Source organism: Rosa rugosa, chromosome 5 (assembly GCF_958449725.1).
Source record: "Rosa rugosa chromosome 5, drRosRugo1.1, whole genome shotgun sequence".
Classification (NCBI taxonomy): domain Eukaryota; kingdom Viridiplantae; phylum Streptophyta; class Magnoliopsida; order Rosales; family Rosaceae; genus Rosa; species Rosa rugosa.
Genome location: NC_084824.1, coordinates 32,877,333 through 32,949,421, shown reverse-complemented (window position 1 = coordinate 32,949,421; position 72,089 = coordinate 32,877,333). Strand labels below are relative to the sequence as shown.

The following is a 72,089-nucleotide window of genomic DNA, read 5'->3' as shown; positions in this document are numbered from 1 at the left end:
CTCTCTCAAACAAAATACGCTGAAAATCTGATCAAGAAATTTGGTCTTGAATCTAAGAAGACAGTGAGCAATCGCATGAGTACCACTACTAAGCTGAGCGAAGACCAGGATGGGAAATCAGTTGATCACACACTGTATCGCAGTATGATAGGCAGCCTGCTCTATCTCACTGCTAGCAGACCTGATATATCTTACAGTGTGGGGGTGTGAGCTCGCTTTCAAGCTAACCCTAAAGAATCACACATGGAAGCTGTCAAAAGAATCATCAGATACATCTTAGGTACAATTGACTGTGGCATTTTCTATACCTTTGACACTAACGTAGAAATTGCAGGATATTCTGACGCTGACTGGGGAGGAAACTTAAAGGATAGAAAAAGCACTTCAGGGGGATGTTTCTTCATAGGCAACAATCTGGTTGCTTGGCATAGCAAGAAACAAAATTGCATCTCTCTTTCTACTGCAGAAGCTGAGTATGTAGCAGCTGGGAGTTGTTGCACGCAAATGCTTTGGATGAAGCAAATGCTTCATGATTATGGCATCCCTCAAGGTAAGTTGTCTATCTTTTGTGACAACACTAGTGCCATCAACATCACTAAGAATCCTGTTCAACACTCTCGAACAAAGTATATTGATCTTCGCTATCATTTTATTAGGGATTTGGCTGAACAAAACATCCTTGAGTTAAGCTTTGTGCCCACTGAAAATCAACTTGTTGATTTGTTTACTAAGCCTCTTGACACTGCTAGGTTTGAGATGTTGAGAAATGCACTAGGGATATGTTCTAGGCATTAAGGCACAAGAATGACTGTCCACTGTTGATTGAGAAAATTGTGATCTTAGTATCCCTTGACCACAGTCACTAGTGAAATGTTCATATTTTCCGCTATGTATCCTTTGTTGCCATGCCTTATTCTGGACAAAAAATTGTGTACTCATGTTTAGTATCTTATTCCTTTAATCCTCATATGCACTTTCACTTATAGCATATGTGGTGGCCTGCTCATTGTTTACTGTCCAAAGAGATTCGGTGAAATAGGTGAACTACTTAAATTGCTCAAATGATTCCTTCCCTCTTCTCAAAGTAATCAGGTCCTAGTTGTGGTGAACTTTCTAGGATTTGTAAGAAATGAGAATGGGTAACTATATCCCCTCTCTCTGAGTAATCAGGCCTTAGTTGTGGTGAACTTTCTAAGGTTTGCAAGAAACGAGTCGGTGAGTGATATTTGCACGTACAATAAAATAATGCAGACAACTACTCGAGACTCTCTCCATGGAGCATCCTTGTTATGTTTAGTACCCTAAGAACATCTGTTCTGGGAGTTGCTGAGAAGAGTCTTGTTACATGAGTTCTAATTGTCACTAAATAAAAGAGGTCTATGACTCAAATAAAATACGTGCTTAGGAACAACGTTTCCTACTAAGGAGATATCATGAGCTTAGTTCACATGTTTAGCTCGCTTACTTCACTCTTTCTCTCTGTCACTAAACGTGTTTCTAAGCCCCACATACTGGTTATACTCACTTTTATCACAGGTTTACTCCCTAAGGTCTGAATATGAGTACCAATTCACTTTGTTGATAGAATACATCATGCTCCATGCTCTGAACTATGTTCCTTTCACTACATGATTTGTGCTCTCTGTTATTAAACTATGCTATTTTTTCTCTCTTCGCTATGACCTATGCATTCATTGCCTTGATACTTAGCAAAGGAAACGATCATCTGATATAATGGCAGATTCTACGATTATTTTTGTCTCTTCGTTTCCTTCCTTGATGGCCATCTGGCTGTACTTAATTTCCATAATGATTATGCCTAAGTTGAGGGGGAGACGTTCTCTGCATGCTTATATCTAGGAAAAATAAATTGTCATAACTTCTCTATTCAATTGAGACGCTATCCCAATCGGTGTGTTCTTTGGTTTTCCCTAAACCTAACTATTCCATATATATAGCCTCTCTTGTCTCCCTCGGATTTTACTCTTGGTTGTTTCTGTGTACAGGTTCGTTCACTAAATAGTTTTTCTCACCATGGTTCGCACAAAGCAAACAACTCGACTTGGTGGACATCGCCGCCTGCCACCTCTAGAGGAAGGCCGTTAGGCCGCTGCCAGAGCCGGGATTCTCCATCCTGGCATGCATCGTGCACGCAGTCGGAGCCCTCCTCTTCGCTCCTCTTCTTCTGGTGAAACTTCTGCTGCTCCTCCTCCTGTTTCTGTGGATAGTCTCAGTGACCAGATCATGGTGGCTGACTGGCGAATTGCCTGCCTCACTACGGACATGGACGACATGCATTCCCTTCTGGTTCGTACTCGTCATGCCATAACCACCCTTACACAGGAGATCCGGAACATGCAGCGCCACCCTCCCGGGTTTGCTGCTCCAAGTCCATCCAATGCCATGCAGGAGCCTGTCGCACCAGAGGAGAGTTCGGATTCCATGGATGAAGAAGAGTTTCTGGACAACGTCACCAAGCTTATTGAGGAATTCGACGTGCCTTCCCATTCAAAGGGGGAGAAGTAACTCTTTTAAATTTTTCTGTTATTTATGTTTTCTGAAGGTTAAATTCTATCAAACAGTTTTTAATTTTGCTTGTTGGGTTGTAAGTGCATAAGCACAGACTATTTGTTGGATGTTTGCTATTATTAGACAATATTGTTTTGTTGGCTACTTGGATTTGGAAAAGGATGGAAACTGATTCCTTTATCCAAGTAGCACTTTTTGTCCACAATATGTGTATGTCTGTTAAAATCTAACATGCAGGAATACCAAGATGAAAAATTGTCATGTGTTGAATGGGATTGCCCAAAGGGGGAGATTGTAAGTACTTGGACTACTCCTTTCAACACATGACGTTCCCAAGACCTCAAGGACAACAGACATGCAAAGCATTAGGAGGGTATCTCTCCTAATTGATCGGTGACTTAAGGCAAGTAAAAGAATATCGCAGAATCAAATCTTGAAGAGAGATTCAAGGAAGTTAATCCACTGATCTTGAGATAGAGGTGTCTTTATTGCATATCATATTTGCATGATTCTAAATAGATATGCATTGATTTTAATTGAACTCAAAATCTCTTTGTGTATGCATATCTGATTACTTGTTCAAAACAGTTTAAACAACCTTTCCATATTTATCTTATTCTGTGATTAAGATAAAGTTTTGATTGAGGGGGAGTCTTGCTTCCCTATAAAAAGGTTTTTGAAACCATTTACTGAGGAGAGGTTTTTTCGTGACAAAATTGTTTTTCTTGAACCACTTGTGTTCTTGCTCAAATCATCTTTGAAAACTCTCATTGTTTGTTTCACATGAACTCCTTTGCATTATCAATCACGTTCATAACTCATTCTCTAGATCAGTGAGACGATTGATTGCTAGGAAGTGTTAGATAGGATGACTAGAATTCTATGTGGATCTAGTTAGAAGTTAGAACAGTAGTAAATCAAGTTAGTGTTTGTTGCTAAGTGAAAGTGTTTGTTATGAACAACACTACTTGTATACTGTAAACTTGACTGTTTCATATTGGATTGATTACTCGTGTTGGCTACGTCAAAAGCCACGCAGTGAAGTTTCCTCAGTGGAGAGGTTTACATTGCGTCAGCAATTCCTGTGTGCTTATTGTTCATGCTTTACGTTTGATTAATTATCAATACTCAAATTAGATAGATCGTGTTCCATTTGGTAATTACAATGTGGTCTTCTGTTACTTACGAACTTGCTTCTCAATGGACAGAACTTATGCAATAGTCGTGGTAGTAATCAGAGACCAATTCATCTGTATATATATGAGACTTAAACCTCAAGAAGCTTCCCATTAAAGCATTCATTGTCGGTTTAGGTTTCACTGTTAGATTCCTAATGTATCACAACTTGTAGCCTTTCTTGTAGACTAAGCAATGGATTACTATCCTTAATGAATTGATACACTACTTCATTAAGTCACTAGTATTGATTTACTGTTTGTATCCATGTTAAACTAGGATTGATATTAAGCTAATCATCAATTACTTTATGATGATATGTGTTATGTTCATATTTGATCTTACAATCTCCCCCTTGGACTCACACATATCATGCTCGATGATTTGCACCAGAGAACATCAAAACCTACTTAACTTACTGAAGTGCGCACCAGATAACAAACTTAAATCGAAAATCCATTCCAACATGGTCAGATCACAGTTACTTATGCAGAGCAAGAAACAGTATACATTTTAACAAAAATGCAGAGTTTCAAAACCACTAACACAAGCTTCTGCAATCCACATATGTTCAACCAGAAGTGATACAATATATGTTAATGTGTATCAACAAGTAAACATATATTAGGTCCTACTTTATGTTTCTAAAACCAGAAACTCAAGCAAATTCACTGAACACTGATGGCTTAAAAATATTGCTTGAACCTTAACATCATGCTTCACATGATTTAAGCCATCTGATAGCAAGTATAACTTTAAACAGAAAATCGATAATTTTCAGAACATCCAACAAAAACTGCAGCAATAACCAAAATCTGAAAATACCTCAAAATTTATTAATAATAAAATCTGTCATTACAAACAAGTTGTGATAAACAAAACCAAAAGATCACAACTAAAAATACAAGAACTCAAAAAGCCTTAGAATTTTAAATTGCTCCAACTGGATTAACTCTCTACTGAACCTAAGCATCTAGATTAGCTAAAACTCCAATGCTGGCTGTATGCTTCTGGAATGCTGCTACTGACAAGGCCTTGGTGAAGGGGTCTGCTAGCTGTGAATTTGTGTCAATACTCAAAACAGCTATCTCACCATGCTTAACCCTTTCTCTAACACTGTAATACTTTAAATCAATGTGTTTAGAATTATTTGATCTTTTACTGTTCTTGCTAAAGAAAACTGCTGCTTCATTATCGCAATAAATCACAAGTGTGTCTGCCACAATGTGACTTAACACTTTGGTCTGCATCAAGAAATTTCTAATCCAAAGTCCTTCACACACAGTTTCATATACTGCAATAAATTCAGCTTGCATGGTGGAGGTTGAAACTAGAGTTTGCTTTATGGTTTTCCAAGCAACTGCACCTCCTGCTAGCATGTACACATATCCACAAGTTGACTTCTTGGAGTCTGGATAGTTCCCTGCGAAATCAGAATCTGAAAATCCAATGAGTTTCAGATCCTCCACTGGCCTATAAACTAGCATGTAATTCTTTGTTTTCTGCAGGTACCTCAACACTTTCTTCCCAGCTACCTAATGTTCATGGCCTGGATTAGATTGAAATCTTGATAAAATCCCTACTGCAAAAGACAAGTCTGGCCTAGTGCAGACTTGTGCATACATGAGACTTCCTACAAGTCTAGTATAAGGCTTTGACTCCATATTTTCTTTCTCAACATCACTTTTGGAACTTTGCTTCTTGGTTAGTTTATCTCCTTTGGACATGGGGACTTCTCCAGCTGCACACTTCTCCATACCAAATCTCTTCAAAACTTTGGTAATATAATTCTATTGAGACAAACCAAGTAGTCTCTGTGCTCTATCTATTTTAATCTCAATGCCTAGTACATATGATGCTTCTCCTAAGTCTTTCATGTCAAAATTCTTTGACAGAAAACTCTTGGTGTCTTTAAGCAGTTTAATGTTACTACTAGCCAAAAGTATATCATCGACATAGAGTACTAGGAAAATAAAATTGTTCCCAACTGTCTTCAAGTAAACACACTCATCAACAAGATTCTCTGTAAATCCAAAAGTAGAAATCACAGAATCAAATTTCTTGTACCACTGTCTAGAAGCTTGTTTAAGGCCATAAATTGATTTTCTTAACCTGCACACTAAGTTCTCACTTCCAGCTTGTACAAAACCTTCTGGCTGCCTCATATAAATTACTTCATCTAGTTCACCATTCAAAAAGACTGTCTTAACATCCATTTGGTGTAGCTCCATATCAAAGTGAGCAACTAAAGCCATGATTATTCTAAATTAACGAGTCTTTTGTAGAAACTGGAGAAAAAGTCTCAGTAAAGTCAATGCCCTCCTTCTGTGTAAAACCCTTGGCAACTAATCTTGCTTTATGTCTCTCTACATTGCCATTTGCATCTCTTTTGGTTTTGAAAACCCATTTACAACCTATAGGCTTCTGGTTGGGATCAGGTTCAACTAATTCCCAAACCGCATTTTGACTCATGGAATTAATTTCTGCTTCCATTGCTAGCTGCCATCGATGAGATTCACTACTTTCAATGGCCTGCAGGTTAAAAGTAGTTGGATCATTGTCCTCTACACAGTCCATTTCAATTTCTGCTTCTTGCAGATAAACAATGTAGTCAGTATCTCCCCCCCCCCCCCCCCCATAAGTTGGTTTTCTTGCTCTATGTGATCTTCTAGGCTGAGGATTGTCAGTTACGTGGTCAGTTACTTGACCAGTGACAGTTACTTGGTCAGTGACATGACCAGGGACAGGTACTTGACCAGTTACTTGGTCAGTGACATGGTCAGTTGCTTGACTAGTTATAGGTACGTGATCAGTTACTTGGTCAGTTACTCGACCAGTGACTTGATCAGTTACTTCTTGTTCTAAATGCAATGCTACACTTATATTCTCATCCGACACAATTTCCTCAAAATCTGAGGATAAATCCTCAAGGTTTGTATTGTGAACTTTTTCACTTAGAAACTTTACTTGATGTGTTTCAAAAATTCTAGGTGAATGATAAGCAGAATATAATTTATAGCCTTTAGATTTATCTGGATAACCTATAAAATAGCAACTAACTGTCTTAGGATCAAGTTTATTCAAGCTTGGATTATAAATCCTAGCTTCTGCATGGCATCCCCAAACATGGCAGTGATGAAGACTAGGTTTCCTGCCACACCAAAGCTCAAAAGTAGTATTTTCTATGGCTTTGCTAGGTGTTCTGTTGCAAATATAATTTGCAGTTTTTAAAGCCTCACCCCACAGAAATTTAGGCAAACCTGTTGTACACATCATACATCTAACCATGTTCAAAAGAGTCCTATTCTTTCTCTCTGCAACACCATTCTGTTGTGGGTTATAGGGTGTTGTATATTGAGCTTTAATTCCATTGTCTTGCAAAAACAAGGCAAATGGACCCTTTTGTTGGCCGGATTCAGTGTACTTGCCATAGAACTCACCCCCTCTATCTGATCTTACTGTTTTGATTTTCTTTTCTAGTTGATTTTCTACCTCAGACTTAAAGATTTGAAAGGCTTTCAATGCTTGTGCCTTTTCTGAAAGTAGATAAACATAACTGTATCTAGAAAAATCATCAATGAATGTGATAAAATACACATTCCCACAGATAGTTTGATGCCTAAATGGTCCACATATATCAGTGTGTATGAGTTCTAATAAATTTTGGCTTCTATATGCAGTCTTCTTTCTAGTATTAGTTATTTTTCCCTTAAAGCATTCAACACAGTCTGTTAGATCAGAAAAATCAAGTTCATTTAGGATGTTGTTTTTCACCAAAATTTTCAGTCTCTCTTTTGAAACATGGCCGAGTCTTCTATGCCATAAAAATGCAGACTTTTCATTTAGTTTGGTTCTTTTAACACCTGTTAAAGTGCTAGTACTGTTGGTGTTATTTTCAACAAGTAAAATTTCTTGTTGAGCCATTGAACAATTTAACTGTAAATAATCATTCATAATAACACCAGAACCAATTTGAACAGAATTTTTAGAAATAAGAATTCCATTACTATCCATAACAAGTCTACAACCAGATTTTACTAAAAGAGAAACTGAAACCAAATTCCTTCTCATGGAAGGTACATAAAAAACATTGTGCAGAACTAATAATTTTCCTAATCCTAAATCGAGCTTTAAGGTTCCAATAGCCTTGACTGCCACTCTCATGCCATTGCCTACACACAGGTTCACTTCATCACTTTTTGGGATTCTCCTCCTTATGAATCCCTGCAAAGAATTAGTAATATGAATAGGTGAGCCTGAATCTATCCACCAAGACTGTGGTTCAACATTTATAAGATTAATTTCTAAGGAAAAAACTGTATTAGAAAAAATCTTACCCTTTTTGGCTAACCAGTTCTTATAGCCAGTGCAGTCCTTTTTCATGTGTCCTACTCTTTTGCAAAAGTAGCACTTGAACCTGAATGACCTGTTTTCCTTGGCCACTGCAGCTGTTGAACTCTTAGTTATGGCTTTGGTAGGCTTGAGCTTATTCTGGGGCTTTTTCCTTTTAGGCTTCTCAATGAGGTTAATGGTTGTAGCAGGTTCCTTTTCTTCCTTGATCCTAGACTCCTCATCCACACAGATGGATATAAGTTCATCTAGAGTCCAGTTTCCCTTTTGAGAGTTGTAACTGGTCCTAAGATGACTAAAACTGTTAGGCAAGGAATGTAGTGCATAATGCACTACCTGCTCATCCCTAACCCCCATCAAGAACTCTCTGAGTCTGCCATTTATATTGATCATCTTCATAATATGCTCTCTAACTCCCCCTGAACCCATGTACTTCAAATCATGAAACTCTTTAGTCAGCCTAGCTGCTTCTGCTTTTTCACTTTCTTTAAACTTAGCACCTATGTGTTCCAGAAAATCTGACGCTAGCTCAGGCTCTTCAATACTTCCCCTGACAGTCTTAGACATAGAGGTTCGAATGAGGTTCTTAGCCATTCTATTGGATCTATGCCACTTCTTGTAAAGATCAGTTTCCTTCTTAGTGCTCTTTTCAGTTAACTCTTCAGGTTTGTCCTCAGTGAAGCAATAGCTATGTTTTCATGCATTCCCATGTAGTTTTCTACGGAGTCTAGCCAAGCTCTATAATTTGTTCCAGTTAACATCAAGACACTGTTCAAGTTCATGTAAGAGTTACCTAAGGAGCAAAACAAAATTCATGTGAGTTCTCAATTTTGTAAAGAAAATAACTTTAAGTTTTCTGTGTTTTATTTAGCTTTAAGCAATCAAAACAAGAACATACAGAAAACCTAAACAAACCATACTTGCATTCATGTCAGTCCATAACAAAAAACAATGTTAAGCAACACTTTTGAGCAGAAGCATAACATCCTGGAGTTCTTTATCAATATGCCATGTTCAATGAAAACAAGTTATCCAAAGAAATTTATCCACATCTTTAGACAGAAGAAAAATTTCTAAGTATCCGTATTTATTTTCATCAAGCATGCATACTGCTGTTTTGTATTCTAAAACCATACTTAACCACTTCTTTGGAAGATAAAACTGAAGCATAGTTTTAAAACACAAAACACAATTTCAGTTTTGTTACTCGATCAGGTACAGTTACTTGACCTGTTACACGTACCAGATCAATGTTTTCTGCCAACATCAATGAAGGATGCTTTGTGCATCATAATCACTTATGCCAACAGAAAACCACAAAACATATGAGCTCTTTTACTTTACATTCTATCCAGATTCATCCTTGTAAGAAAGTTAAGCTCTTGTATCTGTCAATTTTAACAACGTGTAAACAAAATCTGGGAGATTTTTGTTCTTCATACAAGTTTACACAATCACATATACAATACCATATCATCAATCAATTCAACATGCATATTCAAGCATAACCAAAGTTGATTCGATTCCAAGAAACCACAGAACAATCAAGAAATTGTAAATTTCATCCGGTCACCATCTACTCTAGCCTAACGCACGCCGGGAATGCAACTAGGGTTCTTGAGCATAATCAAAAATTCAATTATCATGCTATGAATCGAAATCAATCTCATAGAAAAACCTGTTTTTGCTTTTTCCCCAATTTGCTGCTAAAAAATCATAGCGGAAGCGTGAATCTTATAATTAACCAGATGCAGCAGTCGACTTAAGTAACTTACCTTGATCATGTACCTGACCAGTTACTTGGTCAGTTACTTACTTGGTCAGGTACCTGATCAGTTACATGACCAGTGACTTGGTCAGTAACCTGATCAGTTACTTGACCCGTAAAGCAAAAACCCTTAAAAAATTTTATGTTTGTTTTGCAAAACCCTAAAACGATTTTTCATATTTGTGAGCCTATGCTCTGATACCAATTGTAAAACCATAATTACATGCTCACAACATATGCACAACAATCATAAAAGGATCAAGGCTTACCTTGTGCAATTACTGTCATGGATTCCATCTTATGCAACTGCTTAACTCGATCACTGAATGTGGTCTTCTGTTACTTACGAACTTGCTTCTCAATGGACAGAACTTATGCAATAGTCGTGGTAGTAATCAGGGACCAATTCATCTGTATATATATGAGACTTAAACCTCAAGAAGCTTCCCATTAAAGCATTCCTTGTCGGTTTAGGTTTCACTGTTAGATTCCTAATGTATCACAACTTGTAGCCTTTCTTGTAGACTAAGCAATGGATTACTATCCTTAATGAATTGATACACTACTTCATTAAGTCACTAGTATTGATTTACTGTTTGTATCCATGTTAAACTAGGATTGATATTAAGCTAATCATCAATTACTTTATGATGATATGTGTTATGTCCATATTTGATCTTACAAACAAATTATAAGCGAAAATTGTTTCTCATCCACATCCTAATTTATAAACGATATAAACCATATTTTCATATCTACATCTAATTAATGCGGCAATCACTTTCGAATTCAAGATGCTAAATAAACGACGGACACAAGTATCCCAAATTTTATTAAAAGTTTAATAACATGGAATAGATATCAAAGACGATACTCAACTTCAATGTTCTCAACGTATAGAGCACAAACCTGTAAGGGAGGTAATCAACTTAAGAAAAACTATACAAAGTTACTAAGATTTATCTGCATGAATGTAGTTAATTAAGTGAGCATTATGATTCACACCCTAGGCGCATAAGAGGGAAAAAAGAGAGGATCTTTATGAAGAAGCTTGCATGTACCAAAAAGAAATTCACCTCAAGAATTTTGCATTAGGAACACCTTGAACTGGGTTTGCAGTCAATTAATAGTCTTGCATTAAAAATCGAGTGTCATGGAGGTTAAAAAAAATGGAGGATCGACAAAAAAAACGAAGGAATATTTGTAAGAATAATAATGAATGGCATAGTGAGTAAATTTACCTTGATTTTCAATATATTACAAAGTTTCTATATTTTGTATATAAACTATATGAATAAGGTTATGTTAGTAACTTAAAAGAGGTATAATGAGCAAACTTGTTGTTTAAAAAGAAAAAGTGAGGTGTAAAGAGCATGAGAGATCTTAAGAATTTCTACTGTTTGAGGGTTTAAGCCAGAAAGTTGGTTGCCCATGAGGTTTAAGATTTTCAAGTTGCTCAAGTCACCAAATGAAGTGGGAATCAAACCATTAAGTTGATTGAAGTTTAATTTCAAGCTCACGAGGGATTTCAACTGGCCTAACTCCTTGGAAATAGTGTCGGAGAACTTATTTGTAGATAGATGGAGAGTGGTAAGCTGTAGTACCCCAAAAATTCGTTATTATTTTTCGAGGATTTTTCAAAATTAATTCAGTGGTTGTTGGTACGAGTACGTGGTTCGGGAATGAAGTGGAATTATTTCCGGACGAATAATTATTTTAATTTCATAGTTTAAGGGGGGTCACGAAGGTTGGCTTTTTATATGTTGGGTTTCTCTGAAAACCTTCACAAAAGTCGTAGAGCGCGTCGATACGAGTTCGTGGACATGTGCCATGCATAAATCGGAGTTCGTATGAGAAAGTTATGGTCAGCTGAAGTTTATGCCATTTTTGGAAATTACTATAAATAGAAGTTTCCAAAAATAAAATTCATTAGTTGTTATTTTCGGAAAGTTTCTGTTTTTGAAAATTCATTTTCTCTCCGTTCTCTCTCTTCGAAACCCTAAGATTCGGAAATTTCCGACCGACCCGACCTGACTGCAACTCACAATCCCGACGTCCTCCGGCTAAGCTACCAACCCAGAACCATTCAGAGCCACTTCGCCGACCTCTCTATGGTGGCCTCTAGCTACGATTCGCACTAACGATGTCACGCCCCGGATTTTGAATGATAAATTCAAATCCGAAACCTGAATAATTACAATTACAAAATCCAAATCTCGAAACTTCGAGTTCATTATTACAATTCACTCTCACAATATATTATAAAGCTCAAATGAGCATAACACACCTCACAACTTACAATTGTTGTAAAACTCTAACAATTGCTCTAACCGCACGATCACCGTCCTGGTTCTCCTGTCCTGTAGGATTACCCGCTACACAATTTGAATAGTGTACCGGGAGTTGCAACAACACAAAACCCGGTAAGCTTTTTACAGCCAGTATGAGTAAACAAGAAAGAACTGTTGATTTATTAGATTTCAAGACTACCACAAACCCACGTTACTTTCTCACTCTCATATATATATATAGACACTTATGAGTTACTCTCAATTTAGCTCATAAGATCACTCACTCTCATATATATATATAGACACTTATGAGTTACTCTCAATTTAGCTCATAAGATCACTCACTCTCATATATATATATAGACACTTATGAGTTACTCTCAAATTCGCTCATAAGATTTCCCAACATTTGGTAGACAGACTCATATATATATATAGACCCTTATGAGTTACTCTCAATTTCCCTCATAAGGTTACCATATATATATTGACACTTATGAGTTACTCTCAATTTCACTCATAAGGTCACTCCACATTTGGCAGACAGACTAGAGCTCTAACTGAACGTAACCACTCGTCCGGCCACAGACGTGATTACGATTTAATACTATTAATAACCACCAGCCCGGTACGAGAGCGTGATTCACTAATAGATGCCATGGTCACCTCGTGACCTAGTGATCTCCACAGATCACAACAATTTATTGTTCCTCAACAATAAAACTCAACACCTCTCACAATATATTGTTTCTCAACAATAAACTCAATACCTCTCACAATATATTGTTTCTCAACAATAAACTCAACACAACTCCAACAATACATATTATTTCACGTAATAATATATATACAGACATTCACACAGGAATGTCTAATACACCAACAATAGTTCATATGATTGCAAAATAAAGCAATTAAATATATTGGGTTCGTAATATGAACCACGTGAGGTTTACTCACCTCTAATCCAGCTGCGTCTTCTTAACAGCTTCATTAACAATCTCACGAATCGTCCGCCAAATAAATCCATCGATCACCTAATCCAATAATGATCTTAACTTAGCCAACAACTCAAAAGCACACATATACGGAAACCCACGGTCGGATTCTAATTTTAATGATGATCCAACGGTCAGATCGAAATTATACGATGATCCAACGGTCGGATCTGAATTTAATGATGATCCAACGGTCGGATCCTCACGGATCGCCTTTAGGATCATCCTCCAAAATTATCACGAAGACTCAGATCTTCTTGAATCACTCTAACAAACATCTCCATAAAATTATATGAAAATCCGACGGTCAGATTCTCACGAATCGCCTTCCGAATCACTATTTCTCAATTATACGAAGATCCAACGGTCGGATCTTCGCCCGTGACCTCACAAAGTCACCGGGACAGTCATACGATCAACATATCCAAAATTGAAGCAAAACCGATGGTCAGATCTTCACAGATCGTAAACCGAAGATAAACGTAAAAACGTTAAATAGTAACGTCAAAACGTAAATCCACTATTTATCAACTTTTTCTAACATGACCATGTTATATATCAAAACGCTCGTATGGATGCATAGATCATCGCCTAGATAATGAAAACTCGAAATATGGTCTGATGCGCCGCCACAAGCGGTGGTCAGTGGGCGGTCAACGCGGCGGTCAACGCCGGTCAACCACCTCAGATGGCAAAGTGACCAACTACAAACTGGTTCAAAATGAAAGGGTGATCGACTTCCATACCTGGAGCTAAGTCTGGTTTGGCCTAGATCGTCCTAGATCAAGCGTTGAAGTTGGATTAATCCGGAGCGTCTGATCTGATTCCAGATTGAATCAGAGCCGTCAAAAAAGTCAAACCTTGATCAAGCACTCTACACCCAAAATCGTCATGCAAGGCCTATATGGGGATGATCAGGGGAAGGAGGAGATCACGAAAATGTGAACGATCGGCCCATGCAACGCCGGAAAAGTGGTTTTCCGGCTGGGTCCGTTTTGCACTTGGGTCGGGCTTCGATCTCGGCTTGGAGGCAGCGGCGGGGCGGGGCGAGGCCACAGAGCAGCTACGCTCGGCAAGGCGCGCCGGTCTGGTGCGGGTCCGGTGGCGGTAGCGTCCGGGAAATGGCCGTTCCGACCGGGTCGGGTCGGTCGAGACCCGTCGGGTCTGAGGGACGCACGAGGGAGAGGACGGAGAGAGCTGGGGGGCAAAACGCAAAATTTGCATTTTTTCGTCCTTAATGAAAAAATCTGATATTTTTGCTATTTATAGAAAATTCCCAATTTTCAAATATTCATAACTTAATCATACGAACTCCGAATATTGCGTTCCACATGTCCACGAACTCGTATCGACGAGCTCTACAACTTTCATGAAGGAAGTTTTCCCAAATTTTGAACGTATAAAAAGTCAACTTTGTTGACCCCCTAAAAACGTTCGTTTTCGAAAATAAAATCGTTCGAACTAATTCCACAACTTCTCCAAGCTTCGTACTCGCTCCTACTATCGTGAAATCATTTCTAAAAATCCATGGAATTTAATTTGGATTTTTCGGGGTATTACAAACGACGGCACTGCAAGGCGGCGAAGTTAGAGGCAGTCGGACCCAATTGGAAATCTCACCTCCAGCGACGGCAGGGCTTCAAACCAACCTTTTTGAGCTCGCAGCAGCCTCCTTGTTCGATCCTTGGTGGTGGTTTCAAGCGATTCTCAGTGTGGAGTTGCAGCTTGAGGTGAACAATATTTTCCTAGCTTGTGACGGCGATCAACGGCGATCTAGGCGGAGTTGGCTTGAACCCCAGGTATTAAAGTTGCTCTACTTGGTATTCTTGACATTTTGGATGGTTAGATTAAGGTGGTTTTGAGTTTGGTCCGGTGGTGCATGTGCAACCGCCTGTGGCGGCTCTCTGATGGCGTTTCGGCCATATAAGGAGCAATTTCTTGTGTTATTTATCATCTACTCATTGATACGAGCATTTCGATATATAATACGAAATTTTTGGAGATCGTATGAGCATGTTAGGGTTTTTGTGATTTCAAACCATTCGGTTTTCAATCCATGTGGATTCGATTGTTCGATCGACTTGGGGTTTTGATATAGCAATCGTAGAAGTGTTCCGGAGACTTTTGGTGGTCTCAGATGAGTTTTCGCCTTAATTGGCGTTACTTTTGGGGATTTTAGTTCAAAACGGGGGTTTCGGACTTTAATCGCTTGTGATTTGTGTACTAAGTTGAGACCGTATGTGATTAGGTACTTGACGAAGTATTATTGGACGGATATTTTGTGGTTGTGCTACTCTGTTCTATATAGAAGACGTAGCAGGATTCAGAGGTGAGTAATCTCACAATTAATGTTCATTTACGAACGAAGTTACCTTATCGTTTTGGGAGTTATTTATTTAACTGCAAACTATAGTTGGTATTAGTGGCATTCCTGAGTGAATGACTACGTATATAAATTTATGTGAAATGTGTATATTCTTATGGGTTGATGGGTGATTTAAGCAATATGGATTGATGGGTTTCATTTTATTGTTTTGAGGCTTGACTTTTCGGGAGACAATGTGTTAGGAATTGGGAATTTCTATTGTTTTGAAAAGTATCAAGATTTGGTGTGAGTTGCTTTAACAAGAGTTGAAATGTTTTGATCAGACGACCGGGGGTCTGAAGATCTGAGAGTCACGGGTTGTGATTTCTCCTTTTGATTTGGTTTAACATTTTTGGTCTAGAGTGACTTGCTTAATGTTCTGAATCTGATGACGGGGGTCTGGTGTGAGCCCCCGAAAATTTTGTTTAATTTTTAGAATGTAATTTTTCGCCAATAAGATTTTCGCAAGGTGATTTAAGTGAAGAAATCGATTTTGGAAATTGTTTTGGTGTAGAGACCACCTATTGGGCTGACAATTTAAGTTTGGGCCAATGTTCTTTCATTTGGGCCTAAGACGAAGTCAAGAATTGATCTAGGAAATTTCCGACGAAAAATGAATAAAAGAAAAGTTACGAGCTCTGTAGACCCCTGTATTTTTTTTTCTTGTTATTTTAATTTGTCGCATAACGTATGAAATTACGTATTCGTAAGGTACGAATGTATTCGAGATTAGATTAAGATTTTGAGGCCATTAAAAGGATTAAGAAATTAGAGAAAATCCAATTTGGGTCTAGGAAACTATTTTTAAAGTATCGAGGCTTAGGACAAGCCCGGAAAAATTTCCCGAATGGATTCGGTGAAGTGTCGGAGAAATAAGGATGTTTGAAGATGTATTTTCGGATTGGGCTTGAGGGAAATTAAGAGAAAAATGCAATAGGAGCAGCCCAAGCCCATTGGCCCAAAAAGATGGGCGAATTAGACTTTTCACAATTAAATTTGGGGAGAGGTATAAAAGGAAAACCTTCTCTCAAAACCCTAGCCTCTTCCTCATTTTCTCCCTTTCCTCTCTCTCTCTACCCGAGAGCTTCTCTCTCTACCTCTCGCCGGAAATCGCCCCACCACCGGACGCCACGTCGCCGCCGGCCGCCGCCGTCGCCGGAACCCCATCCTTTACCAAAATTTCCAGATTTTCTTCTCTTCCTTCCCTCTTTCCATTTCTCTAACCAAAATCAAGAAATTTGGCCATCCAACCCTCCAAAAACCTTAGAACCCGAAGCTAAATTGGGGCTTTTTGTGATTTCTTCTTTCCAAGTTCAAATCAAGGTATTATCCATCCTAATCTAGCCTCTATTCCTTCGATCTATACATCTTTCTTATCAAATTCGAGTTTTTGATTTCCATTTTTGATTTTTGGTGCATGAACCCGATTTTCCCTAAATCAAGAGGCTAGGCTATGGGTTTGGCAAGGATTTGTGGTAAGGATCTATCCATGCAACCTTGTTTTCGAGTTTTTGGTTGTGGTATTGATGTTGGACGGATTTGTAGGTGAAGAAGGCCAAGGAGGAAGCTTAGGCCGTGAGTTTTGAAGAAGAAAGGGTAAGAAATGGGTTTTGGACAAACCCTAGAATTTTTGGAATTTATTGGGTTGATTTTGATTTTGTTGAGATATTGTTGTTGTTGGAAAAATTGTGAAAATTAGATATTTGAAGAGAGTTTAATTAGTAGGATTTTATTGGTCTAATTTTCAAAGGATTGGAAATTGGTGTTGAAGATTTTGGTGATTATTGTTGTGTAGTTTTGGCCAAAAGAAAAAGAAAAGGAAGAAGAAAAGAAATGTGTTTGTTTTTGGAAGAAAAAGAAAATGAAGAAAATGGTAAAAGTTTGATTAAATGAGTTTTACCTTGGTAATTTGGTAAAAAAGTGAAGAAGGTGAAAGTAAAGGTAAATTCGGTAAAAAGGAGGTAAAAGGTAAAATTGTAAGTATGGAGGTGAAATTCATGGTAAAAGTGAAAAGGCGAAAAAGGAGAAGTAAATTGGTAAAAGTGAAAGTAAAACTTTATTTATAATTATTTACTTATTTATTTTTAATAAATAAGAGATAATGGTAAATAAAGGAATTATTTGGTCAAAAGTCAAAAGTCAAAAGTCGACTCCGAGAGTTGATCAAGGTTGACCGACCTCGTAAAACGTGAGGATCGACTCGACTTTGGTCGCTCGGAATGGCGAAAGTTTAGCAGAGTGATACGAACGTTTTCCTTTTTTAGAAAGAAGTTAGTTTCCCAAATTGGTAAAGGTTGAAAGAAGTAATTAATGGCCTCATTGAAATAAAAAGGATTTAGTGTGCGCGATTACTTAAAGTTGATCATGATGTTTACCTGGATAATTACTTACAAACTAAGTAATGGTTTAGGAAACACGATCGTTAAGGAAGCTTAAGCGGAAAGCACCAGAGTGTGGAATACGCCGGCATTTCCAGGTAGGGTGAGCTGTCCCTTCCTTGTTAGAGGCTTTTCTATATGTGGAATGCTCTAGTATATTAATATGTTGCCTGCAAGTACGTTTTTGGTTGTTCATTAGTTGATGCCTCGTGATATCCGTGTTTCCATAACTGATAATTGTTTATTGCGAAAACCGAGGCTAGACTTGCATGTTGAGATACTACAACCCTTGTATGTGTGTACTTGTGACCTGAAAGTGAATGGGACCTAGACGCGTAGATTCCTAGGGATTCCACGGTGTCGATAACCGTGAACCTCCGGAGGGGGCCGTGCTCCTATGTTTGTCGAGGAAGAGTGAGTACAGACAGTGAACCAGTCATAGGAGACTCAGGGCCAGGAAATGGACACTTTCGCTACTTGTAGTCGGAAGTACTACAGAATAGTTGGCCAGTTCTCGAAGGATGACGAACCAGGTCGGTCACCGATTTGATTTATATTGGCCGGCAGGTAAGTATCTCGGAGCTCCAAGTTGTGTGAAGCATACTGCATATGTTTTATAAAAGAGATAAATGTTTGTGGTTGCCTATTTTAAAAGTATTTTCGATAAACATGCACAATATTATGTAGTAAATATTTTCAAGTATATTATTTTTCAAACCTAGCATTGTTGGGTCGGCCCCTATTGGGCATGCGAGGACGAAAGCTCACCCCTACTATAGTGTGCAGGTTTCGAGCATGTGGTCGGCAAGCGTACAGGGGAGGCACATGGCCCGGCTTGGCGCATTTCTCTTTAGTTTTATCAAAATGAAGGTTTTGGTCCCTTATCGGATTTTGAACTTAGTTATTTATTTTCTTACTAATTTATTTGTTTATTTGTTTTCTATTCGCTCATCTACAAAATTTCGAGAGACCCGTAACCCTAGGACGCGTCTCTCATACTTGTTTTTACTTCGTGATTCGTTATTTTCCAAATTGGGCTCTTATTGTAAGCCCAAATCTTTTAGCTCACTTTAAATTCCGCTTGCGAAAATATGTTGTTCTGTTGCTAGAATGTTTTGTGACTTTTGTCCAAGAAAGTGTTTTGTAAACCAACAACCTAAACTCAAAAGGCCTTGCGGTTTCGGGTTGATGAGCTATCGAGATGCCATTCGTGACATGTCGATTCCTCATTGGCTCGGAGTCGCGGCGCTGTGGGACCCCCCTCTCGGGTCACCACATCTGGGGATTCGGAGGTCACGGGGTGACATCTCCTTTTGAGTTGACTTAACATTTTGGGTCCAGAGCGACTTACTTAATGTTTTGATCTGACGACCGAGGAGGTCTGATGATTGGGGGTCACAGGTGGTGACATCTCCTTTGAGAGTTGAGTAATATTTTGGTCCTGAGTGACCGCTTTTAAATGTTTTGATCTAAAGATCGGGGACATGAGGATCTGGGGTCGCTGGGAGTGACCTCATGCATATATATCAGGAATCATGCCTTTGGCCAGGCGAGTGGTTACGATCAGTTAGAGCTCTAGTATGTTGCAATTGTATTCATGGGGAGTAGCGGGGAGCTACTTGATGCTCATGAGTACGCTTTTTAAAAGAGAGTTTCGGGGATTTTTTCTTTTAAATATCCAAGATGGACTTGTTTATCATATTTAATTGTCAGAGTTTCAATTAATATGATTTTGTCACGGGGTGACTTTTGTTGTTTGGTTTGGGAAAGGCAAATTTAATTGACAGAGTTTCAATTTATATGATTTTGTCACGGGGTGACTTTTGATGTTTGTTTGGGGAAAGACATATTTAATTGTCAGAGTTTCAATTAATATGATTTTATCACGGGGTGACTTTTGTTGTTTGTCTGGGGAAAGGCAAATTTAATTATCAGAGTTTCAATTTATATGATTTTGTTATCGGGTGACTTTTGATGTTTTCTTTTGGGAAAAGAATATTGTTTTTGGGAAGCATGGTATGTGTTCTTTTTTCTCGAGTTGAAAGGCTTTCCTCGATTTGGTGAGAGTTGGGTGGGTTATGTTTTGAGTTACTCATACGAGTTTTTATAAGCTTACCGGGTTTGTTGTGTGGCAACCCGGTGACTATTCGATGGTGTAGGGGTTAATCCTGCAGGTTAGGGTAATCGTGGCTGAAGCTGGTTCTATTAGTTGCAACTTTACGGTAGGAAGCCAATTTTGTGACTTTACCGTTGTTAAGACTTTCACTTGTGGTAAGCTCTGAGGAGCATTTACGTACTTATTATTTTGTTATAGCTATTTAGTTTGCAAACTTGTTAATATATGACTCTGCAGAGTGAGTATATATTGACATTGTGGGTTCAGGACATCAGTATGTACTTGGTTTAAAAGGAAAAAGTTTTCTAAGTATTTTGTATTGATGATTGAACCATCACGCATGTATAATTATGGGATTATATATTGATTTTTAATTTTGTTTAAAAATCGGGGCGTGACAAAACCGGTCGAGTTTGAAGCTCTCCTCTTGCTAATTCAAACCATAACAGTCTTGAAGCTCGATTCAAAATGTGGTGATCAGATCGGAATCTTCGTTTGAATTTTTTAAGCTTTCGATGGCGATCTAGGCTGTTTTGGCTTTAGCTCCAGGTATAAAGGTTGCTCCTCTTGGTGTACTCTACATTTTAAACGGTTGGATTGACCCAATTTTGAGGTCAGTGTGGTAGCGCGTGGCGGTTGTCCAGCCTCTTTTGGGGCTGTTGTTTGCTCTGTTATCTTCTATCGTCGATACGAGCTTGTTGATATATGGGTTGTGTCCTATTTTGATCCTTCGAAACATGCTAGGTTTTTCATAGTTTTGATTTGTTTGATTTTCAACTTGTCATTTCGACAAATTGATCCTAGAAGTGTTCAGGAGACCTTGGGTGGTCTTAGATGAAGGTTTTCCTCAATTGTCATAACTTTCGGTATTTAGTTCAAATGCAGGATTCGAACTTTAATAGTATTGTTTCTTTTTGATTTACAAGAGTACTTACCATTTCGGGCTGGACCCCAGATAAATACATCGGCAACGTGATAATAAGGTAAAAGAATAGAAGTAAGTTTTTGAACAACTTCATGGGAAAGAATATTTGATAATTTATCAACATTATTAAGCAAATAGTCTTTCTTTGAGAGGAGTTTTTATTGGGACCTTCAATTTTCTATTAAGAGTCTAGACTGGAGCCATAATCAACTCAATGGTTCAATACCAACAACATTGGGTTATTTGAGAAAGCTTACTACTCTCCATATATCTACAAATAAGTTTTCCGGCACTATTTTCAAGGAGTTAGGCCAGTTGAAATCCCTCGTGAACTTGGAATTAAACTTCAATCAACTTGAGGGTTCAATTCCCACTTCATTTGGTGACTTGAGGAACTTGAAAATCTTAAACCTCATCGGCACCCAACTTTCTGGCTCAATCCCTCAAGAACTAGAAATTCTCATGATCTCTCATGCTCTTTACTCATGCTCTTTACACCTCACTATGTGCCTCCCATGTATTCTACAGTTTCTTTTAGCCTTGTTGTCTTCTTCTTTTACATAGAAGAAAAATAAAAACTTCATTCATCAAATTGACAAACCAAAAGGCATTACCATCCAATATTCCTAAAGCTCTTCCTTCTTCTTTACTACTGTCTTCCATTCATCCCCATCATGAATTTTGATATAGTGATAACCACTCTTCAGGTCAGTCTTGCTTAATATCTTAGCACCATGCGGCGTGTCATCTAATCTTGGGATTTGATATGCTAAAAGTAGCGCTGAACTTAACCCTGCCAAATCAAGTTGTTAATATAGAAAAAATAGGGATCGTTCAAGCCGGGGATAGAGAGTACACAAGTAATCATGTAATAGATAAAGAATCAAAGTATAGGTATAAGTATGTATTAAAATAATCAAAGAATATAAGAACAAGAATTCGTAAATATGGGAGGTTTTAGGTTTTGTAACACATAAATTAAAGTAAAAAATTTAAACAATGCGGGATTTACAATGATATGGATGAATGGGACGTTAGGAACACTCATTATCCACCACTAATCATGCTTCTAGTCAATTATAATCCCTTAGATCCTTTACTATGTCGTGAGAAGATTTCAACCGGCACACTAAGTTCGAAAGCAAACAATAGTCCGCAACATGCCTTTCCTATTACTACTTAAGCAAGATAGAAGTACCATTACCAAGCCTTTTATGGCACGTTTACTTAATTGGAATGGAAAATAATCATGAATTGAAGACAAGTGGAATGGGAGAAGAAAGGAATCGGTATTGATTCCGGAGGATTGATTCCTAAACCCATCTCCCACCTTCGTAATCAAATTCCTGAGTATTCAGGAATCGATTCCTGATAAAAAGGTGGGACCTACATCCATTTCGATTCCTTCATGTGTTAGTAAGCACATGAATTCTTTTACCCAGAATCATTCCGATTCATTTATGTGTTAGTAAACACAGGAATGTTTTTACCCCGTAATCATTCCCTCCCATTCCAAGTAAGTAAACGTGCCCTTAAACATGCAATCAAGGTATAGAAAGCTATCCTATCAACAACACATTTAAAGCATTAAGAACATGTAAAAGTTTGATTGAAAATTGTATCAATCAAAGTATAGAAAAGTTCGTCTAATCAAGAACCCGAACCATATGATCTTAACTATTGTTCATAGTTTTTATTACTTGTGAATTAAGCTCCAAGACTATTAGGTGAATTATTAACTTAATTCTAGCACTAATTACATGCAAATATCCTAAGTATGCACCCAAAGAACACAAACATGCAAAAGTTCTCTATAAACCAAAATCATATGATCAACTCACATAAGACATAGCAAAATCACTTAGAGAATTATAACATAAAGACTATAAAATAATTAGGGTTTTAAACTCTCATTCCTAACTCAGAAAAAGCCTAGCCACTCATATTTTTGAAATTATGCAAGATATCATATAAAATAAACAAGTAAAAACCAAAAAGAGTAGAGAAAGGGGAAGAAGATGTATTGAATGAAGTCTTGACGTCTCAAGAACACTTGAAGTTACGGCACAATGGAATGGATTCGGCCTTTATACTTTTGTACTTGCTAGAATTCGAAATCTAGAGAGAGCTACGGATGATAGAAGGGTGGTGAATTACATTGTGAGATTAAATGGCTTTATATAGTGCTTTACCTTACAAATCCTTCTATCAAACAACTAAGGAAATTCTAAACTACTTAGAGAAATGAATCCTAGTCCATATTGGCTTTGAATAAGTCTTTGATGTGTAGAACATGTTTCTAGGTCCTTTTTTAGCTCTCCTTGTGCATTATGGTTTCCTAATCCAAGCTGTAAAAGAAGTCAAATCCAATTTAATTTGCTTTGCAAATGTGCTCCTTGGAATTCTTCTAAATTTTAGGAAGAAAATTCCGTCAACTTTAGAGGGCTGCCGTTCATAGCTCACAAGGAACTAGAAAACACATAATATATAGATCAAAAGCCCCGGTGCATGGTTTACTTTCCAATGGAGTTGGCAGATCCAGATTTGAATTTTATAGCTTCTGCAATATTTAAATGAATACCTGAAGGTCAGATGTAAAACCAATTCCAATAAATTTCACCACACATGCTTTGCACATGACCGTTAAGTTGCACACGACTTGCAAATTTCAGTTAAATGTCACATGCCTGCACATGACACTTAGCTAAGTTTTAGAGATTTTAATTCTCACATGCAAAACATATGACAAGCCTTTAAAACATTGCATATGCCTAGCACATGTCAATTTCGTCCTCCTCCACTCCTTCATGCCGTCATTTTGTATAATCACTTGCTTAACATGTGTTATTTAGCTCCTTTGTATGCTTAATTGCTTTTAGAGACCTACAAAAATAAAACTAAACTAAAAACTAAATAATAAAGGTAAAAACATAACAAATTATGGGAAATAAACTTTATAAATGTCGCATTATATGCTCCTATCAGGATTGGATCGAAAAACAGTAATTTACTGTGATCTTGTACTATCAATGTATATTCTCCATGTTCCATCTTAAGAGTCAAAAGTGCTGGAACATAACATGTGGTCAAAGATTCCCGAATGAACCCTTACTACAATAATCCTTCCACTTGTCTTTGAAGCTCCTCATTCTCTTTTGGAATCGTTCAGTAGTGAGACAAGTTTGGAAGGCTAACTCCTAATGTGAAATCAAATGGTTTTAAATGTCCCTTTTTGGTGACAATCACGCAGGCTTTCAGCATATGGTGATAACGTGTTGTGAGTCGCCTATTAACTCAACTAGGAAAGATAGAAAAACAAAAGAGAAGTGTAGAGAGCAAGAAGTTGCTTTGTATTGATCTGGTTGTGATTGATTTGATTGATGTTGTGAAATGATGATGCCTCAACCTCTTTATATAGTGAGAGGTTGAGGTGTATTCATGGTACATCATAATGAGGAGCAACCCTCTAATTACCCCACTATCACCACCAACACTCTAACCATATAACTAATATTCTCTCATAAGTAGTGTACTCTTATGGAGTAAATAAGAGAACACCAAAGGTCTTCAGGAATTTGATGTCTTGCGCAATATATGTAGTCCACTTCTTGTATCTCGTACAGATGTGAGTTTACTAGTGTTGATGCCCAAAAATCCAGCTATCAGGCCTAATTCATTTCTCGAGCCCAATAAGCAAATTATAACGACAATCATCATGCCACGCATGTGGACCCCAGCCACATTCACGCATTTGGGGCTTGCAAGAGCGGGTGTGGTGTGGAAGGTAACGGAAAAGCATGAGGCCCATTATTAGTTTTAGGCTTGTTGGTAATTTCGGACTTGGGGACCGAAATTCAAGCTCAACAGCCCAATTCTGATTATGGGCAAGTGAAGAAGAAAGAACCCAAAAACCACTCAATTACAACAAACACTTCTCTTTACCCAATATATTCAATTATTTTCCTTAAACTAGACATCTCAAGTACTATATCACCTTCTTTTACACACAAGCCAATTCTCTACCCGCAACTCCCCTTTTTCCAGCAGCAAATCTTGGAACCACAATTCCTGGATTACAGCAGCAGAATTTCTGGAGTCACCGCAGCAGCAGGATTCCTGGGATTACAGCAGCAAGATTTCTGGAACAGCAGCAGACCTAAGCCACCACCACTCTATAAATCGATGGTTATAGCTGCTGTGAAAGAGAGGCAGGCACGAGCTAACTACTAAACAGCCCAAGCAACTCTCCCACTAGGAGGACAGAAGCCACAACAACCCAAGCAAGAGATCAAGCCCTATATTTAAATCCCTAGCCATCAATTCCTCCCAATCAACCTGAACCCAAAATCATACCATTGCCAGAATCTCTTCTTCCGAAACTCATGATTTTCTAGCTCCCACGCCATGCACATCTTGCCAAGCCTTTACTAAAATTGCACACTAATTCACTGCCGTGAATATGGAGAGGAGCTGCTGGGAAGAAATCAACAGCATTCTTCTTAGGATTTAATATCCTTTGAGGTTTGTTGGGCCTAGTTGCTGCTTACTCAGACGAGGGGGCAAAATCTTGGGTCCTTACCCATGAATTTTCACTGTCGTACAACTCCGATCAAAATGCCCCTCACAACTAGACAATTCACTCCACTAGGCATCTTACCACAAAGGTAAAATTTTTAATAATTTATGATGTTATAATTATTAATTTATATTTTATATATTGATTATTGAATATTATTTGACAAAGACACAAAGTGTTTTTATTCATCAGATATGATTCAAATCATACAATAGAGCATCCAAAATAAAGGTTGGAGTAGAAGTGAACCATTGAGATGAATGGGGGATTTGGAACTGAGATTGACCAACCTATGGGCAACAGTATTTACCTGCCTAATTACATGTCGAATTTCAATAGAATTAAATATCAAGTCCTTGATGTCCTTTACTAGGTTGCTCAACAAAGAGAGATCATCAACTTGAATATCAACAGATTTAATAACAACAATGCAATAATTCTTAACCACTACCTTTGTTAAAAACTCTCCCTCACAGGCTCTGATCTGCGGCCCTTTGTGTGGCTGAGATTTCAATTTCTATTCAATAATCGGCCTCCAGATATAATTTCCTCTCCTCCGGATCTATTCCTCCATACCTTTTTCCATCCTCCGTTTGTTCTGTTTCTCTTATACCTTTCTTCGTCTCTCTAGACTAACTTAGTTCTCCTTACCTCTTCTTTTTGGATTTTGGTGTCTTTATTCTTAGATTTGAGGTCTTTTCTCTCCTTTCTGTCTCAATCTTTGCTTTGGCAGCGTGATTCCTGTTTGTCTCCTTCGAAAACCCCAATTCCTTTCTCTTTCTCTTACTTGGTGATCCCTCTGTTCACTACCATGTCATTTGGCATTATGTGCTTATTTGCAGTTGCAACCCCTTTCATTTCCCCATTAATGCGAGCCAGTTTTCAAATATTTCTTGTTCCCCAGATTCAATTCTCTCCATTTCGCTAAGATCCTACTCTGCACGCCTAGGTTTTTTCTTCTTTCTTTTTTCTTCATTAGATGCTTGCCATTCCTATTTATTCCCCCCAGCTGCGTCATGAGTTCTTTCACCTTTGTTCCCTTACTTGTCCTTGCTCTGTTTCGTTTTGTGCTCTTCACCATGTCTCAAAAACCAGTTCAATGCTCTTGGTGATGAAGATTGTGCTTCATCTCCCTTTTCCACCCTGCCACGCACTGTACCTCATGCTGCCCCAACTTTGCACAAACAGCCCCCAATATTGTTCCTCGTTATAAGGGTCCGCCTCAAGGGCCTGCTCAAGGCCCTCTCAAATTCATTTCAACAATGTACCTCTTCAAATTCTTCTGGATGATCTTGTTACTCTAAAACACTTCCTTGGTCCTTGTTGGTAAAGTCTTTAGAGAACATATCTCTCCTCAGAGTGTTGTGCAGCGGTTTAAATCAAGCTGGGCTCACCTTGAAGCTGGTTTTGAAATCTATATTGCTGGATTTCGTTGGTTCAAAATACAATTTCACTCAACGAATGACCACATTCGTGTCCTTCAGAATCGTTCTTGGTAGGTGTAGAGTCATATCTTTGCACTTTGACGCTGGGATCCCTCCTTTCACCCAGCCAGAACTATTTTGGATCAGCTCATAGTTTGGGTACGCCTGCTTTTTCTTCCCTTTCTTATTTGGAATGAGCATGGAATTACTCAAATTGCTAACAACTTGGGTGTTTGTGAGAAACTTGATGGTGCTACTTTTGACAAAAAAGAAGTATATTTTCTAGGGCTGGCCTCGGGTCAGTTCTGCAGTTTCTAGTGCTAAACCCGGAACCGAAACCGACTATTCCTTATCGGTTCGGATTTGCTGTTTTTGGCGTCAAGCACCGAGACAGAACCGAACCGACCATGTCAGGTCAGTTTCTCGGTTTTTCAGTTCCAATCTCAGAACTGGCAGTTTAGGTCATTTGGGATGAAAAGCCTTTTCCAGATGAATGATGGGCTCTTTTTCAGAAAGCAGGCAACTTTACAGCACAAGTTGAATCAAATACCCTGTTTAGTTGCCCAGAAAATCCATGAACAAAAGAAATCACAGGAAAAAAAAAGTTAAATCGCAAACATAGTCAACTCATATGAGTACATGAGTACATCCACTGATCCTTATATCACTCTACACACAACCCATTAGTCGCAGTCTCCAGCTCTCTCAAAGTGTACCACCTCCCCACCCCAGATGCGAAACCACCACGTTGCCGCTAGCAAACGACGCTGTTTCGCTGTTCAAGGTCGCCCTGCTCTCGCCCCTGGAGGCTCGGTCGGAGAACACGACGTGGACTTCCGGCTGGGGTTGGTTGTGGGGTGGACGATTTCCTGGATTCTTTAGAGATTACTGGGCTGGGCTCCGCGGCGGCGAGCTTGTAGCGGGCGGTGAGGCAGAGGGAGAGGAGGAAGAGGGTCAGGACTATCAAATAGCCGACGACAATTCCGATGACGACCCAGAGATAGAGGCCAAAGATTGAAGTGGGTTTCGATCGAAAAGAGGGAATTCTCTTCGGTCTGTTTATGTTATATACGGTTTGTTTCTTCTTCTCTTCCTTCCTATTTGGGTTTGGAATTTTTTTGTTTTGGAGTTTTCTGGTGGAGAAAGTTGGAGTCTTTGGGTTTTGTGCGAAATAATGATGGTGGTGTTTATTATAAGGGTTTGGGTAGTTGAAAGTGGCTTTATGGGGAAGGAGTAAGACCGGCAGCACGTGTTTGACTATGGATATTGGTTCCACCGGTTCTGACACTCTTTCAGAACTCAGCACCGAAACCGAACCGAAAACTTACAAAACGGTTCGGTTCTGGAAATAAACCGATTTTGACAGCTAAGAACCACACCGAATCGGCCATTTCGGTTCGGTTCTTCCGGTTTTCGGTCCGAAAACCCTATCCCTACTTTCGCTAGGATTTGTGTTTGAATGTCACTTTCACTCTCTTGGCCTAGCATTATCCATGTTCTAGCTGATCCCAATTCTGATGCTGTTACCCCTATTAATTTGCATTATGAAACAATCCTTGAGACTTCTTTCTACTGTGATCAAGTTGGTTATCCCCTCGGATTCTGCTCGAAACATGTTAAAGATCGATCCTTCTTAAGGGCTAAAATGGTCATTTCACCCTTAAAAAAAATGGTCAACTTTCTTTCTGCTCCCTTCTTCAACCTGTCGCTCTCTGGAACCCTGCCTCAAAACCAAGCCAAAACCCATTTTCAGTTTTCTTCTAATTTCTTAGCAACAAAATGCAGAACAGAATCGAAATTTGAAAACACACCATCTCTTGTGCGCGAGAGAGGTTTGGCATCGGTGAGTTTGCATTGGGTGACGACGATTTTCAAGAGCTCATCGATCTGGTTGTGGAAGAACTCCCTCTGCGAGTCGACGAACTTATGGAAGGACTCGACAGAATTCCCAATCTTTAGCTCAGAGAGATCCTCCATTACCGACGACCTCGAAGCTTGAATTTACGAATTGGAATGTAGCGCATGAATTATTCGAAAGCAGGTGATTTAATTATTGGGCTTGGAGATAGAGATGGACGACGAAGTATTTGACGGAGTCCGCTTGGTTCCCTTCTATTCCATCGATGTTTGTCTTCTTCTTTTTTGCCTCAAAAGCTTGATATGATTTTGCATAATTTTTTTTCTTTTTATTGAGAAAGAAGCACCTAGCTTCTGTCCTTTGTTGTTTGTCTTGAATTCAATACAAACTTGCAGCAATTTGACAATTACACTCAGTTATATATATATATATATATATATATATATATATATATATATATATATATATATATATATATATATATTGGTGATCCTTCGAAGCACCTGGACAATAGGCTTTTGTTCTTTATCATTTTGTTACCATATAAAGCAAAGCTGGAGCATGCTTTGACATGTTTAACAATCATGATTTTTAATTATAGTGCTGAAGCCTCTGTCCTTTCTATGACAGGCCTTGATTATATCTCCACCGCCAAGCTTTCTCACAACTGAGCACTTCAACTTGCTCCCCCATTGACTTGATTTTGAAGGAGACTTGACCACAATAACAATTTGGTGTTCGTGTTCTCCGAGGTAAGACGAAGAAAATGGCTTCTCTCTCATTCTTCCAGTTGTTTCTTGAGCTTGTAATTCAAAGGAACTCAAACAAGACTACCATTTTTTTGAAGAAGAACCACATAGTGATAGGAGCATTTTAATGCGATGTTTTAATAGTTATTTCCCCATATTTTGCTTAGTTATTTCCTTTACTTAATCATTTTTAATTTAGTTTCTATTTTCTAGGTACATCGAATAAATGGAGAAGAAATGAGCTTAAAGGCAGAAGGGATGCAGAAATGAGCTGAAATGAAGAAATGGAGTTTTCCTGGTCCGACTAGGAACCTCAGTCAACGCAGGAATCCTGATGAGACTAGGAAACCTGAAGGCATTAGGAAACCACATGGCTTGAAGATGACGCTGGAGATATTATGGGAGATTAAATCTGATTTTTGCATGGGAAATCAAGGAGATTACATTGAGAAAATCAAGGGAGAGTTTCAAGGGATTGTGCAACAAGAAAAGGCTCAAAACAAGTCCAGATTCGTTCCTTAATTCCCTCAAGATATGTTGGCTGAAATTAGAGAATAAAATCTGCAATTTTAATGTGGAAATCAAGAGAAAATCAAGGGGAGGACATTAAGGATAAAGCCATGGAGAGATTTAAGGGAGAAAATGTCCAAAACAAGTCCAGATTCATTCCTAATTTCACTCGAGAGCAATTTGGCCGAAAATTGTGAATAAAATCAGATTAAATCATGGAAAATTCAGCAACAAAATATTAGGGATTGATTTTGGAGCTTTTTGATTGGTTGAGTGACATGGCAGAGCTGACGTGGCATTATCTGATTGGTTAATGCTGTGTGGATCAATCTTGAAGACTTGGAGACTAAGGGGGGGTGTATTGTATTTGGATTTGTGCAGACTTTTTTTAAATGACAGACTTTTTGAAAAGTCCACAGACTCTTTAAAAAGTTGATAGACTGTTATGGATTTCTTAAAACCATTGATTTTAGCAACAGACTTTTATTGATTCATGAAAATCTATATACTTTATTATGAATGACTTCTACAAATTTCCTAGGATGTACAAAATATGAAAAAAAAAAAAACAAATGCAGCCCAAACACAAAACAAAATAATAACTTGTTGTCTCTTCAATGCTCCAGTATCTTCTAATAGAAATTGACTCAAATAATGATTGTTAGTCTGTCTAGCGAGTTTGTTCTCATTCCTAATCTCCCAACAACATAAATATACAATATAGATCACTTGATATTTATGGTAATTATTCTCATCAATTTTGTTTTCGCCGATTAACATATATTGTAGCAATATTGATCAATGTCTTGATCTATAATCAATCAATCGAAATTCAATTGTTCAACCTTTTTTTGAACCATAATATAAATTCAAATTGATGAGAATAATTAATTAATAAGATAAAATTTAGTATGGTTCAAGGTCTTAGGGTTAGACCACAATATTTGAGTTTTAGGGTTTCATAAATCATTTTTATTGCTATTAGGGTTCGAAGTATCACAATTGAAAAAAAACAAAAAAAAAAAAAAAAAATCACATTCAACTAGGGGTGGGCGTCCAGACCCGAAAAACTGAAAACCCGACCTGAAAAACCGAAAAAAGCTCGATTCGGTTCGGTTTTGACTTTGAAAATATCGGTTCGGTCTAGGGCCCGACCTGAATATATTTTCTCAGTTCGGTCTCGGGTCTCAAATGTGTAGAGACCGAAAGCCAGATTAGGCCTGATTTTCCTCCTTTGACAGTCTCAGCCTCTGTCTCTCTTAAAAACATCTCAGCCAATCAGCCATTCAACCCTTGTTCTTCCCCAATTTCTGAAAACCCAGCCCCATTATCACTGATTCAACCCCAAACGGCAAACCTGTTAGCAGTTTTGGTTGAAAGCCTGAAACTCCAAACCTGTTATAGACTCCAATCAGCAGCAGAATAGTGAGATCTTGAGATCTGGGCACCTCTTCAGTCTTCACCCAAGTCCTCCGGGTCAACCCTGCCCAATCCTCACTCCTCCTAACCGAGCCCCTCTTCACTCTCCCCTCCATCCAACCCGCCGTCGACGAACTGCATAATGGGGATTGAGGAGGAAGGGAGAAAAAAAATATAAAAAAAGAATGTATGAGTAGAACTGCAGAAGAAGAAGAAGAATAAGAAGTGTAAAAGAAGACTAGAAAAGAAAGAAGGAGGAAGGAAGAAAAAAAAAAGAAAAAAAGAAGAAGAAGAATATATGAATAGAAGTATAGGACTGCAGAAGAAGAAGAAGAAGAAGAAGAAGAAGAAGAAGAAGAAGAAGAAAGTGTCGAAGAAGAGTAGAAGACCAGAAAAGAAAGAGAGAGTAGAAAGTAAAAAGAGGGCAGAGCCTTTTATTTTGTTTTATTTCTACCGCGTAGGACAAATAAATATAAACGTCGAACAATATGTTCAGAGAACGTCTCATGCTCCAGTGGTTGGGAGCAAGGATTTGGTGCAAGTGGTCGGGGGTTCGAACCTTGCCTCTGACTGCACATTAGGCCCGAAAAGCCCGAAAGACCGAACCGACCCGAATGTGGTCGGTTTCTGTCGGTTTCCTTTCTTGAAAAAGCCCGAACCGAATACTTCGGGCTCGGTCTCGGTCTCACCAAATTTCGGGCCCGGCCCGACCCGAGCCCAAGCCTACATTCAACAACTACAATGAACATGTTGGGTATCAAAAAAAGTTGATATCATAAAAAATTAGAGAAAAGACAAAAAATTAAGAAAGAGAGATGATGAAGGACAAACTTCTTCGTGCGTAGAGAGAATAACTTTGATAGACCTTTTTTTTTTTTTTTTGAAGAGGAAACTTTGATAGACTTTTTGAAATCTTTGGTCTGGAGGCTAGAAAATTATTGGAGTTTGTTATGTATAGTTAACACTACAAAGTCCATGATTATCCATGATTTTCTAATTCCATAAGTATGAATGATATTTTGAATACCTCTGTACTTTTATTCATTTTTAAAAGTCCTAATTGAATACCCCTAGATTTTGGTGGAATTCATGAACTCTTTAAAAATCCTAATTGAATACCTCAAGACTTTCATGGACTGTTAAAAGTCTATATTGAATACACCCAGACTTTTAAATTCCATAGATTTCTTTAAAACTTCCACTAATTCCATATACAATACACCCCCTTAAGTTGCCATCCTCCTATAAATAGGAGCATTCTACATCAAAACAACAACACACCACCACCACCACAACACACCACTTCTCCCATTCTTTTCTACACACCAAAAATTCTCTCCATTCTCTAGTCTTCAGAAGCTCTGCGTCTCAACCAAGGAGGAGAAGAAGTCATGCAATACATCAAGATCCTAGCCGCCATCTACCCTTGTGTCGTCCTTAGAAGATTGCTTGCTTTCAAGGATCTTCAAGTTCTTCGTCTCAAGGCTTGTCATCCATCTTTCACGGTGTATTTCGTACTTTCTTTTCTTTTCCTTTGTTTGATTTGTAGAGTTATGAATTCTAGTTAACATGACGTTAAGGGCAAAGTTTAAAGCCCGTTTATATGTTTTGAAATAAAGTTGTGATTTCTATATGTTGATCTATATGTTGCTTATGTGAGATTGCTTGATTGATTTTGGATTACAGAAAACTTTTGCATGTTTATGTTCTTTGGTGGCCAACTTAGGATATATGCATGTAATTGGAGCTAGATTTAAGTAGTAAAGACTTTGGACAAAAGTCGAAATCAATTAAGGAGGATTGCAAATAGATGAACTTTTTCATAGTAGGACGTTGTGCACTTTGGTTGACATCCTTTCTTTGTTCTTCATGCGTTGAATGTGTTCTTGAGTAGCTAGCTTTCTAGACTATGATTGCATGTTCAATAGGATTAATTTAGGTGCTTTCACTTAGATTAATTATTCAAGGAAAGTAAAATATGGGAAATCGTTTGCTTTTTAACGTTTCACATGGTCAACTTCTTTCTCATGACATAGAAAATCAACTATAGGAATTGTAATTGGATTTCATTCATATGATTGTGGTTTTGATCTTTGTTCCTTGCGTTCCACCCTTGTATATGTGTTTTTACATTTTATTTATTTTATTTTTCAAATTTATAATCCTAAAACCCCCGTTTTACATTAGCTTGTATGTATTTCTATTCTTTGTTTTATTTTTGTAAATAATACTTTTTACTTTTATTAATTCTTTATTTGTTTTCACAATTACAGGTGTACCCTCAATCCCCGGCTTGAACGATCCCTACTTATTCTATACTGACAACTACATTTTGCAGGGTTAAATTGCGCGCTACTTTTAGCGTGTCAGGTCCGCCAAAGTGAGCTCCAACATGGCGGCGAGGTCGTGGATTGGTGATTGATGGCTGGCGCCGAGTTGATTTTCCGCAGAGGACTGAGTTAGGGGTACCTCAGGGGTGTTAAGGGGTTGACCATCAGTGTTGACTGGTGTGGTGAACAATTCGTGGTTAACGGCGATTGTTGAGCTTGTAGGATTTGTGGGTTGAGGTTTGACGGATTGATTCATCTGGACGTCAACGCCATTTCCACTATCGCTATCCATAATAGATTATGGTGGAGGAATCTTTAGTTCAAGGATTCCCACAAACGGCTCCAATGTTAATGCTCAGAAATACCACCATAAGGTGTCGGCTTCCGATAACGTGGGCGAGTTCCAATTTTCCGATATGTCTTGGGCTCACAAAATCCCACTATTTGTCAAGAGAAATACAACGGCGTCAAGAGGGGAGACCGCAGTTGGCTGCCTTCACTCCTCCGATGCTAAAGTTAGACAATATATTTATATTGACAGAGTAGCGGTTGGTAGCTATTAAATGCATAATGAATGAAGAGAGAGAAGTGGACCTTTTAATTTATAGGTGGAATAGTGAGTTACCTCAGTTTTGTTTTCGATGTGGGACTGATATGCTTCAGTTTTGGTCCTTTCTGCAGGGATGACTTTGGGTGGCACGTCGAGGCTTGTTTCGTCTTGGAACTGGTTTGTCGGTGAAGGTTGGCTTGCTGTTGTCCCGGGGATCACACTGTCAAGGCCAATTTGACAAAGTGAGGTGGTCTGGTATGAGTGCTTATTATGGCCGGCAGATACCATGTATGTACAACAATTTTGTTTCTAGTGCCCAACAACAGACTTTAAACCTCAATGATTATGTGGCTACTTATATCCATAATAGCAATTGGAACTGCCCAACAATAGACTTTAAACCTCAATGATTCTGTGGCTACTTATATCCATAATGTCAATTGGAACCTCTCTTCGCTTCAAAACTTATTGCCTTCTGATACTTTACAAACTATAACAGCTATGGCCTTATCTTACATTAACAAACCAGATCATTTTGTGTGGGGATCTACTGGTCATGGAAACTTTACTATCAAGTCTGCCTCTAATTTACTTACTAGGCATATTGCTCCTCATTCAAGATCGAAGCTTCTGATGAAAATGTGGAAAACTCCCATTCCATCTAAAATTAAAGTGTTTGCTTGGCAACTTATTCGAGGAAGACTTTAGACTCGAGACCTTATTCATACTAATTTGGTTATCAATCGAAAGTGTCCTTTCTATCAAAACTCTTTAGAAGACTTTAACCATCTACTTTTTCATTGCACTTTTGCTCCTGATATGTGGCAGCATTTTGGCATTTCTTTTGATTCTACAACTTTTAACCATTCCTTTTTGACCTGGCTTGAGAGCATTCTTCTAATCAGTCTGTCCTTTCTAAAATCCTTTTTATCTACTATCATATTTGGCGTGTAAGAAACAATTTAATCTTTAGGAACAAAAGTACTGAACCTGTTCAGGTTGCTTATGTTGCAGCTAATATGTTTCGAGCTTATATACCCTCTCCTACTAGTTCAAACCATGTTTTGAACTATACAACTATTAAATGGAGTCCTCCCCCTCCTGACTTTTTTAAAATGATATTTTGATGGGTCTGTTTTCCAAAATAATCAAGCTGCTGCAGGTTTTATTATTATTTGCAATGATAATGGTGTTCCTGTTGTTGTGTTTGCTAAACATCTAGGAAATTCACACATCCTCTATGCTGAAGCCTCTGCCCTAAGAGCAGGACTACTCGCCGCTTCTTTACATCATTTTACCAAGATCAAAGTTGAAGGCGACTCAAGGGTTCTTATTGATTGTCTCAGTAATAGAACTAACATTCCTTGGAGAATTAGCACCCTTGTCCATGATATCAAGATCCTTGCAAGTTAATTTCAAAGTATTGATTTCTGTCATATCTAACGTGAGGCAAATTTTGTTGCTAATGCCTTGGCTCATCTGGGACAACAGATCAATGTTGGCAGCTGGAATTCGAACTTCCCACCTTCAGTTTCTAAGGTTATTACGTTCAATGCTCTTTCTTTAGGCTGTTGCAGGGATTTCTCGTTGTAGTGTCTTTTCCTTTTTCCATCGAAAAAAATAAAAAACCACTACCTTTGTTACTCCCAACTGTTGAAGCAACTTCAAACCATGTTTAAGTGCTAACAATTCAATATGAAAGGGAGACGTAACAAATTGCTTATTGGGCTTTGTCTTTTCCTGATTCTCCAAAACAGGTTTTCTAGCAGCTTGAGCTTGGTTAAATTCCTTAAGCCAATTAAAGATCAATTGTTGATAAAGTGAAGCATCTATTGATCATTTACCCAATTTTGGAGTTAATTAACCCCACTTGTCCAAACACTCTAAGAGATTATTTCCCTAATACCCAATTAATTCTTTTTTTATTATTATTTATTTATTTTTGGGACTTTTTTGCCCTCTCCTTCTTTCTCACTTAGAGAGAGAAGTCATTGGAGACTTTTCTGGACTCCAGTGACCGGTGACCGGAATCCGGCGACCAGTGACTAGAATCCTGCAACCGGTCACCGGAATCCCGAATCTGGCTACCGGATTCCGGCGTCTGATTTTATTGCCCCCTAATAATACCCTGTAATCATATTATTGCCCTCCAATACTCATATTATTGCCTCTCAATAATCATATTATTGCCCCCTAAATTTTTTTTCTGTTTTCTTTTTTCTTTCCTTCTGGGCATTATGCCCCAATTCTACCAAAAAAAAACAAAAAAAATTGATTACGGTGAAGCAAAATCGAAGAGCTCCATAATACTCATATTATTGCCCCCCAAAAATCACATTATTGCCCCCTAATTTTTTTTTCCTCTTTTCTTTCTTCTTTCTTTCTGGGCATTCTGCCCCAATTTTACCAAAAAAAAAAAAAAATTGATTACAGTGAAGCAAAATCGAAGAGCTCCATAGAGCAATTGGAATCTCAGATCCATGAGCTTCAGATCTCCACACTCTCCATCTCCACCAAGCAAACCGAGCTCCAGACCTTAGTCTCATCTCCACAAGCTCATTGCCCTCGAGAATCTCCCCGTCTTCCAAGGCCGCGCCGGCAACGAGAACGCCGTCGACTGGCTCACCACCACCGAGCGCCACTTCGCCTACCTTGACATCCCCCTCCGCTGACCGAGTCAAGATCGCCGCCACTCGCTTGCTCGGCGACCCGAGCCCTTGGATGTGCTGGTACGAGTCTCGGTACCCGGGGAGTTCGCCGTGGTCGATTTTCAGGTATGAGTTTCTGAGGTTTTTCCGGCCGGAGACGCTCATCGCCGCCATGTATAATTTGGAGCAAAAGAGGTCGGTGAAGGAGTATGAGGTGGAGTTTCTGAGGCTGGCTGCCGGAGGTGGAGATCTCAGAGCCGTGGTTGAACAATACACAGAGAGAAAGAGAGAGGGAGAGAGAGAGAGAGAGAGAGTATGAGGGCAATACTGTCAAACACTGTTGGATTGGGTAAATGGGATTAAAAAACTCTTAGTGAAGTAAGTGGGTAATTTTTAAGCTAAAATGGGTAAGTGGTCACGGCCCCTATATTTTAATAGGGATTCAGAGCAGATATAAGGACTTGATTCTAAACGGATACTGAGACAAATAATCCCCAATTAATTATAACGGGGATTGAAGAGGGAATGTGAGTAAATTATGAATTCGGAAATGAGAAGCAAATCCACGTCCTCTCCATTGTCATTTCTAAAACAATTGTGAAAAAAAAAAAAAAAAACAGACATAAAAGAAAAAAAGAAAGAAAAAAGGAGACGGTTTGTTTAGTGATTTCATTATTACAGAACAAGGGGTTGGTTTGTAATTGTCTGGTTAAGAGCATCCCTGGTTTGTTTGGAGCGAAACGCACCCTCCCCCCTACCCCCCTCCCTCCTTTATTTCCAAAACCCTAATCCTCAAATCCACTGTTGAATGCCCAGAGGGGATCTATCGGAGATGCATCCGAAGCGATCGGATGGGTCGCCGGCGGCATTACGGAGCAGCGGGCGGATCAGCCGGCGTCCGAAAACTTACTCGCGAAGCATGTTCTATTACAACACGAGTACCAGTAGCATGATTCACAAACGCAGAAGGAAGGCCAAGACCAAGAACCGACCTGCCGCCTCCAGAATTGCTAAGATGATGCGCGATGGCTCCACTCGTTCCCAAAGATCGCCCCACCCCACTTCTCCCACTAAGCTCAATGTACATTCATTCTTACTTCCTCCCTCTTTTTTTTTTTTTTTTTTTTTTTTTCTTTTTTGTTGTTGTTGTTGTTCAATTCTTACCATTTCTACTTCATATTATCTTTAATCTGGGCAAGGCTTAGTTTCATGCTTCGGGCACATACGTTTTGTTGATCGGTTGATTATCATATGGCACATTTCTCACTTTGCAGGCAAGCTTACCCCGCCGCTCCGAAAGAAGGAGAACTCTGTCTGTAAAGAATCCAGATTATGCATCAGACAGTTCCGATGGTGATGAAGACATGATGGTGAGGTTTATACACTCAACCATGCATAGTTTTTGCTCAAAATCTGACATTCTGAACTATATAATATGTTATCGATGCTGCCTGCTAAACTTGTGTGACATTTTTTGTGCCAGAAACCCTCTACATGTAAATCTATCAAGAATCGGGGTGCATATCAAGATGAATTATCACCTTCCAAGCACAAAAAGATGGTGGAGAGACCAACACCTCGGCGTGAAGGATTGCGCCCTCGTCGCTCTAAGACTATTTCAAATGAGGATATACTTTTTGGATATGACGATCTTCCTGTTGATAGTTCGGAAGAGAAGGTTGACCAAGAAGAAACCGAAAATGGGCAGGATATTGAATACAATGATGCAGATGATGGTCAGAATGAGGGCGATGGTGAAGACATGGGTGATGATGATGGAGATGAAGATGGTGATGAAGATGGTGATGATGATGGTGATGACGAAGAGGGCGAAGAGGAACAAGATGGAAGAAGACGTTATGATCTTCGAAATCGTGCAGAAGTCCGCAGGTTCTCTATTGAAGAAGGTAAGCGGAGACCACGATCTCCTCGAAGAGTATTGCACCAAGGAATGGGGCCAAAGGTCGGTAGGGATGTAAGAAAGGGTGGATCACGAGTTCATAAGCGTCATCGAATCACAAGGACTGATGATTCTGATGACTCCCTTCTTGTGGATGAGCTCGACCAAGGCCCTGCAATTCCTTGGGGGAAAGGTGGGAGCAGATCTGGACCACCTTGGCTTTTTGGGGGACTAGACATGCATGGAACAACGACATGGGGTTTGAATGTTGCTGCCTCGGGTTGGGGTCACCAGGGTGATGCTTTTGCTACCTTGACTTCTGGAATTCAAACTGCTGGGCCAAGCTCAAAGGGAGGGGCAGACATACAACCTTTGCAGGTTGATGATAGTGTCAGTTTTGAGGATATAGGGGGACTTTCTCAATACATTGATGCTTTGAAGGAAATGGTTTTCTTTCCTTTACTGTATCCAGATTTCTTTGCGAGCTATCATATCACCCCACCAAGGGGAGTTTTGTTATGTGGTCCTCCTGGTACTGGGAAAACGTTAATTGCCAGAGCCTTAGCCTCTGCTGCATCCAAGGCTGGCCAGAAAGTGAGTTTTTACATGAGGAAGGGTGCAGATGTCCTAAGCAAGTGGGTTGGCGAGGCTGAAAGACAACTGAAACTTCTTTTTGAGGAAGCACAAAGAAATCAACCTTCAATCATATTCTTTGATGAAATAGATGGACTGGCTCCTGTAAGATCCAGCAAACAAGAGCAAATTCATAATTCTATTGTGTCTACATTGCTTGCTCTGATGGATGGTCTTGATTCCCGTGGACAAGTGGTTTTGATCGGAGCAACCAACCGAATTGATGCAATTGATGGAGCTTTGCGGCGCCCTGGTAGATTTGATCGTGAATTCAACTTTCCTTTGCCTGGCTGTGAGGCCCGTGCTGAAATTTTGGACATTCACAGTCGGAAATGGAAGCATCCTCCTTCAAATGAGTTAAAACTGGAGCTTGCAGCTAGCTGTGTTGGATATTGTGGTGCTGATTTAAAGGCTCTTTGCACTGAAGCTGCTATTCGTGCTTTCCGTGAAAAATATCCTCAGGTCTACACAAGTGATGATAAATTTGTAATTGATGTTGATTCAGTAAGGGTTGAAAAGTATCACTTTGTTGAAGCCATGTCAACAATCACCCCAGCTGCTCACAGAGGTGCTGTTGTGCACTCTAGGCCATTGTCTTTAGTAGTCGCACCATGCCTGCAGAGGCATCTCCAAAGAGCCATGAACTATATATCCGATATTTTCCCTCCGATTGCAGTGTCATCAGAATTGACCAAGCTTTCCATGCTCTCTTGTGGTTCTGCCATTCCTCTTGTTTATAGGCCTCGGCTTCTTCTATGTGGTGGTGAAGGTTCTGGCTTGGTAATTATCCTGGACCCTTTTCAAATTGATTAAATGTTCAGAAGTAGAACAGAAACTAAATTTACTTACTGCTTTAGTTTCACAGGATCATCTTGGGCCTGCTATTTTACATGAACTCGAGAAGTTTCCTGTCCATTCTCTAGGACTTCCATCTCTTCTATCTGATCCTAGTGCAAAGACACCAGAGGAAGCACTGGTACATATATTTGGTGAAGCAAGGAGGACGACGCCATCAATTCTCTACTTGCCACAGTTCAATCTGTGGTGGGAGACGGTGGGTGCTTGCTTTTACTTTTATACTTTCATATATTCTTTTAGACGCTCAATAGTTTCTTTATCAGTGGTAATTATATTTAAATAGTCTGCTTGTGCATGCTCCAAATTAAATGGTTTGCATTATCGAAATTCCCAGTAGATTTTATTAACTTGTTTTTGTGCTATTTGAGGTTGATAGATTTTATATGCAGGCACATGAGCAGCTCCGCGCAGTTTTGCTGACATTGCTAGAAGAATTTCCATCTGATTTACCTATATTACTACTTGCAACATCATCAGTGCCACCTGCTGAAGTTGATGCTATGACCTCTTCAATATTCTTCGAACGTTCTGTGTATGTTGTCCTCATCTTAAAACCTACCAAATTTTTGAATTCAATTCCTGTGAGACTGATTTTATATGGGATATGTTTGTGGATATTGGTAATTTTCTTGCAATTTCCTAATCTTGTCTTTGTCTTGCCTGAATGTGTCGCTGGAATTTCATATTGTAATAAAATATTATAGCAACTGGTTTGTGCCAAAGACTTTCTTTAGATGATATGGCAGAACAGCTCAAGGTCTTCTTGGATATATCCTACACTAAAGAACTTTGCACAATTGCTTTTTCAGGGGAGGTTCTTTATTTATTTATTTTTGTGTTTTATTCTTATCAAATACTGTCCTTTCTGTGTCTGTCTTCATTAAACAATTTAAAAAATAGTTAAGGAGCTTTTAAGATTACAATGTTGTTGAATATCTGAACTGCTGAGTTATTAAACTTATTATTATTTTTATCTACACTTTATTAATCAGTCAAATATGCGTTAGAATTGTGGAGAAGGGTTTCACCTGAACTAAACGACAAGAAGATAAAACTCACTATAAGAGTATCAATTCTAGAATGAATCCAGGATTCAGATAATAACACTGATAAAATGTTACATGTGTGTCATGGTTATTTCTAGTCATATGTGTTCCTTTTTATCAGCTATCAGGTGGATACGCCTTCTACTGAAGACAGATCTTTGTTTTTTGACCGTCTGATTGAAGCTGCCTTGTCAGTCTTGTTGGAGGGCACAACTAAAAGGTCTCAGGAATCAGTATCTGTTCCTGAACTTCCAAAGGCTCCAAAAGTGGCAAGCGGTCCAAAGGTGTCAGAGTTAAAAGCCAAGGTAGAAGCTGAGCAGCATGCTCTTCGCCGATTGCGGATGTGCCTCAGAGATGTTTGCAATAGGTTAGAAATCTTTCACTATGTCTTGTCTCTTTTGATAGTGATTGGTGTATCACCTCTCTGGTGTATTTCGCCATGATTTGATTAAGAGAGAATTTAATAAACAATTGGATAACTGTATCATGTAATTATCATTTTCCTATAATACTCTGGCATCTTTTTAATGTCTTCTTCCATAAGAAGGCTCTGTTTTTTATTTATTTATTTAATTATTTTTTTAAGCATTCTTTCAGTTGGCTCAAGTTTCATGCTACTGTGAAGGGGATATTTGTTGCATAAGAATGATTATTTCAAGTCTTACAAAAAAGTTAATTCAAGTCTTTTCGTGCTTGATATGATTCTAGCCAAGGGAATTTGGGTAGTGTTTTTAGAGAATTCCATGAGGTCTCAATACTCTCTCTCTCTCTCTCTCTCTCCCCCCATTTTTAATTATATATTTTTTGTTTCTATGCTGCAGAGTTCTATACGATAAGAGGTTTAGTGCTTTTCACTATCCTGTCTTGGATGAGGATGCTCCAAATTATCGCTCAATTATCCAAAATCCTATGGATGTTGCAACTCTGCTGCAGCGTGTTGACTCTGGGCTGTATATTACATGTTCAGCATTCCTGCAAGATGTTGATCTTATAGTTTCTAATGCAAAGGTGTGTTTTTTTCTGTTGGTTTTATGTGTAAGCTGAAAGTTTGTAGAATCTGTTACTGTCCGGATTGATTTGATAATTTAGTGTCAAAAATGATGAGTGAGCATAAAGTTGTTTCAATGATAATCTAAACTGTTTTTTTCCTTCTTAAAAGTTATTGGGGAAGATATTAGCTTCAGTATGTTTCAAAAAACTATACAACTTTGGTTTAGAATCTATAGCACAATTTTAGCTGCAGTACTTTTGACGCAGGTTTGTGACTGTTAGGTATTATGATTTTCAGCAGTGAGAACTAAAAATTGCAAATTGAAGAAGTGCGAGTGTGTCAATTGTTAAGAAACTATAACAAAGACATTAAGAAGCATTGAGGGTGTCAATCGTTAATCTATTCAATGAGGTATTTGTTAATCTTAAAAAATAAAAATCACTGGAGGACATTAAGATAAACTGTCATCAGTCTTTTGGTTTCTTGGGGCATTGGGTTTGTTAACCATTAATCTATTGGATGGGCTATTTGTTTTTAAGAAGCATTGCATCTCGAGGTGTCCAATATTTGCATGGAATATTTCATCTAAAAGGGTAACAGTAACTTCCTCAATATTTGCTGAGTTTTGATTTTCTTATTGCTATGTGGAATTCTTGTCATAAACGAGGTTCAAAATGGTGGTAATCATTGTGTTTGCTCAAATTTTTCAATTTATGGACTCCGCTTTCTTGGATTCAGGCTTATAATGGAGATGATTACAATGGTGCTAGGATTGTTAGTAGAGGTTATGAGCTTCGAGATGCCGTAAGTTTGTCTAATTTTTGTTTTTGGTTGATTTTTTTTTTTTTTGGGCTTTAGCATGTCTTTCATGTATTATGTTTCCTCTTAGGTACATGGAATGCTGTCACAGATGGACCCTGCACTGATTGCATATTGTGACAAGATTGCTGCTCAAGGTGGTCCAGAACAAATACCTGAAGATTTAGGGGTAGCTACTTTCCCATCAATACCTGTTGTGCAGCTGGGAACTGTCACTAGGGCGAGTGCTCGACTTCGTAATGTGCAGCCGGAGGTAAATCTGGATCATAGCTACGAGGCACACAAACGGCTGAAGAAGAATATTGATGCCGCACCTGCAGGTATTTTTATTTTATTTATTTACTTTTTTTTTTAATTTTTTTTATCAATGCACCTGCAGGTATACCTTCATGTTTAAATGTGAACATATATTGTGCAATGAAATTTAGTATCTAAAACTGGCACCTGTTACTTCCAGTGCTCTTAATTGCCAAAATAATAATTGAACAAGTAATTACAAGGAAACATAACTTTTATCATGTATGTATATACTTGACCAAAAAAAAAAAAATCATGTCTGTATATAGACTGTTGAATTTTTTTTTTCTTCTATTGAACAGCTAACAATACATATTCTTTTCATTGAATTGTAGTTGTGATAAGTAAAGCCTCAAATTTGCAATGTGCTACTATGAGTTGAAAACTTGATTTTCTATTTTTTTTTTCCTTCTTCTCTGGATGTTTGAATGGTTCAGCTTTTTTATTTTGTATGTTTAAATACTATTCTTGTGATTACCAGCTTCAACAGCAGAAGACAAGTCACAGCATCAAGGTTCTGTACCGTCCACGTCATCTCAGGAACCCGAGACGAATAACACAGATCTTGGAGTGCCAGAAACTTCCTCTGTTGTTCTCAATCAGCTTGAAACTTCTGAAGTAGTAGAAGTTTCTGGCCATGCTGATGCGAGTGGATCTGAAGACATCAAGATGTTAGATGGTGAGATTACAAACCAAATGGAGTCTGTCAAGCGGCTTTTTGTGGAGCGGACCAAAACTTATGACATTCCACAGCTTGAGAGGCTTTATGCAAGAATTATGAAGGGCATTTTCGACATCAAGGACAAAAGCGATATAGATGGCACCAAGCATTTAATTTTGAAGTATTTGTTGAAATTTGCAGAGGATGAAGCAAATTTCTGATTCCTATAAACTAAACAAAATCTTATTCTTTAGTCAGATGTAAAGTAAGGATCTTCTCTTGATGCAACCAATCGATCCAAGGTTTTGTGATTGAACCCCTAAAACTAGTTGGGGCATACAAAAATTTTGAACTAGTGAGGGCATTTTTCTTGTGTGCGCTCTTCTCTTCATCAGAAAATAAGAAACGGGTATATACTACATCAGTGGGTAACGGTCCACGATTTTATCATTGAAGATCAAGAAAGAAATATAAACTGGCAGATGGAATTTAGGCAAGCTAAATGCATGTCTAGATGCCTCTATATAAGATCATTGTGGGAAAAGAGACGATAAAAAAAAAAAAAAAAACTCTCTATCATCCTGAAAACACAGATTGAAAACCCTAGGAAAACTAAAGCGGTTTGCGTCAATGTCCCTCGCATCCCCCTTTGCACCTTTAACACACCATAACAGGCCCTGCGAACAGGTAGGCCTCAGAGAAGAGACTCACTCAGCCTAGGCAGTAGAGCAAAGGCCTCTGATCGATCGTGTTCTTTGAAGTTTGAACTCTTGCAGAGTTGCAGATTTGGTTGAACTCCAGGTATGAACAATGTCATCTCAGATTCTAGAAATTGATGGATTTTTCCTCAATTTCCTGCAATTGACTATGAATTTGACCCCTCCACAGCCTTCAAGGAATAAGGAATTGGAGGCGAGCGTAAGTTTGGAAATTGGAAAAGCGAGCAGTTTGGTTGGGGATTTCATCTCTTCCATCTTGTGAGTTTTGGTCCTAATTTCATCTTCTCTTAATCCTGCAAATTTAGTGCTATGAAGGAATGATAAGCAAGAAGCATGAAGCATTTGATCTGAAGGAATGTAATCGATTATGGTACATAAGTTTGGGAAAGTGCAACTTTAGATTCTAGCTTAAGTAGTTTATCGATAATCGAGGTACGATGTAACAAAAGGTACAATGTGGATAAACTAGTTTTTCTGCAGACCTTATATACAAAGAAAAACATGTACAACATATATGTATTTGTTTTTCACATTCTTTAGCTTACTAAAAGATTTGGTCTCATGCTAAGATGCACCAACCTGACTCAGCTACAAATTGAGGCTTTCTTGTCTTACATGGTCATCAATACAAAACTTACCTGGGAAAACATAAGACATGATTGGGGAGCAGATTAGAACAAAACCAAGAGACTCAAAGCAAGTAAACCTGTGATAAAGCATAATGCATTTATGCTAAAGAGGTAACTTTCCGAGCTGGGTAGAATGCTAATTTTGGTAGCATGCCGGCTGAAATAGGTGGATATAAGAACTTGAAAATGCTTGGTCTTGCTAAAAATGTTATAGGAGCGGAGTTACCTGAGGAGCTTGGGATGCTTGGGAGCTTGACAGATCTGATTCTGTGGGATAATTAGGTACGGGGTTGATTCCCAAGGAGCTTGAAAATTGCAGTAGTCTTGTGATTATGGTTGTAAATAACATTTTTATCCAAAATGTTTGTGTAGTGATCAGTAATTGTAAATAACAAAATCAATAGCATATACCTCTAGAAATGATAACAATTTCTTTCTGGAGATTATGGTTTGTGAGGGTGGTGTGTTTCTGTATCTGCAAAAGAACTTTGTCAATGTCTGTCCCTATATGAAACTTTAACACTAATGCACAAACATTTTAAATTACCAATTTACCATATATCTATTCCCCTTCCATATACAACGATACAGAGACTATGAGAGAAGAAGATGAATCACTATATGAACAACAATACATAGTGTATGTTTTATAAATACATTTAAAGATGCAAGTAAAGTAGTTCCATATTATGTAGAATAGATATACTTTTGAGTACCATATATTTGGTTTTTGTCTTTGATTCTTCTCCTGTACGTGCGAAGCTAACAGAATCTTCAAAAATAATCAATTGCACTTATGTTCCTTGCAGTTGCAAAAAATCTATCTCCTCTCCTGTCTATTTATTTATTATTTGCCAAGCAACAAATCAGCCATATGCACTTTGTTCTTATCCCAAGTAATATTTGTTCTTTCAAGCTATTCTACATTTTCTACTCTAGAGTTTTAAACATGAATATGATAATCTGGATTACTTGGGATTGAGAAAATTATTTGCTCAGTAAATTTTCTTTTGAACGTTTTCCATTGTTGTCTTTTAAGAATAGGAATGTTGATCTAATATGTTTCACTTATGACTACATGCATATAGCCTGAGCTTAGCTAATTAATACCCAGAGACTTAGAAAAGAGTATGCATATAATTCTAGAATAAGCCTTGGCTGGCTAGCTATTCTTCGCATATGTCCTGAACTTTAAGTAACCTTAGTAAAAAAGGAATATGAGGTCTGCTAGCTCCTTCTGATCAGCACAAGTATTCTGTAGGCTTTGTTTCGTCACTTTCTTTTTTAGCTGCCTAGCTTTTTAACTTTGCTTTCAACTTCCATTTTCATTTTTTTTATTGTGTTTAGTAACCTTTAAGGAGGTGAATCTCAGCTGGATAATCTTATTAGGCACCAGAAGGTTGTATCTTTCAGGCAATCCCCTTTTATCTTATATTTCTCTTTTGCGTCTGTATGTATTTGTATCTATGTTTTCTATGCTTATGGCTAGGGGATAAATCAAATAAATGTTATTTTTGTTTATAGATTGACTGAAATATGACTTGGTGAACATGAGGAAGTTGGAAATTAGAAATTTAGTATAAACCAAAAATGAGTTACTGTTCACTCAGGCCAGAAATGGAGTGGCGGTTTTGTCCCTGTTGTTTTGTTTAATTACAGCGTGCCGCTTCTATAAACTGTAAATAAAGAAAACGCCTGATTTGATAGTGGATTCGGGAACCTTCGCAAAAACAAAAAAAAAGAATCACCGACTGAAAGAGAGTTGAAATTGACAGAGAGAATGAGAGAGTGAGAGTTCGTTCTTATCTATCTCATAGTCAGAAGAGAGAAAATTGAAATCGACAGAAAGAGAGAGTGAGAGAGGGAGTTCGGTTCGATCTTGGTCTCTGCTGTGGTTCTTCGTCTCGCTTAGATTGATAGTGAGGGAGGTTGTTGATCGGCATAGACAGGTCTCAATTTCCGTTTGTTTCCAGCTTGGAGGCATAAAAGGTAACTGCTTGATGTTAATTTTTGGGTCAATTTTGTTGGGTACAGTTTTTTGGGATTATTCGATTAAGGGTTTTGTGTAAAATTTCATCAGCATGAGCTTTGTTTCTCAGATTGTATCTGAATTGCAAAGCTCTGATTTTTGGTGTGGGTGGAGGCTTTTAATTAGGTGTGTTCTTTGTTCTTTCTTTTGTTAAAGGATCACCGAATTTCATATATATAGATCTGTATCTATGAATCCGTCATGAGTAATTTTTTTTTGCTTTCTGCCCATGCAGAATTGGAGTCAAGGGGAAGAGTAATATTTCGGTCTAGGTTTTGATCAGGTAGCAACTATACTTATCTAATTGGGTGTGCTTTTTTTTTTTTTTTTCCTTCTGTTCTTGCAGAACTGGACAATAACTTTATAGGATTGTGGTGCTCTTTTGTAACAATATCTCTCTATTTGAAGCTATGATGAAATTCAGCTTTGTTTTTTATTCTCTGCCACTGGATTTCAGTTATATTGAGCTATTGGATTTTGTGTTTTATCGTTGTTGTGATTGTCGGAGGTTTGGTTAGAAGCTGAGTTTTTTTTTCGTGCGGTCTGAGTCTTGGTCTCTTTGCGTCCGGTATGATTTTTTGTTTTCGAAGAATAACTTGAATTCACTGACAGTGGAGGAGGTAATATCTTCGATGTATTGAAGTCATTGAATTTAGCTCCTTTCGATCTGACTTAGTGGAAGCCTATCTCAAACTAAGGGGCAGAAAAAAGAGCTGCATTCTTGCCATAGCTGCATTTTGGATATTTCTGCTCAAGTTTGTGATCACCTTTGAATTATGCATCAATTGTTTTGAACCAAAGAACATGCACGGATGTGATGTAGTTTGCATAAAATCTGACACTAAAAATATTGTATTATACTTCAAACTAAGAACACTGAAGCATATTTGAAACTAGAAATCTATTAAAGGGATGCAGGTCTGTTTTTTTTTCTTCCTCTTTTCAGAGTTATTGTATCTTCTGCTAATGATTATTACTGGGATTTTAGTTTGCTTCTTAATGTCATACTAAAAGGTCAATTATAGTACTAAGCTCTTAAAATCTGATTTGCGTGTCTCCTAAACTACAATGCATAGTACAAATCAAAAAGAAAAAAAAAGCTAATATGTAACTCATACTCTTTACTTCTTATTTTGTCTCAGGCAGTGTAAACTTCACCAAGAGTGCTGCAACGTAGAACGCCAAATTGAGGTAATCCCTTTGTCTCCATTACCCATTAGGTACTTGCTAATTAATTCTCGTGCTTGATGTGGGTTTATATCTGAATTTGTTTAATTTTGTTTTTACTTTGTGTTTCTATGAATGTCAACGAGCTTACAGATGAAAAAAGAGTGAACAGAAATTGATGTGAATTTGAAAGAAATAAAGATTAGAATTTGCTAAAAACAGTGTATGTTATGAGTTATATGATTGTCATTATAACAAAGTATTTGTTTATTTACAGGTGCACTACATGACATTCTGCGAATGTTATATAAGTTGAAATCAGTTTTGTAGATGAAAAACCTAAATTCAGTTTTATCCAGTTCTGCAAATGTTATATCACTCATATTCCCGCAGCATCGCGCGGGTGTACTTTCTAGTGGGTATTGTAGACGTGTCAATTTTAATTCACTATAATGCCTTATTTGAGTGATGCATGAAATTTGCTTATGTATAGACTATTTCTTATTAGAAATTTCAGTTTATCATTTGATGAGAGAGATTTTTAGCCTTTTGCTTATTTGTATCCATTGCAATTTGATTTAATTTGCAATATATTTGCACAGGGTTGTTTTAGTAGGGATCAAAAAACCTGCAGTTTTATATCAATCTTCAGGTATATATAAATGATATATGGTGTTTAATCACTTTGATCAAAAATCAAGTCATTTTCAGTTATATCTTTCATGATTGTCAATTGTTCGCAACAACAAATCCCGCGGCAAAGCGCGGAAACCATTGCTAGTTTGATTGAGCAGAAGATTTTTTTCTTACACATTACAAATTCAACTTCGGAGATTACATTGTACATGGATATATAATTGCATTGCTGGAAAAATAAGATATAAAAATATGAACCCTAAACCCTTTTTGATTTCTTTTCCTTTTTTCCTTTAAATTTTGGGAGCAGATTCAACAAGGATATATATCTCTCTTCTTCCTCCTCTGTTGGACGCTCTCATTCACTGAAAGCTTTGTTATTGGTTTCAGACTTCACCGATGACCTGCGATGAGAGATGGTGCGTCGTCACCGGAGGCCGAGGCTTCGCCGCTCGCCATTTGGTTCTCATGCTCATCCGCCAGAACGTCTTCCATGTCCGAATTGCTGACCTCGGCCCCACCATCGATCTCGAACCTTCCGAGTCCAACGGAGTCCTCGCCGATGCTTTGAACTTCGGCCGCGCTGACTACATTTCCATCGACCTCCGCTGCAAGGATCAAGTTCTTCAAGGTCAGAATGCTTTCCTCCTTACTAAATTTAGCGGTTTATTATGTAAAATTGAGCTTTTACAGTTATCGATTGAGTAAATTTGCATGCTTTGCATTCAATCTGTTTAGCATGTCAAGGTGCTGAGGTTGTTTTCCATATGGCGGCACCTAATTCGTCGATCAACAATTACCAGCTCCACCATTCGGTCAATGTGGAAGGTACTGTACCAGAATATGATGTGCATTTTTTTGTCTTGATGGTTTGGATTTTTGATTGTTTGATAATGTCGATGTTCAATTATGCTATGCAGGAACTAAAAATGTGATTGATGCTTGTGTTAAGCAGAAAGTGAAGAGGCTCATATACACTAGCTCTCCTAGCGTTGTGTTTGATGGGGTTCATGGTATTATTGATGGGGATGAGTCGTTGTCATATCCACCTAAGGTAGGCACAAGCCGAATTTCAAACTGCAATTATTGCTATTGAATTTCAATAATGCAAGAATTTTGCATCCCTACAGCTTTGATTCTGAATTGTCTGTACTTATTTCAGCACAATGATACTTATTCGGCCACTAAAGCGCAAGGAGAAGAGTTGGTAATCAAGGCAAACGGTGTTAATGGGCTTCTAACCTGCTGCATACGCCCTAGCAGCCTTTTTGGACCTGGTGATAGGTTACTTGTTCCGTCTTTAGTTGTTGCCGCCAGGGCAGGGAAATCCATGGTATTTTGGGTTATCCATGAGATAAATTTTAGTTTAAAAAACACATACATATTCACACACCATGGTGAAATGTGAATATTAAAAATATCTGATGTTCAGTTTCTTCTGCTCTTTCAAATGATCAGTTCATTATAGGAGATGGCAATAACATTTATGATTTCACGTATGTTGAAAACGTGGCCCATGCCCATATATGTGCAGAGCGAGCTCTAGCATTTGAAGGCACAGTTGCAGAGAAAGCTGCAGGACAGGTACAATTGTGTAACATAAATTTCTTAAAACTTTTGTCTGAAGGCAGATAGATGTCAGAATGGAATTGAAAATAAGATGCATTTTATCTACTGAGCCATCGCTTCACATTCTGTTTCCTTACATTTTCATTAAAACATGGTCAAGTCATGCTTTACTTTGGATGTCTGTTCATTCAAGATGATGATAAGTTAAGGAGGCCTTTTTTTTTTTTTTTTTTTTTTTTTGCAGGCATACTTTATAACCAATATGGAACCTATTAAGTTTTGGGAGTTTATTTCACTTATTCTAGAAGGTCTTGGTTATGAAAGGTACATCATTTTCTTAGTCCTTTCAGTTATGCATACCTTCTATGTGATCACTATACTTTACATCCTCTACACCTTAACATGTAGTGTAGTCTTTTGGTTATTTCTAATATTTCATTTTGAAGATTTAATACTTCATTCTGGTGTCTCTCTCTCTCTCTCTCTCATCTTGCTTTATTCTCCCCCAAATGAATGTTTGAATGTTGTTCGCAGACCAAGGATAAAAATCCCTACAGCTGTTATGATGCCAATTGCACATGTGGTGGAGTGGACATATAAGCTTTTAGGCCCGTATGGGATGAAGGTTCCACAGTTGACGCCTTCAAGAATTAGACTTCTCTCTTGCACCAGATCTTTTAAATCTTCAAAAGCACAGGATCGAATTGGTTACACACCCATTATTTCGCTTCAGGTTATATTCTATTTTCATAATAAGATTCTTTGGTTACTTCAATGAAATTGCACTTTGATACAGAAAAAAAAAATTAACCAATAAAATTGCACTTAGCTCTTAATTACTGGAGCTCCCAACCATATTCACTTCAATTGCGCATCTATCAATTTTTAAGAAGACAATTGAGTCACACCTACACTTGAATGCTGAAAAACTATAGTATTGTCCTTGGTTTTGCATTACCAATGGAAGTTTCCAATCCTTGTGTGTAAGAATTATAGTTTTATTATACTTTGTTTGGTCGATATAGCATATTCAGCTGTCTTTGAAGACGGGCAAGAAAGCCGTAAAATATTTTCTAATATTTGACTAGAGATGCAAACCTATATGAAGTGGCTTTAAGCTTCTCTTTCTATTAATGGTGCACTGACTAATAAGGTAATAAAAAATGTTTTGTCATTTGACATTTCCATTTTCAAATTCTTATTTTGGTGCTTTTCTTATGACAATGTGATATTTTTTTTTCTTCAGGAGGGTCTTAAGAGGACAATTGAGTCATACCCACACTTGAGGGCTGAACATCGACCCAAAAGAGAAGGGCCATCTAAAGCTTCTGTATATCTTGGAAGCGGAAGGGGTATGATTTTAATTTTTTTTGGTATGATATTTGTTATAATGTCACCAGAAACAAAAAATCATGATGGCATATTCATAATTGATTCAGCATAAATGAAATTACACTGATATGTTGTTATAATGAAGCAATGCATTTGCTATGTTGCCCTTACAGTTGCTGATGCATTACTGTGGAAGGATAAAAAACAGACATTCAAGGCACTGTTAGTTTTGATTGCGATCTACTACAACTTCATTGAATCTAAAGCTACGATTATTACTGTCATTTCGAAGAGTCTCATGTTCGCATCAATTTTCGTGTTCATCTCTGGCAATTTACCAGAAATGATGTATGCCTCGTGACCTTCTTGCATATGTTTCTTAGTGCAAAATTGCTCTTTGAAGCAGCTTTCAATATGAACTGAAGCATGTACTAAATTGTTTTTTATTACTCCAGATTAGGATATAAACTCGAGAAGCTTCAATCATCACATTTTCACTTCTCAGAAGAGATGTCACAACAAATTGCTGCATCTGTGGTCTCATCATGGAATATATCTGTCAAAACTTTAAAATCTCTTGGGAAAGGAAATGACTGCATATTGTTTCTTAAGGTATTGACCATTTTCTGCTGCTCTTAACTTCCTTTGTGTGTCTGATTATTTATTCCTTTGATAGTGTATAAAGAGTTCAATATTGCATTGATGCATACTTCTAATATTTGTTGATCAGTTGATATTATTATAATGAAACTTTTTGACATTTACCTTAAAACATTGTTGCTTGTAGGCGGCTGTATCTCTACTGGTTCTTAGCTTTCTTGGAGCTATTTCACTTCAGAACTCATTTATTATAGGTTATTCTCTCTCCTTCCTAATGTGAATTCAAACTGACAATGTTTCCCCGTTTACCAACAAAAATAAAGAAGGCATAGGCATTTTTTTTGGGTTGAAAGCATGTAGAAAGTTTTACACATTCTGAAAATGTTGGCAATGTTATGTAGAATGTGAAGTGTTAATATGCCATTACAGAGAAACAACTTTGGAATTGTATTATCATTTTGGTCAATGAAGTAGGGAAGGACAGTGGGTTTGGAGTATTTGAATATGTGGGGACTGCCAGTAGATAAACTATGGGATTGTTTAAGCTTGTAGTGAACTGTTCTCAAGTAGTTATGTGATGAATCTACTGTTGATTCATTTGTCCTTGTATGGACTTGGTTGCAATGTCCTAGCGGAAACTTTTGCATCTCATTGTTTGTTTGTTGAAGGATCAAGGAGTTTTTTTCTCCCCTCCCTAACACTTTGTTTCTTTGTTCTCTTATCCTTTCAGGAGTTTCCACTGCCTTTTTAGTCTTCTATGTGTATGAAAAGCAGGAAGAAAAAATCGATGGCATGGTTCTAGAAGTTTTCTCTCGTGGACGCAAATTGAAGTCCAATATACTCCGAAAATTTAGTACATCCAAAAGGATCGAGTGAATTGCTGATAGTGTTCATAGTCTTGCTGCCCGCATCTTGTCATTCTGTTATGCTTGTGTGGGAATTCATAAAGAAACGCGTGTTGTCCCAGGCATTTTCTTTCATCTTTGACTAATTCTTGTAACAACATTGTATGTCCATTTTGTGTGATGCAAATGGGACCTGAAAATGCATGCTTTTCTTAGTTTTCTTTCCTTTAAATTTTAACTTCACCTACTTTTCATCATTAGTTGTTGTTTCTTGCTTGACATGCCTAACCAAAAGATCAGTCATGCAAGACATCAAATTCTTGGCTATGAAGTTTGAAGAAATTTTACACATTTCTACACATCCTTCGTGAAACAAATTTTACTACAGACGCGGGTACATATGTTGGCCACTGGATTTCTTCCTCGCAAATGTGGGACTAATAGGCTTCACTTGAGTGCACTCAATGCTTATAACCATGATTTCTTCGGTTTAGGCTGCGCAAGAGGCTTTATGTTGTAATCTTCTCTTTCTGCTTTTTTATTTTTTTATTTTTTATTTTTTTTTATTTTGTATTTTCTCTTATCAAAAAAAGAAAAAAAATCAATGTGATTTCTTGAAGCCATCACGTTTGCCGTATAAGAGACCATGCAGCCTGTGACGGCACGTTTTAAAAAATAAAAACTAGATTAGAAAATGCACCATAGAGGATAAGCAGCCCGCCAATACTCCAAACAGAAGTAAACACCAGTAGACAACCCAAACATAAGGCAAAATGGTACAAAGTACAGCGAGATCATATGCAAAAAGCATGGAAAGATTTTGGATCACCATTGTAATAAACCATCAATCAACTGTCAACGTCAGATTATGCTGCTCTAGCAGCCAAAGTGAAGCCTAGACATGCATCTATGAACCTAAACGTATGCAAGGAGGGAATAAAAATCTAGTCAGAAGAGATTCCTTTCATAAGGAGCAAGTCCCCTCCCTTGTGTTCGTCGGAGGGGAAAATACTTTGGTCCACACGATGTGTCCAAACTCTCTTTTATATGTATATATTTGGAAGAGTTAGTACATAATCTAATTATTCAAAAGTCGAATCAATCTTTATTTTATTTTATTTATTTTTTTTTTTGACTTTGTCAAGGGGAACCCAAAGGCTTCCTAGGCCCAAGATAAACCCCTTCGGCGCATGTGAAATGCTTCAACTGTGCATTGCAGCACAGTGCCTGGCCACTTTGACAGCTTCGGGGTTCGAACCTAGGTTGGGGAGCACACCCAACTAGGCAAGAACCACTAGGCCACTTACAGTGGTTCGAATCAATCTTGATTGATTGATTGTGCAAAAAATCAATATAAATAAAAAATTGTTTATTCACACAATTGCATCAAATAAATGAACAGTTGGTCATTAAATGAACGGTTGGTCATTAACTTTGACCATAACCATTCCTTTATTTGATGCAATTACATAATTAAACGATACTTGTTTTGCATTGATTTTTAACATAAATGATCTTTTAAGGTTAATTTAACTTTCAATGTAACGATCATAGATTTACACAACCAAATATATGCAAATAAGAGAGAGTTTAGACGCACATGTCCGAACATATATGGACGAAAGTATTTTCCTATCAAAGGAGTCAGGGCCAAAATCCTAGTGCCACACTAGGAGAGAGAACTAATTGACATTAAATACCAATTAATATGTATTCATGTTTAAGCTCTAAATTGTGGCTCATTTGTTATTTCGAACAATTAACAACTAGAGGTCAGGCTTTGAATCTCATTTACATACGTATGCTATGATATAAAATTTAGGGGAAGTTACTGGTCACTCCCTGTACTTTTAGGGCATTGACAGTTCAGTCCATATTATCATAATTTTAACAAAGAACTCCTCAGACATTCAAATCTCACACAATTTGGTCCTTCTGTTAACTGTCCGTCTGAATTGGCTGTTAAATGGGTGACGTGGCAAACTTGGATACGCCATGTGGCGCCACCTCTAATAGTAAAATGTCGTGAATACCCATAGCTAATTACGGCAGTCTCATCCGTTGTAAACAGTAACCCAGTTCCTAATCTCCTAAAAAACCCTAAAATTTGAAATCTTCTAAGCTCTAGAGAGCTAGCCTCCATAATCTCACACAACGCATCAGGTCGATGCCATTCAAAATCAAACCCTTTGTAAACCGTAAACCGTAAACCTTCATTTGCTATCAAAGAGTGTTGTCTCCACAATCTGATTCGAATTTGAGGCCGACATCTAGAGGTTGCGACATGGTGGTTAACGACGTTGATTTATGGGTTCTAAGAGTTTCAGAAGGGGAGAAGGATGAAATCCCTGATTATGGTAAGTTTTTAGTGTTTAGATTTGGTCTCCAAACTTCGAGTGATTGAAAATCGCAGGTTTCTAGGGTTTTGGATTTAGGAAAAAGAAATTGGGGATTTTTGAATTCAAGGGTTTCAGGGCTGATTTTAGACTGTATTTTCTGGTTTCAAAGGACTGCTGCTATTTCAAAATGGTTATTGTTATGGTTTCGAGTTCTAGGGTTTTGATAAAAAATTAGGGGTTTACACTGGTTTATGGGTTTCAAGATGCAAGGTTTGATGATGTTGGCTATTTAACTGCAATTACATTTGAGTGATTGTTGTAGCTGGTACGTGTTGGCTTTTAATATTGGTTTAGTTGTGGTTGGAGAATCTGGGTTTGGCTTTTAATATAGTACTTTCTGTGTAGCTTTTAGTTGTGGTCCTAGCATGTAGTAAACAAAGTTTTGTTTTTGTCTCCCATGTGTGAATTGTTAGAAAACTGGAGATAGCTATTAGTTGTTTTCTATTTGGCTTGAGGCAAGTATTAGTTGGTTGGGTATATTTATTTTGGTCTGGTGTTAATGGGCATGTTGACTTATGGTATATGTTGACTAATGGTATATGTTGACTTATTGCAGCTCACCCCGACTATTTCACATTCAAGGTGTATCATAGAGGGTGCATAAGGGACAGTAAATACGTTGGAGGGAAGGTGGATTTCTACGAAAACATCGACAAAGATAGAATGTCGCTTGTTGAGGTAGATAACATGGTGAGGCAGCTCAATCTAGCTTATAGTAATCAAAGAATTGATTACTGGTATAAGGTTGGTGATGAAGATGATGAGCTGATGAAGTTGGAAACAGATAGAGATGTCGTGATCATGTGTAGTGTTGTACCACAGTGGAGGTTGATCATATTGTACTGGACCACATGGAGCTGCACAGTGTGTTTGGAGAAGAAGATGATGACATCTTCATGTATGAAGACTTCTTGTTTAATGAAGGTTGTAGCAGTAGTGTGATTATAGAAGAGTACTTACCCGATTATGTGCGTAGAAGGAAGCCAACATATGTTATTGAAGAGCTACCTGATTCGCCTAGACTTGGTAGAAGCAAGGGAATCGTGATTAGAGAGGTTGAGGAGACTATACCTACTCAAGCAAGCATTGTTGGTGGCCTCAGTCCACAAGACAATGGAAAACAGAAGTTTGTGGAGCATGATACAAGCAAAAATCAGCAGTCAAGTAGGATAAGGCAGTCTAGTGGAGGAGTAGCAGGATCTTCCAAACAACAATCAAGTGGGATAGGGCAGCAGTCAAGTGTCCAAGAAAATGAAGGAGGTGGTCTTCTTGATGTAGAGATAGATTATTTGGATGAACTTCAATCATTTGGTGGTCTGGAATATGGAAGTGAGGAATGCTGTGAGCATGAAGGGTCAAGTAAGGAGGATGAGGGCATTGATTATGATCCTTGTGCACATGATGAAGAGTACGACCACTATGGAGTGGATGATGATGATGAATGGTTGAATGAAGAAGATGTTGAAGAGACTGCAACAAGACCAGAATCTGCTGGATTTGTGGGCAGGTCAAATGTGGATGAAAGTTTAAAAGAGTGGGTTGATGAAGAGGACATGTTTGGTGTTGATGATTCAGATGAAGAGAAGTTGGGTTATACTATAAATTTTGATGGGGAAAGTGAAGAGATGGGACTTGAATTCAACCCCAAAACAGATATGAAGAATCCTGTTTTCAAACTTAAAAAATGAAGTTTGCAACAGCGCAGATTCGTAGGGATGCTTTGAGGAAGCATGCCATTCAAGGAGGTTGGGAATATGTGCTCATTAAGAATGACAAAACAAGGATAAGGGTGGTTAATTTGTAAGGAGGACAACTGTCCATTTGAGTTGTTTACCAGCAAAATGTAGTATGAGAGCACATTGATGGTCAAAAGCTATGATCCAGTTCACAAATGCACTAGGAAATTCAACAACAGCATGGTTAGGCAAAAGTACCTAACTTCAAAGTTTAAATATCAGATTGCTCTTAATGAGAGCTAGAAACCAGGTATTTCTCTTAATGGACTTGTGATTAGTTGTAATGCAATGATGAGATTTTGGAAGTGTTTTTGATTTGTAACATGTGTTCTAAATGTTTGGTGATGTAGAATCTCTAGCTAAGACAATGTCAGCTAGCATTAGAGCAGGGGTTTCGAAGTCAATGGCTTATAGAGCCAAGAGGGCTGCACTTTTGGAAGTAGAAGGATCCATATTAGAGCAATATGCAAGGCTGAGAGATTATGGAAGAGAGCTGCAGAGGGTTGATCCAGCCACTACAATTGATATTAAGTGTGCTTTCCCCAATACAAGCAACCTTTCGGTATTCAAAAGAATGTATATTTGTTTAGGGGCTCTCAAGAATGGCTTTAAGGCTGGTTGCAGAACTGTTGTTGGCTTAGATGGTGCACATCTGAAGAGTTGCTTTGGGGGTCAACTGTTGACAGCTGTTGGTATTGATGCTAATAACACATCATGAGTGATAGCATATGCTATGGTTGAGGCAGAAAGCAAGGATTCATGGATGTGGTTTCTAGAGTTAATGGTTTCTGATATGAACATTGAGCATTAAGGAAGAAGATGGACCTTCATTAGTGATAAGCAAAAAGGTCTCATACCTACATTTAAAGAGGTTGTCCCAAGGGCTCATATCAGATTTTGTGTCGGACACTTGTGGACAAACTTTACGAAGTTATTTCCTAGAAAGTGATGAAAAATAAGATGTGGGCTTGTGCAAAATCAACTACTTTGCCTTACTTTCAGAAGGAGATGGAGGATATGAAGGCCTTGACCTTGATGCATACAAGTGGCTTACAGATACTTGAAAATCCTTTATTATGAATGTTCATATGTTGATATATCTAATTGATTTTAATGTTATGCAATGATTAATGGTTGCAGCAAAAAAGAGGCCTGCAAGACATTGGTGCAGAGCATATTTCAACACGTATGTGGATTGTGATATCATGATAAACAATATGTGTGAGAGTTTTAATAGCTGGATATTGGAGGCATGGGGTAAGCCACCAATGACCATGTTTGAAGAGTTGAGGGTCAAACTAATGAAGAGAGTTGCAATGAGGAAGGAAAAAATGGAGGCTTACCATTAGGAATGAGCAAACGGGGGTGGGGGTACCCGGGCGGGTTTTCCCCGCAATTGTTAAGCGGGGGCGGGGGGTGGGGGCACTTATTTCCCCCGCGGGGGTGCGGGGGCGGGGTTTCCCATTTTTTTTTTTTTTTTTTCAACCAGGGCATTTTTATAATTTTTCTTATTCCTCATGAGGATCCGACAGTTGGATCTTCGTATAATTGTGAAAAGACGATTCAAAAGAAGATCCGTGAGGATTCAACCGTTGGATCGTTGTATAATTTTGTGAGGATGATTCTAAAGGCGATCTGGGACGATCCAACCGTTGGATCTTCACATAATTTTGAGAGGATGATCCTAAGGGCGATCCGTGAGGATCCGACCGTTGGATCTTCGTATAATTGTGAAAAGATGATTCAAAAGGTGATCCGTGAGGATCAGACCATTGGATCGTCATATAATTTTGTGAGGATGATTCTAAGGGCGATCCGTGAGGATCTGACCGTTGGATCATCGTATAAATCGGTAAAGATGATCCTCTAGGTGATCCGGGAGGATCTGACCGTTGGATCTTCGTATAATTTTGAGAGGATGAACCTAAGGGCGATCTGTGAGGATCGGACCGTTGGATCATCGTATAAATCGGTAAAGATGATCCTCTAGGTGATCTGTGAGGATCCTACCGCTGGATTGTCGTATAATTGTGATTTGTGAATTATTTTTTGTCAAAAAAAGAAAGGAAAAAAATTTAAAAAGATAGAAAATAAAAAATTTCAAAATAGAAAACCAAAAAATTTCATATAGAGAAAATGACAAATGCGGGGGCGGGGGTGGGGAACCCGTTCCCTGCGGGGGCGGGGCGGGGAATCCCCCATTTGAAAATATCCCCAGATGGGGAACAGGGGCGCATGGGAAACTTGAGGCGGGGGCGGGGGAATCCTCCGTTTGCTCATTCTTACTTACCATGGCAGTATCTGTCCAAAGCCAAGGGTGGTTATAGAGAAGAATAAGCTGAAGGATGCAACAGACTGCATACCAACATTTAATGGTGGTGACATTGCTGAGGTAGAGAATATTGAGAGATCAAAGAATGTAGTCAACTTAAGAATGAGGACATGCATTTGTAGGCAATGGGACTTGTCTGGAATACCATGCAAGCATGCTATCTCTGCCATTTACTTAAAGAGGCATGATCCAGATGATTATGTGGCAGCATGCTATTTGAAGAAGGTCTATATAAGTATCTACAGCAACCTGATCCAGTCTGTAAATAGCATGGATTTGTGGTCAAGAACTGAAGATCCTCCCATTTTGCCTCCAGAATATTCAAGGTAGCCTGGTAGGCTCAAAACAGCAAGAATGAAGGATGCTTCAGAAAGGGTTCAGGAAGGTAGTGTTAAACTTGGAAGGGTGCAAAGATCCCTAAGGTGCAGCAATTGTAAGCAAGTAGGTCACAATTTGAAAACATGTCAAAGACATTTGCCACCAGAGTAAAAGGCTGTTGTTGTTAATAAGAAGAGGAAGCTCAATAATACACAGGAAGGACAAATATCTGAAAATCAGGTAACTTGTATTCCAAACTTGAGGCAATTATTAGTTTTGGCTTACATTGAATTGTCATTTACTTACCTTATTGTTTGTTGTAGTTCAAGCAAGGAAAAAAACCACCCATGAACAAGAATGAGTTGAGGCAGAAAGCCAAAGAAAGGGCTGAGTATCAAAGGGTAACATTACACTATCTCTTGTCTACTGCTTTTGTATATACTACTACTATGGTCTGAAGTATCAAAGGGTAATATTACTTATAATGCAATGTTGTGTGTCTCCAAAAAAAGAAGGCTACTTTAAAGGCATCAAGGTTGGAAGCAAACAAGTCTGCTCCAAAGAGATCGAGGCCTGTACAAGCTGCATCTACCCAACAAAGTTCAAGGCCTGTACAAGCTGGATCTGCCCCAACAAGTTCAAGGTCTGTACAAGTTTCCAATGCATCAACCAAGAAGGTTACGACACCATCAAGGTCCTCTCAAGGGTTAGACAGAACTCAAGTAAAGGAGTTGGAAAATAGTTTAGGGTATGAGATCTGATTAGCCAAGCAAACGATTTTAGGCATCCTGTTTCTGGGCAACCTTGTGCTGTGTCACTTGGTTGCTAGAATCTTTTGACAAGATGATTAGAGCTAAATTTAATTCCAAATATATTAGTACTTGAACAATCAGAGGATGTAATGCTCTAACGTTTGTTTTTGGTAAGTTAGAGATTTGTTCAATTGCTTGCTAATGTTGACGATACAACGTGTTTTTCAGTTTAGCGGTTTATTATGAATGTAGGTGAATGCTTTCGAACTTTTTCCTTCCATTTATGCTTCAAAATTGTGGATGCTTCAATTTGCAAAACTATTACTCAATCTGTGAATATGGAGGGAAATATGATCTCAATTTTGGAGAGATTTTAGTGAAGAAGAGGGAACATGAAGTACAAGGACTGACCTCTTCATTTTTCAATTGACATGGCATGCATTCAGCTGAGTTGGCTTGGAAAAAAAGCCCCAACTCAGCAAGTTAACGGAGCTATTTGACGGACAGTTAATGGAAGGACCAAATTGTGTGAGATTTGAATGTCTGAGGAGTTCTTTGTCAAAATTAAGATAGTGGGACTAAACTGTCGACGCCCTAAAAGTACAGGGACTGGCCAGTAATTTCCCCTAAAATTTACAACTAGGGGTCCTCATTTTCAACTAGGGGTCATCATTTGACCCACGGGGCCCAAAAGCCCATGGGCACCTGTAACGCCCCAAGCTGCACCTCACCAGCTTAAGCTCGTTACAGTGCCGCGAGTCTCTAAAACATAAACCAAACGCTCGGCTTACATCCTAGAGAGCTGCTAGGCATTTTATTTGAAAAACTTTTTGTATAAACACAGCGGAAGCTACAAATATTTTTGAGGTGAAAATCCTTGAGTTGCTAAAAATCATTTCATTAGTCCAGAACTTGAATGAATGTTCACACGAAGGATACGAACTTTAAGGAATGAGAACTAAAATTGACACAAGCTAACTATCAACAAGTTTCGGAACACGAAGTTCGAGAAAAAGAATGTAGAACAAAGTCCAAACAATGGTTTACCGGACTTATTCCGCACACCTAGCTCCGTCCGCTTTTGTCCCGTCACCAGTGCACAGTACCTGCATGCACACTGTTGTAGGGGTGAGCTTTCGTCCTCGCTGCTCAACAAGAACTCTACCTCGACTAGATTTAAAACCAAAGAATAAATAATAAATCTTTGGGGCCCCAGTATGAAAACATGCTTAAACCAAATATTTCAATCAACGACAAACTTTTTAATAATGCTTTCTGACTTGAAAATCGATGCAGGATACTTAAATAAACACGCGCGCTGAATCTTACCCGATGGCCGGTCCCATAGACCCATGACATGACCTTACCTCAAATAATTTATCAACCAGGTAAGCGTAGCGAGAGCGTCCGCTACCTAGCTACACACACGGAGTCAGGTCGTCATTGCGATGCACTCACTGTCCGACCGGTGTAGCTAACCCTCCGGAGGTTTAAGGGATCGAATCCAGGGAAGTCAGTGCCCCCTTCGCTCTCAAGCCATCACATTTCTCACACGGTTTGGTTAGTATGCATTGCATTTTAACTTAACCAAACCATACCAACTAACATGCATCATTTAATAACAATATATAAGAAAATCACTAACCGAGGAGAGTCCTGAATCCCTACCTGGATTCCGATGCTTTTCCTCACATACTCCGAGAGTCGCGAACCTTCCGTTCCTCGGGTAACTGGAGTCCTAAGTTCTGACATTTCAATCGTTAATAATTTATTGAACAAATATCTGAATTTGACCAACTTTTCCTGGTTTGACCAGGATTGACTAACTTTGACCAGTTTGACCAACGTTTGACCAATCGCGACAAGTTCGATAATTATCCCAATTACCGAACATTTCACTTGAAATTAAGATATTGATCAAGTACGACTATGTTGGAGTAATTCACATATTGGACCAGTTTCCATTTCAAATTTCATCGCATAATAATTCGTCGGAATTACTATGGACACCCATTTTAGACTAAACCACAACCACAACTCAAATCATACTATGTGCACCCAAAACACTAAGGGCACCCAACATAACTCCGATTCTTCTCAAATCTTCACAACCAAATTCTAAACATAATTTCAGTCCACAATTGCAATACCAGCAATACAATAATCATCTCCCAATATTTCCTTCCTAACTCAAACATAAGCCGAAACCATCATGACTACAACAATTCAATAAAATTGACAACCAAGAGAAATTTCAACTTCATCCCAGCCAACTTAACTTCTGATCATTAACACAAGAGTAAAACTTTGATTCAAGATGCAATTTATACCTTCGAAAATCGATTCCAACCAAATCAACTCACTGTCGAAACTTGACTGCTGATGAACTGATGCTTTTGATGCAATCGACCCAGCAAGCTTCCCAATTTCACTTCAATAGACATAGTCAAGACGGAAACCGAGCCCAAAAGTGCCGGATAAGTCGCCGGCGACAACCACGTCGTCGAACCCGAAACAACCCAGAAACCAATTTGTCAAAACTTGATCGAATTGAAAAACTAATTATACTAGAGTGAAGAGCACGACGAGGGAATCGATTTTCATACCACATGCAGCTCATACGGTGGCCGGAGTCACCGGAATTTGCAGAATTTGCTGGAGAAAACTTGAAGCTTCCAGTCGTCGATTCTCCTTCTTTGTTCAATGCATGGACGATCTAAGGCCACAGGGTTGTCGGCGCTGAAGAGAGGAAGCTATCGCCGGTGGTCCGCCGCGGAGAGGTGGCCGGAGGACCGATTTCCGATCGAACCCAATCGCGGGTCATCGGGTCTGCTATCCGGGTCAGAGAACTCTGATAGCGTCTCGATCCTTCTGGAGCGGCCGTCTGATCTCGCGACTATATGTATACCTCTTCTAATCAATATCCGACGGTTGTGATCAAGCGATGGGTTTATGGATGGCTAGTATCTCTCCACGTTGACATTTCTTTTTCCAAAATATTTTCCCTTAATCAAAAACTTTCGAAAATCACCATAATTAGCTCGGAGGTCTGAAAAATTTCCAGAAAATTCCCACGGACTCATCGTGTCGTGTACTTTATTATCCAATCCTTAAATCGAGGATTTCACCTTATGAAAATTTCTGAAAATTTTCTCGAGCGCTTGGATGATTATCGAGATCGTTAATTGATTTATCGTACAACCTCCATTAAGCTCGATACATTTTTCCGGGGCTCATAGCACCCGCCAGGTCCAGTGGGCAAAAACATGGTTCGGCCTGCAGCAAAACCTATCTCAGCCTCGCCCGTTGAGCATGAGGCAAGGCTAGGGCAGAGTGTTGAAACCCAAGGCCCGGCCCATTATGTGCCCCATTAAAGCTCGTCCGGCCCGACCTTATAAGCCCTGCCCGAAAGCCATTCAATTCTAGTATTAATATATTTTTATGTAGTTATTAGTCAGAACTAATTATTGCAGTAGACCCTATTTTCCTTTAACTTTGCATTTTATTTGTTCAATCATTAACATATCATAATTTTTCATAGCATTTTGTAACTTTTTAATAAAAGAACATTACATATAAATATAATGGGTTCGACCCTGCCTACCCAAAAGGATGGGCCCCGCTCGGTCCGAAAAAGCCCATAAGGCTCTGGGCCTTGATTTTTAAGAAAAATCCCGACCCTGCCTAGCCCGAAAATAAGAAAAATGTGTTGTGGTCTTGCCCGGCTGACCTTGCCATTGATGACCCCTAATATAAATAAGGAAAAATTTCAGTTTAGTACCCTGTGGTTTGGGTCCAACATCATGTTAGTCCCTGCGGTTTAGATTTGATCAGCAACACCCCTGCACTCTCAATTTCAATCAACCATGTCCAAATTTTACTGTTCCGTTCATATTAGCCATTAACTGGGCCCAGTTAAAGGGCTAAATTTGTCATTTCACACAATTTTCCTACAAAAAAAAAAAAAAACAAACAAATTTTTTTTTTTTTTTTTTCCTCCGATTAAACCACCCCTCTCTCTCCTCCTCTCCCCCATTCCTCCATCTCCACCCACCTCCTCTACCTAAACAGTCTCACAACGACCTCAAACCCAAATCAGCTATGGAAGAAACCATAACCCGAATAGTGTAGATACCTCTACTAGCAAGCTAGTTTGCTATCTCACCAAGCATAATTAACACGCTCTTTGGGACATCCACAAGCCATGGTGAGGCCCAACCGAGACTTGCATCTTGTAGCCCTATGTTCAAGCTACGCTACGATATCTGGAAGTCGCAAATCCGTCGCCGGGAAGCCACCTTTCCGGCCTTGCCAAGTTGCCCTCACAAACTAGGCTTTCTACACTAGAATAATAACTTTGAGTCCCACATCTAAGAAAATGTAAAGGAGAAGCATTCCTTCACCTATAAAAGGAATGCCTCCTCTCACTTAAATCCCACTCCATTACAACACACTTTGTAATCTTGTTAGGCCACAAGGCTCGACACACACTAGTTAAGCTTTCAAGTGGACGTAGTCTCCCGCTAAGGCGGGAGGTGAACCACTATACTTCGCTTGTGTCACTCTCTCCCTCTCTTTTACTTATCGTTAATTAGATCCCCACGGATCCAAGCATTAACAAATAGTCACAGAGCTCGAAGACCTCCGCTACCTCGAAAACCCCACCAATACCCAATCCCAACCCATCTTCGATTCCACTCTCTCCGACCTCCAAACCATCTTCGACGCTAATGACTCCGACCCCATGGACTGCTTCCCCGACGAGATCGCCGCCAAGTCCCTCTCCCTCTCCAATTTGGTTCGCCCCATCGGCGCCGCCATCGATTCCGGTCCGGCCCTCTTCTGATTTCTTCTCCTTCTCAAAATTCTGACGCGGCACTCTCCTTTTCTGTAAGAGTCAATACTTTCATCGTCCTCCTCTGATCCTGATGAAGACAAGCACAACATGTTGCTGATCCGAATTGGGTTTTGAGGATTGTGAGCTAATGTGTATTGGGTGCTTTGAATTTGAAACCCCGATTGAAAAAGGATCAACGTGTAGCCAGTTTAGAGAAGAATTAAGAGTTGGGTATGAGTTAAAATTGGATTTGAAGTTGCATCCGGTATGAGGTAAAATTGGAATTGGATTGTTAGTACGATTTGGGGATCAATGGAGCTTTGAGTTCTGGGAACAATTGCCCAATTTAATTTCGGTATGATTAGCCATACTTACTTGAGTTTCAATTTTGGTTTTGGTGTTCTTTATGTTATCCAATCACTGGTTTGAATTTTCCTATTCATCCTATAAACTGCGAGTTATATTTGCTTCACAGCCAATCATTCAGAATTTGGATTCAAATTCTTTGGTTAGGTGTTTCTTTCTTTCCCCATTTTTGGTATCCGATCACTTTTTGGGCTCCATTGCAGAATGCTTTTTAGTCATTTGCTGGTAGATTTCTCATATTCATTTTTTTTTTTTATGAATGATTTCTCATATTCATTGAGATAGAGAGAGCATCTACTATTTTGATCAGATGTCTGTTAAGTGTTAAATGTTGCTGGGATTGATCGAAAAATAAGGGATATGATGAGACTGTTTAGGTAGAGGAGGTGGGTGGAGATGGAGGAATGGGGGAGAGGAGGAGAGAGAGGGGTGGTTTAATGGGAGGAATTTGTTTTTTTTTTTTGTTTCGTTTTGTAGGAAAATTGTGTGAAATGAAAAATTTAGCCCTTTAAGTGGGCCTAGTTAACGGCTAATATTGACGGAACAGTAAAATTGGACACGGTTGATTGAAATTGAGAGTGCAGGGGTGTTGCTGATCAAATTGAAACGGCACGGTACTAAACTGAAATTTTCCCTATAAATAATGTACTTTTTATTGATAAACCTTGACTTGCTTACATATGATATTAAGAATTTTTATCACAAACAGTCTTCAAAGTTTTGGTCATTCGACACTTTAGTTCCCAACATTATAAAAGCATCTCCAATGAAGATGTCAAAAGGAGTGTTTCAATTTTGATTTTGAAGGCTGACATGGCCATTCAACATTTGGCTATGCTTTACTTCATCCCTGATGTCATTTAAATGTTTCCATTTTTCGGCTTTTAAGAAACTCCTGCTCGAGCTACACAACTAAATTTGGTTCTTTTGAAGAAGACCTTGATTTGAAATTTACTAATTATTTTATTAATTTGTGCACTGAATAAAGAAGGATAAAATATAGCAAATAAACTTATATATTATTGTGGGAACCATTATTATACTAACAAGAGAAATAAATGTTCAAAAAAAAATAAATAAATAAATGACCATGCTAAAATCGGCTTTAAAATTCGACATGGAAACTTCGATTTGCTATTACTGTGCACTGCCATGTCAACTTTGACATATGAGATGGAGAGCAATGATAAGCCAAATACATGTCCCTGACAAATAACAACTCCACTGGAGTTGCTCTAAAAGTATCACATTGATACCTCAAAATTAATCTCCGACATGGTTAAGTAAATCCAGTTTGTGTCTGGCCCAAACTCTTGGTTACTTGACCTAGTGGTAATAGGGTTTTAATTAGAGATAATCTTATAGAATCTTAGAGATATCCGTTCATTGTACAACATTTCCTTCTACAATTTATATTCTATGCATTGTAATCCGATCCTCTATATAAAGAGGCCCCTATTATCAATGAGAACACACAGCAATTCTCTCTCAAATATCGATTCCCTAAAACACGTTATCAGCATAAAGCCCTAACCCTGAAACCTTAAATTCGTAGCCTTCAAATCCCAGAAACCTTGATACGCTTTGAGCAAGGGCATAATTTAACCCTAAAAATATCATTAGTAGTATAAGCAAGTAGGGATCGTTCTATTCCGGGGATTGAGGGTACACCTGTCATTGTACAACAAATAAAGAATTAAAATAAAACAAAGTATATTATTTACAAAAATAAAATAAAGTATATACATAATTACGAAATTAAGGGGGGAATTAGGTTTTGGTTTTCGGAAATAAACTAAGTAAAGAAAACAAAGAAAACTATACAAACACAAATACAAGGATGAAATGAGAGAAACAAAGATCAAAACCAAAATTATAATCAAATTTGATTCAACCCTATATTGTTCATCTAAGTCATGAGAAAGGAGTTGATCATGTGAAATATTCAAAGAAAATAATTTCCCATATTTTACTTTTCAATGCTAATTAACCTAAGTGAAAGCACAAAGACTAATCCTATCAAATATGCATTCAAGCTCTAGAAAGCTAGACAATCATAACATGTTTAACGCATGAAACACATAGAAAGGCTATCAACTCAAGTGTGCAACTTAGTATGAAAAAGTCCATCTAATTGCAATCCTCTTCAATTAAATTCGGTTTTTGCCCAAAACCTTTACTACCTTTCGATTCAAGTTACACAAAACAAAAAGTTGATTCATGTTCTTAAATCTAGCATCATTCACATGCATATATCCTAAGTTGGCCACCAAAGAACATAAACATATAAAAGTTTTCTGTAAAGCAAATTTAATTGAACAATTCTCACAAAAGCAACTAAGAATTACAATATAGGAGTCGAAATTCTCATTCAATTTTATAAATTTCAGAACTAAAAACCTTGTTCAAACATCAATGTCAACTAAAGCAAAACCAACGAAATTCAAACAAAGGTTACAAAGTAGAGTTGAATTACACCGTGGATGGAAGATGAGAATGGATGATTTTCGTTGGGATCCTTGAAGCTTGCAAGCAAGTCTTCAATGGTGGATGGTGGAGGAATAGGTCACGGCTCCTTCTTCTCCCTTCGGCCTTGCTTGAATTCCGTGGCTTGCTCTAGAGGATGGGGAGTGGATGAGAGAAGCTCACGGCAACAATGTGTATTTTCTGAATTTTCTAAAGTGTGTGGAACGTGTGGAACGTGTGGAACTCTTCTCAACGTCAAAGAGAGGAGTATATATAGGAGCATGGCTAGGGTTCACAAAGCAATCAGAAATTTCCACATAGCTTCCACCAATGAGAATTCGCCAAGTAAGCTTTGTGATGTAGTCCTACCAATCGTAGAATGCCAAGTAAGCCTTGTGATGTGGTCTAACCAATCAAAACTCTCTAAAATACCTCCCTAATATTTAATTGCCGAAATTCCTTGAAAATATTCTAATTTTTCTCTTTTATTTCGGCCAAACTTCCTTTAGGGATTTTAGGGATGAATCTAGACGCCTTTGAGAGCTTTTCTTGGTGTCCACACTTTTCCCTTCCTTAAAAATCTCCCTAAGAAATCTCCACCAAAATATTGCTTGAATTTCACGTTGCTTCCTCCTTTCTCTCTTGGCTTTTCACGGCAATCACACAACATTACTCCTCCAACAATATTTCATTCCATAAAAATCTGCCTAGAAAATCTCCCCTTGAAATCCTCAATCAATCATCTTTAATTTCCACGTTGATTCCTTGATTTCCTCTTAGCTTTCATGCTAATTCTCTCTCTTTGAACGGCAACAATAGGGTTTCACTCCAACTTTGACTGTTTGACGTCACAAAACCCTAGCTCACATGGGCCTTCATCCATTTTTGCCGAAAATCCAAGTCTCTTGATAATTCTTGGGCTTCTTGCGTCACCTCCTTGCCATGTCATCTTCATGAAGCTTCTCTTTCCATTTATGAACTTAATTCAGCTTATTTATTCCAAAGACCTGAAAATAGAAGCTTTCTAAAATAAGAAATGGAAACTTTCCTAAACTAAAATGGAAACTTTCTAAAAATGAAAAATAGAAACTACAAAACGGAAACTTTCTACAAATAGGAACTTTCCCAATCGAAGAATGGAAACTTTCCTAAACAGAGTTTTATTAAGGAAATAACGCATAAAATATAGGGAAATAACAGTTAAAACGTCGCATTAAAATGCTCCTATCAAACCTCCGCCACCCACCTTGAAGCTCTCAACTCCAGGAGTCCAGAACCAGCGGCGCCACTCCCAGAACCGACCAAAAAAATACCGAACCGGCCTCCGGAAGTAACAAAATTCCCTTTGCCCGGTTCAAGTCTTTCCCCTCTGCCTCCAACGGTCATACTCCACCACCAGCAGTGCCTTGATCCCAGATTCCGGGAACTGAAATTTTTTTTACCGGAACCGGCCTAAAATCATCCGAACAGCCCACCAAAAGCCGCTGCACCTTGAACCGCCGCCTGCAGCCTCCACCTTGCAGCTTCTCCCTCTGTTCCAATAAGCCCAGCCCAGAAGAAGAGAAGAACTCGGCCCAGAAGCAGAAGAGAAGCCCTCGGCCCACAAGCAGGAGAGAAGCCCTCGGCCCAGAAGAAGAAAGAAGCCCAGAGCCCACTGCCACATCAACCCTGCCGCGTCAGCACTGCCATGTCAGCAGCCTGTGCCACATTAGACCATATCAGACCTGCCACGTCTGCATATCGGTGCCACATCAGCTCCAGTAGCTTTTCTGGTCGCCGCCGGCCAAATTTTCCAGCGACCTATTTCAAGGTATTTTTTTACTAAAAGTTCTCGTTTTTGAGTTTTTATTCATTTTTCTCTTCTTTTTCTCGGGGACTTTCAAACTCCCTTCTTCTATCCTCCTTTCTTCATCATAGGGGAGACCTAATTAAGCCGAATTGTGGGGGTTCATGCTCACTCCAAGCTTGGAGCTTGTAGAGTCCTCCAAACTTAGAGTTTGTTAAGAAGAAACGATCGACCACAAACATCATTGTTTCGATAATCCAACCCCTCTTGGAATTGAATTTCTTGGAAGCGACTGCACTCAGAAATTCCTAATTTCTTGGAAGCGACTACGCTCAGAAATTCTATTGTTTTTGTGGAAGCTTTTTCGCTCCGAAACTAACCCTTATCTTTTGTTGTTTTTCAGGATAAGTAACCTGAACAAGTTGAGCTTTGCTCCACTAGAGACAACAGGCACATGATACCATAAGTGGGTCTGTGATGTGCGCCAACATCTTAAGGCAGATAGGATCTTGAGTACGATCCAAGAGCCAAGTCAGAACGTGCTTACTCCTCAACAAGCTGCCGCTTTTGAAGCGAATGGAGCTACGAGAGAGGCAAATGAAGCTAAAGCCGTTATTCTCATGAAAAGACACATGAATGACGCGCTCCAGAATGAGTACCTCAATGAGGAAGACCCAAGAAAACAATGGGTAGAACTCGAGCAGCGTTCTAGCAACGTTCGTGACTCCTTGCTTCCTGATTTAGAAGTGAGATGGCATAGCCTCCGCTTCTGTGATTTCAAGTCTGTACTTGACTACAATTCGGAAGCACTTCGTATCAAGTCTTTGATGGAATTTTGCGGGCAGAAAATCACTGATACGATGTTGATCGAGAAGACTCTCTCTACCTTCCCTGTCTCTGCATTGATGATAGCCAAGAACTATTGGATTGATGTCGATGTCGGACGCATCATAAGATTTCATGAGCTTATTGGAGCCATGAATGTAGCTGAAAAGCACGACAACATACTTGTGAAGAACTATAACTCTAGACCCGTGGGAGCAAAGCCAATTCCGGAGTCTAATTATAGTCGCGCCCCTAAGGGAGGGCGCCAGGAGCGAAACCCTAAGGAAAGGGATAATTCTAGACTTTCTGATCCATATTTTCGCCCCAAAGAGGAAGGAAACTACCAAGATAGGCGTGCACGGAACTGTAGAGGTCATCGTGTGAAGAGAGAGAGAGAGAGAGAGAGAGGCAGAGCCTCCGGCTATGGTGGTGGCACCACCAAGGATCATAGCCATCCCCAACGCGCTCTAGGCGTGCCTCGATCAAGGGAGCCTGACCATGATGATGCTTGTCTTCGATGTGGAGAGTCCGAACATTGGGCTAAAGCATGTGATGCACCCCAGAATGTTGCTAACGCGTAC

The 72,089-nt window shown here is 38.6% G+C and overlaps 2 protein-coding genes and 1 long non-coding RNA gene across 10 annotated transcripts; all 3 read left to right on the top strand.

The window, feature by feature from the left end:
* The first annotated feature begins 16,554 nt into the window (after positions 1 to 16,554).
* On the top strand, positions 16,555 to 18,754 carry LOC133712494 (uncharacterized). 2 transcript variants are annotated; one of them, XR_009847435.1, is made up of 6 exons: positions 16,555 to 16,800; positions 16,921 to 16,952; positions 17,023 to 17,073; positions 17,888 to 17,953; positions 18,119 to 18,422; positions 18,635 to 18,754. It is a non-coding gene; the product is annotated as an uncharacterized LOC133712494 (long non-coding RNA). The 2 variants fall into 2 exon arrangements; XR_009847436.1 differs by lacking the exon at positions 18,119 to 18,422 and having other exon boundaries at positions 16,556 to 16,800; positions 18,635 to 18,749.
* An 18,898-nt stretch (positions 18,755 to 37,652) lies between these two features.
* Positions 37,653 to 44,520, top strand: LOC133710308 (ATPase family AAA domain-containing protein At1g05910). Its single transcript, XM_062136347.1, has 10 exons — positions 37,653 to 38,041; positions 38,235 to 38,330; positions 38,444 to 40,273; positions 40,359 to 40,547; positions 40,741 to 40,883; positions 41,519 to 41,764; positions 42,219 to 42,405; positions 43,127 to 43,192; positions 43,278 to 43,527; positions 43,986 to 44,520. The coding sequence occupies exons 1-10, from the start codon at positions 37,769 to 37,771 to the stop codon at positions 44,384 to 44,386; spliced, it is 3,681 nt and encodes a 1,226-aa protein (XP_061992331.1). The 5' UTR covers positions 37,653 to 37,768; the 3' UTR covers positions 44,387 to 44,520.
* Positions 44,521 to 44,637: 117 nt separating this feature from the next.
* LOC133710309 (3beta-hydroxysteroid-dehydrogenase/decarboxylase-like) lies at positions 44,638 to 53,945 on the top strand. 7 transcript variants are annotated; one of them, XM_062136349.1, is made up of 18 exons: positions 44,638 to 44,966; positions 45,054 to 47,502; positions 47,613 to 47,668; positions 47,778 to 47,825; positions 48,685 to 48,733; positions 49,312 to 49,361; positions 49,736 to 49,976; positions 50,084 to 50,173; positions 50,266 to 50,399; positions 50,508 to 50,678; positions 50,804 to 50,929; positions 51,159 to 51,238; positions 51,449 to 51,647; positions 52,161 to 52,266; positions 52,420 to 52,594; positions 52,702 to 52,858; positions 53,034 to 53,100; positions 53,577 to 53,945. In XM_062136349.1, exons 7-18 carry the CDS (start codon positions 49,745 to 49,747, stop codon positions 53,720 to 53,722), a joined length of 1,683 nt encoding a protein of 560 aa, XP_061992333.1. In that variant the 5' UTR covers positions 44,638 to 44,966; positions 45,054 to 47,502; positions 47,613 to 47,668; positions 47,778 to 47,825; positions 48,685 to 48,733; positions 49,312 to 49,361; positions 49,736 to 49,744; the 3' UTR covers positions 53,723 to 53,945. The 7 variants fall into 7 exon arrangements, with proteins under 7 accessions (XP_061992333.1, XP_061992334.1, XP_061992332.1 ...); XM_062136350.1 differs by lacking the exon at positions 49,312 to 49,361 and adding an exon at positions 48,987 to 49,128; XM_062136348.1 differs by lacking the exon at positions 49,312 to 49,361.
* The last annotated feature ends 18,144 nt before the right edge of the window (positions 53,946 to 72,089 follow it).

Coding starts and splice junctions, on each gene's coding strand:
- LOC133710308 (XM_062136347.1), top strand. CDS start 37,769: ATGCCCAGAGGGGATCTATCGGAGATGCATCCGAAGCGATCGGATGGG. Junction 40,274..40,358: donor GTGGTGAAGGTTCTGGCTTG/GTAATTATCCTG, acceptor TTAGTTTCACAG/GATCATCTTGGGCCTGCTAT. Junction 43,193..43,277: donor GTTATGAGCTTCGAGATGCC/GTAAGTTTGTCT, acceptor GTTTCCTCTTAG/GTACATGGAATGCTGTCACA.
- LOC133710309 (XM_062136354.1), top strand. CDS start 49,745: ATGACCTGCGATGAGAGATGGTGCGTCGTCACCGGAGGCCGAGGCTTC. Junction 49,977..50,083: donor CAAGGATCAAGTTCTTCAAG/GTCAGAATGCTT, acceptor CAATCTGTTTAG/CATGTCAAGGTGCTGAGGTT. Junction 50,174..50,265: donor CCATTCGGTCAATGTGGAAG/GTACTGTACCAG, acceptor TATGCTATGCAG/GAACTAAAAATGTGATTGAT.